Below are 72089 nucleotides of genomic sequence, written 5' to 3'. Positions count from 1 at the left end.
TTGCCCCAGCATGGGTATGAATACTGCATAAGCATGTTTTACTTGAAGAGCAAAGAGAGGGAATCTGTGATTAATAGAAGAATAATGGATCTGTAATAGAAATTACATTTTCAACATTCATAATCTGCTTCTCCCTCTTTGTTCAAATACAAATGCTTCGGGCTCCAATTTTCATTTTCACTTTGAATAATGAGACAGTAAATTGAAGTGTGTGTGGCAAGCTAAGAGAGGGAGAACTTTCAAGTTCAGTCGGAATTTATTCTGACCTTGCGTTTTTGTTTTTTTTAACCAGAAAGTCATCTGATGCAATCAAAGACTGATTCAAATGTAAATCAGAAATGTGGTGAGATCAAAGCTAATGTGACTACTGGAAGCGGTTGTTGGTTAGCGATGTGTGCAATACATGCTGGAGTTGGCAAGTTAAGGGGGAATATATGTGTGATCCAGCGTCTGTTGCACGTAATAATCAGCTTTCTTCTCCTCCACACAAATAATGACATGTTGACTGTATGTTTTACCTTTTCAGGATGAGATAATTCCCTCTATAACTTCGCATGGTCAGCCATCTGATTTATCACACTCAAATTACATGTGATAGAGGCTTCTGGAACTATTGCAGAAAATGATGGCTGATGGCTATATGGAAGATAAATAGAGAAATCAATTTGAATGGAGTAATCGAGATCCATGATGACACCATCTTTAACACGAACCTCCACGTCTTTTTAGTGTCCAATCATATCATCGAAGTAATTCCATTTTATTACTTCATTTCTGAGCTGCTTGCAGTGGATATTTTTTTTGAAACTGAATGTTATCTGGAACGGTATTGAAGGGGAATTTTACTATTCCACAAAACATTTGCATAACACTCAGCCCCCTCTGCCCTCTCAGCTCACAACTCAAGGTTTCATTTGATCTTTCGCACGGGCACACAAGCAGAAAGACACACTTCTTGGATTCCTCTTTAGTTGTTTGAAGCCCCTGTAAGTGAATTGCTTTAAAATTAAAGGAAGTGTGCACTCACTCACTCACTCACTCACTCGTCCATGTATCTTCTCCTGGGTCGACCTCTAGCCCTGTTACCTGGCAGTTCCATCCTCAGCATCCTTCTACCGATAGTCCCTGTCTCTCCTCTGGACATGTCCCAACCATCGAAGTCTGGCCTCTCTGAAAAAAAACACAAATTACACACATGATTGGTATTTCTAAGAAAATTGAAATAACTGATGTTTCAAACTGTAGCTGGACTCAAAAAGTGTAGATTCTACATTTATTATAGAGTGCTCTGCCTGTAGACACATACACTATATAAGCAGGTAAAGGCGTTTTACAGAGAGCTGCTACACATATAGGCCAAAAACCTTAACTCAACAGATGACTTATATTTCTAAACGGAAATCCATTACAAATGTTTTGAACAGCAGCGATGGGGTTTCACAAGCTTCATCTGGTTTGTGAAATAGGATTATCTGTGAGCACTATACTGCATATATAGCACGCAATTCAACTCTCCCATGGCTGAACTCAATCATTTTATTTTGATTCTCTTGTTATGAATCACCTTTACCTACATGTTCTCACTTTATTATGCAGCCTATTTTTCAGTTGGAATAAATCAAGCAACAAAAGTGCTTTAGGCTACAGGACACTGGATTTACTGATTTGGTAATAGCTACCATAAATTCAGACTTGCATACAGTAGTGACAAATGGCACATCATATATGAAATTTCCTTTGGGACACTCATCCTTTGCCAGAAATAGCTGCCACGTGAAACATGAACTTTTTTCCCCCTGCTAAATGAAAAGGGTGTATAGTGCAGTTACAAATCATATCATTAAGTTTTAGCTTTCAGGTGGAGTGGATATGCTTCTGCAGCATTTGTGTTGGGATGACGGACTAGAACAGTTCAGCTGAGAACATAGCAACAGAGCTATTAAGGGAGCACAGGTGCAAATTGAATTTTAGAAATGAATGTTTCAGGAAGATATCCGACACTCATACCACAGAAAATGAGTTTGCTCAATGTCGAAGAGATTGACTTACTAATAAAAAAAAACAAGCCAGTTATTTTGTTACTAATATTAAAGTTGTGATCAATAAAACTGTCTAAACCAAACTAAGTCGGAGTTCTTATCAATTACTTGTGTTAACAGAACTGACTGAACACTAAGCCCCTTGGTTACTATTCTTATGTTATGTCCAGCTTTAGATTTTCATGCAGCACATATCCAGTTTATAATTGGTAATGATAGCAGTGTTAAAGGTACACAAAGAAAGGCTTCTAATTCATGACAATTTTTATCATCAATAAAGACATGCTGAAATGAACCCAGTGGTGAAAGCACCACCGTTGAGCGTTATTTATGACTCCAGCATACTCACAAGTATCTCTAAAGGTTCCAGGCTACTGCATCAAAAATCTAAGGTTAAACTGCATGTAACCAGGCCAAACATATGATGATATGATGTCCTCCACAGCAGTAATAATCAATAACGATGACCAAACAATGTATTTACATTTTCATTCCCATTAATGGCATTACATTGTTTATAGTTTCAGCAGTTAACTAAACAAAACTTAAAAAAAAAAGGTTTATAAACTACTTTTTGTAAATATGTATGAGATACATGCAGGCCAAATTCTAAATGTAATTAAACGACTAGTTTAATTAGATGTAATTCAGGACATCAATGCTGCTCTTTATTACTTGTTATTTTGTCCAAGGTAAACTCAGAGGCAAGCAGGTTTTAAAATGTATAAACTGCGTGTTTCATTGATGAATTGCTCCGTCATGACCCAGTTCTGTTATAACCCATAATGCCAAAAGCAATCCTGACTTTACTATAAATGTAATCCTTGCAGCAACATTTGCTCTTCTCTTTTCTATATTTGCTGTGTTTATAACATCTCTGTGTTCCTAAGCAAATCCTATCGAAACTAAGACGCTGTACTTTCAGGCTGGTGAATCAGGAGGAACAAGTTGACCTACATCCTTGCATGAGATTTGCATCATTTTGTGGGAGGGGTAACAGTGCATTTAGCATGGCTCCTAACAGACAGAAATAATACAGTCCTCTTCTAAGAGACTAGAAACGCTGTTTGATCTTCCAGTTTTTGAAATTCTTTTGGTTACATTTAGGGTATCGATAACTAGACCCAGATGAATTGACATACAACATTTCAGTAATTAAGCCAAACCTGAAGGTGTTTCTGAGAATTTAAAAGGTTGCATCTAAGTGTGTTTGGCTTCAGAAGTTTGAAACTCACTTTGCTATTACATCTTCATAATGGTATTCTACTTTTTTTTTTTTACGAGACTGTTGACCTGACAGAGACTTGGCAGAAAATGTAACGCCTCTGGGGTGACATCACCGTGCACAAGCACATTTCCCGTTTCCCATTAGAACAACACTGGAGTGCAAGTGGGAATACAGCAAATCTCCTATCCATAAATACTTTTTACAAATATTTTTTATATAGAAATATGCACAGCTAGAACTTTATTTATTGATGGAATATCAAGACAGACAAATTTGCTGTGAATGGAAAATGTGAAGGGAAATGCACAAGCAGTGAAGACTATATAAAATCCAAGAAATAGCTACCGGACCATTTTATCTGTGTTTTGGTTTAAAATGAAAGTTTAAATACAGTGCAGCCTTCACCCCCCCCCCCCCCCCCCCCACCCCCCCTCGCTCGCTCCCTCTTCATTCCCTCATGGTTAATTGAACAGAATAGTTTAGTGTGCAATTAATTATGATGTGCTGAGATGATGTATGGACCTGACAGGGCATTGTAGGTAATAATAGGAGAGATTTATTTACTGGCTCTGCATAGACTCCTCTCACCCCATGTAAAATTAATACATTTTTCTCATTCAAATTATGGAAGAAAATAGAGAGGAAATTGTGTCAGACGCATATATATACACATATATACACAATAGAGTCTGCATTTCAGACTGCAAGCCAGAGAAATGGCTGAACATGCACACACACACACACACACTTTCTCTCACAAAGAGAATCAATGTTGTTCTTGTAGGAAAATTGTAAATGTAAAGCGGCAGGAATGAATCATGCTAATGGCACGGCTGTCAGTTGTGTTCAATATTGTGATTTCAAAGCCCCAAATGATTGATTATATAACCTCTTCTTTATTTACTTGCTAGAAGAAAATATATTGCCCTGCAGTCCTGTAGGACGAGCATAAAGTTAGGAAAAATATCACAGCTGAAATACAAGTTGAGCTCGAACAAGATGCATCAAAGCTGATATTTGTGGTTTTGGTAAGCAATAAGAACATAAAAATGTCATTGTACTGAAATACAGCCACATATTAGCAATCAGTAAGTTTTTTCTTTGATACAAATAACATCTCTGAAGATGTGGCAGAGGAGTTTGGTCCCTCAGAGCTTGTGTTTTTATGCTTATTCTGCGCCACCTCTTTATAAACTCGTTTGACACTGCAAATATTTTTTTTCCAGATTTGAAGAGTGGCAGTCTCATATGCCACTGACCATTGTTTTCACAGTGTGTTAAGAAATATACCATGATGTCAGTTAAAGTACATCTTTCTAAATCAGCCAGCCTTTGGTTTAATGTCAAGGTACACTAAAAAGAGAAAGATGAGGAAAGGGAAAGAATTAAGACAGTTTAAGTCCTGCTGTTTGAGTTAATCGTGCCCATTCATTTGCAAGTACTGAGAATACACGATGAAGTATCAAAATTATAGAATGCTGTGTTTTCCTATTAAAAAAAAAATGTACCGGTAATCTTTGAATCGCAAAGAAAAAGGCTGCATTTCTGCAATTCCATACAGTGTGTGCTCATTTGTAGCCCATCTGCAGACAATAATGATAATCATGGTCACCTGGATACATAAATACACACAGATGGTGTCGAAACGTATATGTGTATAAACGAGACGTACAGGATTTACATGTGTGGCTGAGAAGCTTATTTTGTGAAGAGGCCAGTGCGTGTACAGTTTCACGCAGCAGCTGCAAGGTTTCGCATTGAGAAAGGCACTTATGTCTTTGTTTGATTGACTCTCTTTCACTGAAGCCCTGACTGTACTGCATTTTGTAACTCTGCCTCATTATTGCTTAACTTGATTCATGCATTTTCTTCACAAATGCTCGTAGAACAGGAGAGCTATAGGGTACAAGTTGCGCACAGCCCAAAGTGATTTTCTTCTTCTTTTTTTTTTGTTCTGCCCTCCAGTTCTTTCACTGTTCCCCACAATGACTCTCTTGGTCTCTCACCATCTCTGTTTAAAAAGCACCTTGCTTCTTGGCATCTGTATTCCATTTAGCAACACACGGGCACTCCGCCAGCTGCCTTCTTTGTTACATAAATGAAACCAATCCCTGCTGTGTAAGAAAGGATGCGGACATGGAAAAGGATGGTGTTACTTCTCCATGAGGAGTTGGTCCGAGTATCAGGAATATTGTAAAGGCTGGCATGCGTAGAACAATAAGGAGGCTATTCTCAAAGAGAAGGGCAAGGAGAACAAATTAAATCTAGATGCCACCAGAGTGTAATAACAGTCTTCGTTTGAAATAAAAAACTAAGCCACTAAAAGATTCTATGATACTAATGCAACAGCAAACAAAGAACAGTTTGTAATGGTTTTCCATGGGGGGGGGGGGGGGGGGTCTGCAATGTAATCCAGGCAACATGCGATCTGTAAACAGATGTGCCTGAAATAGAAAAACCTTGGCTGACAAGTGTTTTTGAAACTCCAGAGATTGAGGTCACTGGAATGGTTTCAGTACGTTTTATATGATTATATTGATTCAGTTTTATCTCAATCACATTTCACTGTTCATTAAGACTGTTGAGAAAACGTATCAGCATGATGTACGCTTGCCAGTATGCTTTATCGTGGTTTCTCTGGGATTTCTCAGTTCTTAGTTATTGGATATAATCTGAACTAATTCTCAATAATCATTGCTAATATTGCTTTTCTTGCTAAACTTGGATTTAATCCAAAATGAGTTTAATCTATAATGAGCTGGATTCAATCGTGTGCAATAGCAAACATGGCAGGGTTGCCTCATACCCATGGAGGAGCTCTGTTGTACACAAACGATTAAAACCACATCGCGGTCATTACAGTGATTATATTTGATATCAAGTTGCTTAGACTCTTCAGCAGCTCACCAAATACATTCACTCCCTCACAAATAATCTATTTACTCCTGTTTTATTAAACATTAGTAAAAATAATTGGGCGGGCTGGGAACAAAAACATCAGATTGAAGAATGAGGAACGTCTATAGAGCTGAGGGAAACTGCAGAGTCAACAAATAATTCCAGGTTAATTTTCAGGTCCATGACTATGGGGCGACACCTTTTGCAAACAAGCCACGTGACCCATAGCTCATATGGAAATACAGATTATAGATGCATTAATAAAAGATTGAAGAGAATGCAGAAGCAGACTGTGTGATGATACTATTTGTTACCCCGAGGAGTTGTAGGTTATGATGACCCATCTTTGCTTGTTTGTTTGTTTGTCTGCAGGATTTAATAGATTTCAACAGAAGAGATGAAGGAAGAGTTGATTAAATTCTGAGGCTGTTGCGGCTATGTGTGCAAATTGTTCTCTTTCTTCAACTTTGTGTGAGGCAAGGGAATTGTTTTCAGTTTTTTAGTTTTCCAATATCATGAATAATAATAACAGACCACTTGAAGTAGAAATACACAGGCTATTTCATGATGCTCTATTACTATCTGTAACTGGATTGGTTGATGACACCTCCACCTATAAGTAGCTGATATAATGCACATTTTGCAAGGATTTCATGTATCTGTCAAGAAGTTAGCTAAATGCTACTTAAAAATGAGCATTTAGGAATTAGCAGATATTCTTTAAAAATGCTTTCATTACAGTTATGTTGTCACTATTTCATGGTAAACTTTCACAAGCAGAGATTATTGTTTGTTTGATGTTTATTGATGATGTATGCATGATGGGTTCTGGTATTGCATGCCTGTTTTTGAACAGACACTCCACAGAAGTAGCGTGTATTGATTGCTACGCTAAAGGTAAAATAGATTACCGGTAAATCCTACAAATCATGAGAGCTTGTAGGTGTTTGATTCTATTCTGAATGCATAAAGCATATGAATCTCTGTGAACACTGACTTGTCAGGTATAGATTAGGTTTCTAAGCACATATTTAAGGAAGCTTTTCCTGGACCTGAGCATCCAATCATCAGATAGAGTGAGTAGTAGCATTTTAGTCTAGTTTGTATGCAGTCAGAGATGTTATTGTCCTGCCACAGGCATTTCTGCAACATTCTTCATCGAATACGTATTTTGAAGAGTCCGGTGAAGTGGAGTGAAAACATCTGCCTGCCATAGTGAGCGCTTACTCTTCTGGAGTGGCTTTTTAATAAGCCTTTAAACACCTTATTTGTAATCAACTGCATTACATGCAGCTTGGAATGAAACTAAGCCTCTTATGAAAGTTCTATTCTGTTTTATGTACCGTATATAGATTTTTTTTAATCTGTCTGAACTTTTGATCATCCTTTTTCAGAACAGTGTTTCTTTGTAATAGTATTTTTGTTTTGCAAGTTGTAGAACTCATCTTGTGAGGTAAAATGTTGGTTCCATGAACAGAGATTTTGTCGAGTGAGCCGGACCCAGGAAAGTGGTCAAAGATGAAACAAGACACATTTAAAATGTTAGAATTAAGACCAACAGGTGCATTTCAGTGAAACACAGTGATTCAGAAATGGAAAGATACGTACTGTTTCTTTCACCTGAAGTGACTGATTTGCACCTGTGCTCCCTTACTAGCTCTGTTGCTATGTTCTCAGCTGAACTGTTCTAGTCCGTCATCCCAACACAAATGCTGCAGAAGCATATCCACTCCACCTGAAAGCTAAAACTTAATGATATGATTTGTAACTTGCACTATACACCCTTTTCATTTAGCAGGGGAAAACAAGTTCTTGTTTCACGTGGCAGCTATTTTTGGCAAAGAACGGAAATAATGACTTTGTAATCTGATGTGACTCAGCACATGTTTTCATATCATCCTTAAATTAAGCAATGGCTGACTTAGTCTGATGAGTTCCATGTAAAACCATCTCTGACGAGCTTTCTACAAATGCTGCTTCATAGAACTCAAACCAGGACTATAACCGTTTTTAGACATTTCAGTCCCGACTCTGAACTCAATTTCCTTGCTGTTCAATGGAAGATTAATGATCTATTAAGGGCTCTGTGTGACCTCCTGATATCGCCTCTGCAATAGAACTTAGCAACCAATCAAGAGCATTAAAAGGTGACTCAGATCCAGTATTCAGGCGGAATTGATCTATTTTGTGGCCGGACTTTCCATTTCCCTATGACAAAGCTTAGACTAACTGTTAGTTGAAAACATTTTTAAAGGTTCTAAGGCATTTTAATTAGCATGCAGGATACCAGTGAACTGAAAGAATTTAATGAGATCCATTTGTACTATTTGCCAAAGAAAGATCATTAGTTGATGTATGCATGTTTATGATAAATGTTTTATTCTTATTAAATGGGTTCTGCTGATTATTAATCATACACAAATGTAATACTGATACAGCACTGTGGTTAATGAATCTCATTAAACGAAGCCACTGCCGTTAAAATTCCCAGGATACAACTTAATTATCTTTCTTCACCCTCAGTCTAATTATCTTTGATATTTGTCATCTTCACAAGGTCTGATGGCTATCTCACCTGAAGGCGCACAGTTTTTTATTATGCCTTCAGAGATGAAGAAAGAGATTTGTCTGAGTATAGTGCCTTTCTCTCATATGAGACAGGATGATCAAAAGCAGAGCTGGAGAATACTCATCATGATGTTCCTTTTGACTTTCTGTGGAAGCACACACTATGACTTAATAATACCAGACAGATCATATTATGCTTGTATGCTTGTATGCTTGAATGCGTGTGCACATCTGCATAAACATGCACAATGAAGTACACACACACACACACACGCACACAGGCCGGAGTTTCAAGGGCTGCTTTTAATGGTTATTTTCAATCTGGGTGGATCTCTATTTTTAAAAGCCAAAACTAAACACAGGCGCAGAGGAAATATTCTGCAATAATCTGCAAATGCAAAATGAAGAAACCTTCATCATAAAAGCAACATGTTTTACAGTCTTTAGCAGGATTTAATCAGACAAGGCTGCCAATGACCACACAATAAAAGACAGACTAAAGTAGTCTGTCATTTATGGTAACACAGTCAAGAGAACAGTGTTAAAAAATGAACACAATACAGAAATACATTGCTTTAAATCCCTTATATTAAGCTTTGGGAATTACTGAGTAAGCAAATGAATTGTCTCAATGGCAGCATAATGATAATTTTAATTGGGACAGTAATTTGATTGTAAAAAAGAAAACAGAGATGAATGGAAAGACAACCTCATAATAATAAGGATGCACGTTCAGGAGATCACAGAGAAGAAGACGTTGTTCAGAGTGATTTAGTCACAGTTGTCACAGACAGCTGCCGGCATAATCACACTGCCACATTCGTTAGTTGATGGGGCTCTGATGAGCAGCCAAGCTTAGCCAAATCATTATTAGATCCCCATTGCGATAAATATTATTTATTGCTGTCAAGCAGCATTAATGTTTAATTCAGAGGTGGAAAATGAGCAGGGAAGAGCCACGTGGTTTGGCCCATTCACGGTCAGTTTGTGGCAAAGAATGACTGAAGGCCAACCAGATGAACTTCATCCGTGTCTTCCACCAGGAAAATGAAATGTGTGTGTGTGCAAAGTGTGTGTCTCTGTGCACGGGGGGGAGGAAAACGAGGGGCTAGGGTTGTGTAATGGCTCTAATTTGCACATATTTTAAAAGGCTAATGAAGTAATATGATGTTTATCTTTCCTGAGGAGTTTAATTTCTGCTGGCAGAGACCCAGAGAACTCTGTGACACCAAATTATGAGCAGCATAGTTAGTAAAGGCCAAGGTATGAATTCACTTCAAATGTGTGAGGTTCCAGTGGTTGATGGAAAGAAGGGGGAGGGGTGGCATCTGTTGTGATGGACAATGGATTGACATTTATTTATTATTTCAATAACCAGAAGCCTGCAGACACTTAATTCTCCTCTTATCATCCTGTCATCTTCTCACCGTGAGGCACCACATTTCTTATTAGAGTTACACAACGTTGCTCACAAGAAACTGCACCACTCTGAATGCACGCGTTTCATTTGAGGCTGAATGCAACAAAACAAAGAAGAATCCTTTCCCTTTACGCTTATTAGAGTATTCTGAAAGTGGAGGCTGAAGGAGAAATGCTGCAGAGAAATTGCTGTGCCCATGAGTTTCTCGTTCCTGAAATAAGATGATCATGTAAAAGGGGTCAGCTGCTAATCTTTATTCCCCGAGTAAAGCGCTCATTCATTATGTAACAGCTTGCATTTGTATTCAGGCCAAAGACCCAGGGTGCAGAGACATTTGGAGTGCTACTCATATAAAACATCAATTTGTTTTTACCTCTGCTGCCCCCTTCTTTATTTCTCCCTTTAATCTAAAGGCAAGCTACACTCAATAATATCAAAAGGCCAAAGTGAGGAGTTTTATTTCACATTGCTCAACGGAGGTGCATCAAAGAAATGAGCTTCAGAAATGTATCAGCCTGTATCAATAATGGAATCCGCTTGTTCAGATGTACCATCAAATATTTGCTTTGACAATGAGCCAGGCATATTCTTTCTCCTCCGGTCCACAGAGACCCTTCTTTAGTGTTAAAATTATTTAAAATTGAAATCAATAAGGAAAAGGAAGCCCTTAACAGTCAAATTTTCCCTCTCAAGTGGATTTGAACTTGTTTCTGAGGCATTGACCTTAATGTTGAAGTCTTTGTTGAAACATGAAATATTTTACACAAGAAAGAAAAGAGAAACCTAAATGAAAGTATTTTTTATTTTTTGACATGCACATTTATATAGACTGCTCGAAAGGTACAAGCAACTTTCTTATATATATATATATATATATATATATATATACTCATCAGATTTCATAGGAGTTGACCATCTCTTCAGATAAATTCAGGGCTGGAAGAAGCTGAAACAACCCCCCCTACCACCCTTCTATTTTCATCCTGGCTTGATAAAGGTGCCTGCCATCATCCAAACAGTGAAGCCTATTTGTAACCAGGTTACCAGCTATCTTTCATCTGTAATTGAGAGCATGCAGCTCGAGTCAGAAGTGTATCAACAATATAAAATGTTGTTAGTCTTCCATCAAACATCCTCTGAAGGGAATTCATAGATAGGCTGAAAGAGGATGGGGCCCTCAGAGAGACTGGATTTCTACCATCTGAGAAAAATGTTCCACTGTATTTGTTGTTCTTACTAAATAAAGACAAGATCGATAAGGAAAAACACGTGAGTGCACGTACATGCAGATGCAATAGTTTTCTTGATTGTACATGGTTGCCTTTAAGACAATTCATGAGCTAACTTTAGCACACAAAATACCAACACCTGTCTTTCAGCTGACTCCCTTTTGATCCCCAACATGCAGCCATAAGTCCAGAAACAACTTGTGTGACTGTTCTACAACCCCATCCCCCACACTATTTTTTTTTTCCAAGGCCATCTTCATCTTCGTATCCATCGCAGCTTGACACACCACCTCCAGTGCTGACCCGTGGGAGCAATTTCTTGACATGTACTTGGCATCAGAGCGAAGAATCAAACTGCATACACGAACGACACAGAGCTCCCACATTGTCAAATAATTTGCTCCTGGAACTCCCCCCCGCCCCATCTGTGCTGTGATCCCAGGATGAATTGTGGGGCTGTGGAGGAGTGGGGGGGGGGGGGGGGGGGGCTCTGACATGTTCCCGATGCCTCTGTAAGCCTATTCAACTAAACCATGTCCCCTATTAAATGTTTATATCTCACAGGTCTATTTGAATAATTCCAGCCCTTAATACAAAGCTTTCAAAGTCCATGCATATGAGCTGCAAGATGCTTAATTTGTGGTTTACACTTTTCTTGATGCTTAGCTCACCCATCAGCTGATCAAGCAAGCTGAATTTAATTTAGCATGATCATTTTGGCACTATTTGTGCACTTTGCTGCGCTTAGAACTGTTATGATGTAACATAAGCCTTCTTTCTGGGTGAATAAACTATTTATGCTGTGGTGCAATATTTTGAAGCATATCTTTTTTATATTTTATTTTATGTAACTTTATTTCTCTCCACGGAGAGGGTGTCAAGATAACATGCCACGTCATTTAAAGTGAATTGTAAGGCTAAACAAATGGATTAGAATGAACTAAATGTTGACATCCGAGGCAGGGAAGCCTGCATGCCACATGCAGGCAGCAGTGGGTTTTTTTCAAATGTGAATTTCATTTTTTTCTTATTTGCCTTGGAGCTGAACAACTCGGGTGTTCTGCTTGTGCGTGCTCTAATTACAGACAAGATTAGAGTGGGCAAATTAAACTGCTACCAGCCACTGTTTGTAATTGCCACAAGCAAATGTTTGTAATTATGAACAGATTGCTTTACCATCGATAATTAAAACAACAACACAACTTATTTAATGACTATCGGGAGATAGCACTCGAAACTGACAGAGGATTTTAACCCCGACTCTATTTCCTTTGTTTTCTCAGACCCATTTTCTAGAGCTCTCTCGTTGTAGATTAAATGTCTTTGACTGGATTTGCTCCAGTTGAAACAAAGACAGTAAAGTCTGTGTTGATAGCGTTGCTGTCACAGTGCTTGCTTCCCCCCTTTAGTTAGCTTGTCTATTGTCTTGTATGGAAAGTGATACACTAACCATATTATTAGTTGTGCAACCATGATTATAATCCCCCAGCTGTTGTTGGCTATATGATACTGACACACAATATCACGCTAAAGCAACTGACCCTGTCGCTGTTGCCGGCTAATGAGCTGCATCACGAGGCCACTGCAAACAAGCTACAGACTAACACTCTTTAAAATTGCTGCAGGACAAGTAGTGATACTATAGTACTCCTACAGTTATTGAGTAAAGCTGCTATTTTAGAATAAGCTATTAGAATAGATGGCCAAGTGTTCTTTCACTTTGCTTGTGCCTCACAGCACATTTGCTGTTGGTAAAGATGATGAAGAGTCATCACTTAAAATTATTTTGAAACAATTCTTTCTCTCTTCTCAGTCCGTGTAGAAAAAACCCCAAAACGAGCTTCTCACTTCTAGCCACCTGAAAAGACAAGTAATTCTTGAGTTATATTTTATATATGGATCGGTTGCCTTTGTTGGGGTTGGTGTACCACTTTGTGGCATTTAGCAAGGGGATTGTAGATGGCAACCAACTGATTACTCTCGTCGGTCCCTGGGGTGGCCACTAAAACGTGCAACAGCACGCTGCACTCGGTTAGTGTATTCTGAACAACTGCAGGGAGCATGATGGTACAACATTAAGAATTCATTTGAAGAAAATTGTCTCCCTCTCTAGATAAAAAAGACTCACTCTAAAGTGAAAAGAGAACAGCCATTCTTAGTTTGAGATCATTATGTACACACATGATGCAACTGCCTCTCACTGTCTTTCCATCATTTTCACAAGCAAACGTATTAGTTCTACTACCACTAGTACATTAATCAGTACAATTGCATACAGTGTACTTCAGCTTCCAGTTCCACTACCACTACTAATAAAAGCATACCGACACTGTTATATAGAATATATATGTGTGTAGATAGAGTAGTGTAAAATGCATTTAACCATGAATAATGTCTTCTGTTATGTGTTGCTACAGTGAGGCGTTTTGGGGGCGTTAAGTACACATGACTGACAGTGTGTTTTAATGTAGGTCACTGTAAAATTGTGTTTGAAAAGCTGCATCCAATTTAAGGAAGAGATACAAATACAGTACACAAAACTTAAGTACCAGTGGGTCAAACATGGGCATCAAATTACAAGAATTGCTGACCCTGTTGTCAAAGCTAGCTGGTACCCTGGTATATTTTCTTTAATACCAATCTTTGGGGGCTGTACGGATAAGATACAATTAAAACGACATAAATATTTAAAAAAAATGAATGCATGCAAACTACAAACAATAATATGATGTTAACAGAAAGCTGGTAACAGATAACCATCATAAGGGGATAAATCAAAACGGGAGAAAGAGGGTGTCGAAGGGAAGAACAATAAAGAGGGGAAACACACAGAAGAAGCTAGAGGTTTGTTCATCAGGTATAAGGTAAGTTGTTCAGTTTAATTGATTTTGTCTCATTATTATTAGATTCAAATTGCTCATGTTGCACAAGTAAAGGTACAAATTATTCATGGATTTTTATCCCGCAAATAAGGAGCCAGATGCAGAATGTGCTTCCTGAATATATTACAATGTTCATGCCTAGTGTGTGCATGAATAATCATGCAAAATAAATCTAGTTATAGTGTGGCAATTCAAAATTATTATCATTATGGAAATGATAATTTTTGGTTGAAGCCCGAATAAATGCCCACATATGTGAAGACTATAGGCCTGCGTTACACACAAGCCCATAAACCAGATCACCAACTAGACAACGCTCAGAGAGCGTAAAGCTCCACCACGGCTGCTCAGTTTAGATGAGCCAAAATCTAATGGGTTGTTCCACGGAGCACATGCTGCCTCTCCAAACAAATGGAATCAAAATGAATTCCTAACTAACTGAGTATTCATTCTATTGGGCAGACAGTCAAGCAAAGGTGGCAAAATCATGACCTACCTGGCAGAGGTACCGGTAATTAGGATTTTTAAGTGGCAAGCATTATGAAGAAAAACATGTGAATGTAAGGATTTTGTAATACATGATAATAGAAGCAAGAAAAAGTATCCACTCCATGCAAAACTGTTCACACCCTTTCATTTTCCATTTAAAATCACAAGAGTAATATCACAGTTTGGACTTGGCTGAAGGATGTGAGGCTCTGCGATGCTTTGAAACTGGAACAATGTCAAGTTGTGATACTGCTGTCTGTTCTTATTGTATAGCGTATATTTAATGCACTCAGGGAATGAGGAGATTCTGATTTAAAAGGACCAGCTTCACACCTTCAGGCCAATCCTCCCATCCCATCCTATTACTTCCTGTCTTCATTATCCACATTCTTATTCTTTGGGTGTGTTTGAGTTCATGTTCTAATAAGGTGCTTTTGATACAATAACAGATGGTGTTTCATTTTGCCATGTACCTGTAGCAGAGTGCCAGGAGTTGTGATGTTTTTGATTTTTATTAAAGATGAGATTTAGCACATACATGCTACATTACTGCAACAGAACTCCCATTTCTCATCTGCAGTAGAAAATGAAACTGTGATGAAATGTAATATAGTCCCCCTCAGGCAGAACTGGAGCGAGTGGGAATTGCTTCACAATAAATCTAATGGATATTACTGCACTCAGTTCTCCCTCTCTGCTTTTATACTCTCCATTCTCTCCCTCTCCACCCTTTACCTTCTCTTTTCATTCTCTCTAGCTGTCCAAACATGCACACACACACACACACATATATATATACACATTCTGCAATATATAAATTTACATTTGCTTGAAAAGCCTGTGTCGGCTTCCAGAAAAAAATAAAGAAATGTATATTTATCACCAGAGCCATCTTAGATCATCCTAATGGATTTCAGTTACCAGGTCTAAACTTAAAAGCTAATGAAGTAGATGTCTTTCTCACTACATCAAACAAGGCATGACAGTTCAGAGAACAAGGGCTATGTTTACAATTCATGATCGAAGCGTCACATACAGAAACAGCTGACACTGAGAAAACATGTTATTACAAAAGGTTCAATGCCATTACAAGCAATTGAAGCCCTGGTAATTGTGTTCATTACTATAACAAGACACCACGAGCGGTAAATGATAATTCAATATATTTTCACAATGCCACTTTAGTTTATCTAATTTAAACAAAAACACTGCACACAAAGCTCCACAGTATTTTTTTAAATATAATATATGATTTTATGTTTTTATTATGTGGGATTTTATTTTAAAGCTTCCCTTCTAAGATGTAAGAAAACATAAAATAAATCTCTGTATGTGACACGCTTTTGCAGATTATGCAATGTTATTACCGCATTGATGTCAAATAAGACTATTCTATTAATAAATACACATTTGCTAACATTTCTAAGAATAACAAAACAAAATTCTAACTGCTGGACATGTAATATATCATACATCAGCATAAATAGAGTTCTCAGGCATGTCACAAACACAGCTGCATTAGTCGTTTTTTTATATGATAACTTTAATATGATGATCCTGCTTCTGTCCCAAAAGGCAAACGTAAACAATTAATTATTAATTACTGCAGATTTAAATATAAAAAAATAATCTGAACTAGGATAGGCGCTCGGGCCTAATAAACAGCAAAGTAGATTCTAAGTGAATTGAGAGGTGCTGGAGATTGCCATGTCCAAGGAAATCATGCTAGGTTATGTTTAGTTTTTGTCTTCTCCTACTTCCTGTTTTATTTTGGCACTCATACTTCCTCTCTCCTTTCAGACCTTAACTTCCTCCTTTTGTGTGATTCTCCCTCCCGCCAGTGTGATTGTCAATCCAGCCCCGATTGGTTCCACCTGTGTTCCCCTACTTCATGTATAAATTGTTTGTGTCTTGATTCCTGACCCTTTGTCTGACTTTCTTTGATACTGTGTTCAGTTTCATGGTCATAGTTATCTTCCTCTGTGAGAGTGATTATCTCATGATACTTTGTCATTTCAAAAAATTACTGAATTGAACTTTCCTTTGAGTCATGCATTTGGGTTCAGATCCTCATTCGAGTCCTGACAGAGGTGTGCCGAGTTGTGCGTTCCTGTGACTAACGGTCAAAGTTTCTCTGTTTACTAAACAAGTGCAAGGACTAAGCTGCAGCCAAATATTCTATATGAATTTAAAGAATGAGGATGTGGGATCTCTGTTGTTTTAACAGATGGCATAACACCTACACTGCAGCAGTCAGTTTCCCTCTGTTCTCTTGAGTATTTATAGCAAGCTCAAACAACCTTGGCAGCTTTTTTTGCTACCATATGCTGAAAAAAAGGATTATTTTAAAATGTGAGCCCATCCAACAATTCTTCACAGTTGATCAAGTTAACGAGCTGCAAACTCTTCGCAGTTATAATGATAAAATTCTCATTTTAGGTTTTCATTAAAAATACTACAATTGCCGGCATTTGTCTGGACGGATCTTGATGAAATTTTCAGAAAACGATGGGAATGTTACCAGGAACAGATGATTACATTTTGGTGATGATCCAGTAGAGATCCTGGATTCTGGGTTTGAGTCGAAATATTCGTTAACGTTGCAGTCAATGATGCTTAAAAATTGTATCCTCAATATCTCGGTTGATTATTGACCAATGTTTATGGAATTTGACACAATCATTTAGGGTTGAGACCTCTATCGCCCCACCGAATTACATCCGGATTGGATCCAGAATGGAATGAGTACCGTAAGAAATATTAAAAATGTTTAAATTGACAATACTATTTACGGATTCAAAAATCAGGTAAAAATACACATCAAGTCTGATTCACTTTTACTTTTCATGGTTGGTGTATAAAGATACCAGGAACAATTTATTACCTTTTGATGATGATCCGGATCACCATGTGGACGGTGTAAATCTAATTACGCTTGGTGGAGGTCTGCACTCCGAGTGCTTTTTTAATTTTTGTTATACAATGAATCCAACATCAAACCACATCATTGTCAGACAACTATACGCTCTCCTACCTAATTCGAATGTTAACGATATAATGTAAATAGTGAGGACCTAGCATCAGTTTTGCGTTATTCAGAAATGTATTCAGATATTTGTCTAAAATAAGACCTGGTTTTAGATAAGATTACAACCACAGGGCCATATTGGAACAACTATGATCCAGTCACTTTAATCTTTATACAGCATATAGAATCTGAACTGGCCTGTCAAAGACTGGGTAAGTGGTTAAGCTTTTAATATGAATTTGGGCATGCAAAAATAAAGTTCAACCCAATTTGAGAAATTAGTCTCAATCTGTTACACAAATACACACATGCATACTGTGTACTCTGATGTACTCTGTCCAATAAATTGGGTGCACTCAACAATCCTGGACTGTTCTATGTACAATGTATGATGAAGGAATGACTGGGTGATTCGATTCTTTTAGTTTACCATCATGACGATAAAAAACATTTGAGTGAAATGTTTGAATCTTTACTTTATTTGCTGCCATCAGCCTTCAACTTGATTTAAGTGGATGCAATATAAGTTATAATATGCAAGTAAAAATTAGCATAATACTAAATCTGTCATTTTCAAGGTTTAATTCTGTAAACAATTCTCTTGCTTGAAGGATAGCTCACTACCTACATAAAAAAACGAAATCTACAATATGACTTGCGTGTTGTGATGAATGACTTTGCAAAGGGAAGGCAGTGTGTTTTGATCTGTCATCATGTGTAAATATGGATATTATGTTATGGTGATGTTAAGGATCAATGGCTGTAGCCCACATCAGATAGAGGAGAACAAAAGGGGGCAGTGGTGCTGACAGATGAACCAGTTAATGACACATTGCAGGGGCTTACAATGAAATGTATGTCTAATTTACTGACTTTGGCAACGTTGAGCAAAGCCTCACTTTTAATTTTGTCTCCATTACCACCGCAGCAGCATCTTGTTTGATATCTCTCTCTTAGTTTAATGGTCTATTACTTTGATCCCTAAGCACAGACAAGGAAGGTCAATAGCTAAAATGCAGTTGGAACTCAAAGAAAAATGTTTGGATTCAAAGAAGCTTGGGGAAATCCATGGATTTGTGATCTGGGGAAGAATGCTGCCCGCTCAACAGCTCCGTCTCACACGTTCTTGACCATCCTTTGTGTTGGTCTTAGCCATTTGTTTCCCTTTTCAAAGGATGCACAGTGCACTTACAGTTATATGCTGCTGAGTGTGCTCATTTGCATTTAACAAGACATCAAGAGGAAGTGGCAGAAGCCTCTAAAAGTCCATCTAATTTTCTCTAGAACACGACTGAAAATGCATCTCACATTTTCATTGTAATATGAAGAGCTGTCTCTAGACTTGAGCGAATTCAGTATGTTTCATTTCATGTAATCAGTGAAATCATTTGAATATTGATTTCCGTGATTAATGGGTATCAGAGGTGGAATAAATTAAGTTGCTGCCAAACAAATTACTTTTTTAAGCAGTTACGTTTAAAGGCATTTTCAATCAAAGTCCAAACATCATTTATGGCGTGAGACAGTGTCTGGAAGGCAATTCCGATCAATATGTGCTGTTATGCTCTGTTAAGGCACTAGCCCCTCCACAGTGCCTAGCACAGTAGCATGATTGTGTTCCTCTTCTACTGTAGTATATTATTTTGCTGTTAAAACTGTTGTTAAAAAAAGAAATTGATTCTATGATCTTATACATTTTCACTTAAAGACATGAATAATCAATAACAATTATTGACTGATGCAGCTGGTCTCCTGCCTGTTCACACATCACACAAAAATATAGTATAATAAAACCTGTACTGCTACAAGGGTATGATAACTATTGATGTAACTCAAATACATGCCAGAATATTGCAATTCATGTAATGATTAATCATGCAGATAAATAATTTGCTTTTCATTCAATATCTGTTATTGCTTTTTTAAATACTTTCATAGAATTGTGCATTTGATTTGGCAAACCTTTGGTTCAGAACATCGGGACGCATCCAAGCGGGGATTTCCATCTGCTGCTGATATTAAAGCACACCACCACACTCATCTGTGCTGCTGGCAACTGCGGCAGTAATTCGTCCAGAAGTCTGACTTTGATTTCTGGATATCTCATCTCAAAGCCACATCATGAAAAAATATGCAAATGCAAATTATATGAATTCCTCGCCATGGGGTGAGGTTAGGATCAGGGTTTATGCAATCGTGGGTTAAAGTTAGAGTCAGTCTTAGTTGTCCGGAATCATAATGGGAATGTTGACGTTGAAAAGAAACGGCCAAAACGATTTCTCTATCATTTCTAGTATTCATGCATGTTTCTACTTGCGATTTCAATTTAATAATTCAATATTTTCATTTCAGTTATTTAAATGTTTTTACATGCACATAATATCACAGCAGAAAACATTTCCTCTCATTTAGGCTGAAAAACTTTGGTGAAAAAAGCTGTTGTTATACATTTCATGGATGGAGGAAGCTCGCCGTAGAAAACAGAAATTACCTTTTATCTTTGAAAATAAATATTGTTAGTCGGCTCTGAGGGACTTCAGGGTTTGTCAGGAGTGCAGCTGCTTTACTTCAACCATTTTAACCGTGTGTGACCTTTTGTGTGTGTAGAAGAACATGAATTAGAATTATATCCTCCTCTGTACTCAGCATCTGTTTTAAGTGGCCGAGGCATCGCCCTCTCCAACCACAACCTGTCCGCTGTTACCATCAAATTAGAACTTTATGATTGCTGAGCCAATACATGAACCAAATATTTTTGTAGCTTCAAGGGTTATTGACACAAGACCCAAATTGGTAATAACATATAATTTAATATTGCTTAACAGTGGTAATGACTGCAAATAGAATAAGAAGAAAGAAGAAAGGTGCTTTATATTTCTGAATCATATCTTTGGACACAGATCAAACTCATCAGATTACTCGTCTTTCAGCATATATTCATTCTGGGCAGGACATTCACATGCAGATGGCAGGGTCTCACAGCCATCTGTAGCTGCAATTTAAAAGTAAAAGAAAGTTATAATGAAAAACAGTATATGAAAATTGATCCTAGTTATTTTTGTATAGTTAATATAAAATCAATCGACTGAATTAAAACATAAATTAATAAAGTAATACACTGTTTTAGTTGACTGTAATGAAAGCTCCTCAAATTAAAATAATTTGAGGAACAATGAGCGCAAAACTGAAGACTTAAAAACAGTTCAATAGTCAGTCAAAGTGTCACAACTTGTGCTTTTCCATGCACGAACTTCTCCTGTCTTCCAGATCCTCCTGCAATCAGCTCATTCCGGTCACCTGTGCTCCTAAACTCACCTGCAGCTAATCTGTCATCAGGCCGGACTCTACATATACTCAGCTCAGACGACACACCCTTTGCCAGATCGTCGTGATTTGCGCCGTCATTCCCAGCACTGCGTCCTGATCCTGACTCCTGCGTACCTGCCCTGCCTGTTTTTGATGTCGCCTGTTTGCCTGCCCCTTCGGATCTGTCTGCCTGCCTGTCTTGGTTACCCGGTTTTTGACTGTTGCCTGATTTCTGGAAATCTCCCTTTGCCTGCCGCTCTTCTGATTTATCTGCTGGTTTGGACTGACTGCCTGGTTTTTGACAATAAAGCTCAGTTATTGGATTTCCCCTCTTCTGTTGTGCAATTGGGTTCTTACCTGCCTTGGTCCGTTACGCAAAGAGTGGTACACAAATAATGAATATAAAACAATCTGCTGATGATGAAGAAACCTTGTCAACCGGCAGCTGTTGTATATTAAATGCAAATCTTTATCTCTGCATGCATTAATCATATATATTGGGATGAAATAAAAACATCAAGACAAAACCCATTTTGATGAATAAAATTAATATAAAAAAATAGTTTTTTTTGTCTTCAATAAAAACCAGGAACCTGATCACATCCTGACTTTCTATTTTTAGGGTTTTGTGTATGTGTGTGTGTCTTGGGGAAATGTGGAAGTGGGTGGCTAGGGGTGAGGGGGTTAAAGGGGGTTTAATCACCCTCGTGGAAAAAAAGGAAACCTGCAAACAAAAGCCTTCAAAGGCTCTTTCTTGTGTTTTCCATTGAAGCTTGGTGAATATTCTGTCACCATGCTTTTGAAGTGATTGCTGAGTGTACAGTCCAGAGAAGTCCTCTTTAGAGCTCCTGCCCCCCCCCCCCCCCCCAGTCTTTGTTGTCATCTTCATTGTGCTTTGCTGACCCCATACTTTTCTAAAGAGCAACATCCCACACCTCCGATTAATGCCTCATTAGACCTGGTACTAGCTGTGAGCAGCGGTGGCGAGCACGTCTCACATCTCTTTAGTTGCAACTCCCACAGCCAAACTTTCAGCAAGGAGGTGAAACTATTATGAAGCCCCAAACCTGGGTTCTGTTTAACTGCCATTTTCACACACCCTCCACTTTGTAGCAAGGCCAGAGTGCACCTCTGGGTCTTTCTATTTGTTGAGGCTTATCTACAATCTCTCCATGCAATTGTCTAACAATTCAATACCGCTTTCAATCAAGTCCAGGCTTCATGAAAACACAGATTTGTGTTTCATTCTATGTCCATTATCATGCCCCAAACATACCGGTAGTGTAAGTGTGACTGAATGGAAGAATCTTCCATTGTGCCACTGTTTGGGGTGACTTTTGTGCATCAGTGTATTTGTGTGTGTGTATGTGTGAGTGCTTTTTTTGAAGCGCTGTTCTTTCAAAGCAGGAGTTTGATAAAATGAAGAACAAAAATTGTCTTCCTTTTAAACCAAAGACACAATTGAAAACCATGACAGGTTTATATGAAACACAGATCAAAGTTTACAAAAAAAAAGATGAACAATTATTTACCTTTTGTAATCTAGGTCCTATGGTAGACGTGCTGTAGTTTATTTCTCTTCACAGATTAAGAGCTTTGAGCTTTTACTTCTCACACGTAGCAATGCTCATTTTTAAACGTACATTCAGTGCATTTTTTGTCCTTCCATTCCCAAAAGACGGTGTATTTTTATGTTTGATTATCTTCATTAGTTTTATTCTTGAATGTAACATGATACAGTTTTCATCTGGTCCATGTCCTTTGCTCCTTCTCTGTGAAGTGAGTACTTTAGTGCTGAAGCACGGCTCTACAAAGTAAATATATTTTACGTACTCGTCAGATGATGTATGAGAAGTCTTATTTAATGGTTTCACAACTCAGTGCAATGCAATTTCTGGCTGACCTTCTGTTTGTTTGTGGAGACGGCACGTATAATAATGGATAATGCTAATACCACTGAAAAACATAGTCTCACTTTGTGTAACTGTAAACTACATTTACTACAGTGAAGTAACAACAGCACATATTTATACACTACCATATAATATCTTCACTGATGTGCATTAACTGGGTCATGACAGGTGATTGGTTGGAGCAGCAGTGTTGTTGTGTTTGTGAGATGTTTGGTCTCGTCTTATCGCAGTCTTCTTCAGTCTCTCCACACGTGAAGAGCAGTAAGAGCAGCCTCCACAACACAGGCTTTAATAATCAGTGATGTGTTGCTTTGAAGTGCGTCGCACAATTTGAAAACTTATACTGCCATGGGAACAGGAACAACTGATTAGTTTGAGGTCAAACACAAACTTATGACGCATGGTGACAAGTAAAGGTTGGGTTAATTATTAACTAAAGGGGGAAGTGTGCATTTGTATTATATGGTGCTCAGTTGTACTTCAAAGCAGAACCAATTTGCTGGTTACACAGTTTCTTTGTAAATGTGCCTTGCCTTTCATTAAAAGAAAGGTTCAACTAATAATTCTGTGAAAATATTACAAACCATGAACAAACATCAGCAAGTTCTGTAGAACAACTTAAGAATGCTTAACATCCAGCACAGTGCTGTCCACTGCGTGAGCACTGGAGCAGGGCAAAAAGTCAAATGGCTTTTTCTCCCATTGTGACTGTTAAACCGATCCTGACAGCCAGTCATAGAAGTTGAATCCACCCTGCCTTCACCACCCACCAAATCTATAAAATAAAGTAGGAAAGTCTTTGAGGTGTTCGTCCCAAAGTGGGGGCCTGGACCCCCCCGACCCCCCACAAACCCTCCTATTCATAAGTATCATAAAAGCCATGCCTCAGTCCTGCACTGCATTAGCCCATTCTTCTTTAGCCATGGTGGTCATTTGTCATGTGATTAGTGCTAAAAATAAAAATAAAAAAAACCCAGCCAAATGTGAATTAAAGAGAAATAACAGCTTGTCGAATGACCTGGATGTTGGTTTGAGGGAGTTCGAGGGGCCAACCATGCTCGCCAGGAGCCAGACAAAGGACCCTATCGACCTTGATGCGGCTTGACAAGTGAATGACATACTAAATGGTTGCCATGGGAACAGATGTGTTTTATGCATGCATATTCTGCTTTGATTCCCCCACCCCCCCTTACTTTTTTCATGGCTGAGGAGATTTGACTAATGATGTCCTGTCTCTAAGCATTATGCCGGACAGGGCTGCACAAGAAGGAGCTTTTCTGCACACTTCAGCTGGACATGGCAGCGCAGCTTAATGTTAACACCTCCGAGAACATTAGCATAGCATTGGGTGAATAGACAGCAGTGCTTTAGCTGCAAGGGGAAGGGAGTGTCCAATTGCTATTGATCTAATGACAAGTTGTTCAGCCAAATTTGCTGTTGCTTACCAACCATAGCTGGGATACAGCATGGATTCATTTATGGATTCAAAATTCTGTTAAAAATACACATCAAGTCCGATTCACTTTAATTTTCATGGTTGGTGTTCAAAGATACCAAGAACAATTTAGAACCTTTTGATGATGATCCAGATCACCATGTGGATGGTGTGAATCTAATTACAAGGGGGAAGAGCTGCTTGGCGGAGGTTTGCGCTGTCTGAGTGCTTTTTCAGTTTTAATATACGAAACAAGCCTTTGGAATTCTACTGAAGACCAAAATGTTTCACAAATTACAAAGGATTCTTTTTTTTATGAAAATAAATCTATGGAAAATCACCAGATGGATCCATTATGGACTTTTCAAAGTCCTGACATGCAGCATTACAACATGGGGAGATGCATCTGACCTCCTCATTTGAGTGTTGTTATTATGCTAACTTAAATAAACTGCTTATACAACACCACTGATTTCTTCAGTGCATGGCAATTTATTTAGCATTAAGTCAATAAGAAAACAAAATGTTTTGTGACGTTTTGAAAATGAGCGCCCCTTGGACATTCTGTGCTACGAGCGAGTGTTGAAACCTCACGGTGTGATTGTTGGTTAATATGTTATGTATTGAGCAGTCTTTTATCAGACGCTAGATAACCCGACTTAGTACTGGGATATATTTACCGCTTGGTTTGTTTCCCCATTTGAATTTCAGTGCAAGGACAGCAGGTATGTTTAGGGAATTTAAGGTGCCCAGTGTTCACAGACATGCACAAATCATCTGTGTGTACTGATTGAGGGTTAACTCAACCTGAGAAGAGAGTATATTTATACTGTCGGCCTTTACAAACCCAATTGATGAGAGAGGATAATTATCACAATCTTTAATAATGCTTCAATCAGACACCAAACGCAATGAAACTGTGAGCTGGTGAGGAAAATAGTCTCGATGAAGCTGACATCTGAAACATATTCACGCCTTTGCACCAATTCATCATCTTCACTCTGGGATAATATAAAGCAATTTTCCAACCCATGATTACACTTCCCAAGAAACCCATATTCCATGTAAGGTAAGGCATGCTCTGTGGCCAGGATGAATATCTAATCATGGAGCACATATTCTCAGAAGCCAATAATAATGCAAGAGGATACATAACAGAGCATCCTCTATCCTCAACAGAATCAAAATCATCTGTCAGCAGCAGGAGTACACAACACATATCACAACACAGCAGTGACCTGTGGAAAACACAATTCTATTGTTGCAGCTCACACACTTTTCACCATTATGTTCAGCCCACTTCATAGATAGCTACCTGGCTACTCTAAAATGCTGCTGAAGCTAAAAACTGCATTTATTTGCACCATCAAGATCATCTAAAAATCTCAATCTCAGTCCATCTGGAATACATGACGCAAAGTGCAATTTGAATAATTTAGTGCGTTAACACAGCCATTCGCCGTTTCATCAGAGGTTGTCACTCATGATATCATCATCAAATTGTTTTGTTTTAACATGATTAGTTTACACTTTGTATAACCATATTTTTCCATAAGGTGACACAGACTGCAAATACAAAAACGTTTATGTGGCATGTACTGTGTATTTTTACCTGCAATAGCAATCTGCTGTCAGAAATAATGGCAATGATATCCCCTCGTGTTTACATCTGATAGGCTTGTTATTAGTTCTGCTTCTATCTAGCCCGTTCAGATTTGTTGACAAATGTACTTGCACGTCATGCTATAATCCAACAGTGAAGGACTATTTATGATCTTAGTCATTACAAATGTGTGTTGTGTGCAAATGTAGACAGCGATAGAGGGATGGAGAGATAGAGAGAAATATGGGAGGAGGAGGAGGAGGAGAGAACACGCCATTGAATGTCCCAAGCCATTAGAACAAGGGATATTTCTGGTTGACTGAGCAATTCATTCTCGACATGTCACATTGAATTTCTTCCATTATAAAACACTGCTGCCTTCCCTACTCCAAAGGCAGATTGCCTGCACCTATTTCACCCAGTGAAATATTGCTGCTCCCCTCAAACAATCTTTTTCATCCAAAAGTTGTGGGGAAAAAATTGAAACAATGATTAGTCAGCATTCACAGTGCACAGAATATTCTAAGATTTTTCTACAGCTTGTACACGCTATGATTCAACATGTTCTTCAGACATACATGCACTCAAAAGGCTTTTGTTGCATTCTGATGTAGCCATGGGATCAATGCTTTTTTTTCCCGCTGAAGGTGTTATTGATGTGATATTAGAGGTTGCAGAGACAACAGGAACATATTTTCTACTGTCAGCCTATATGTGGCTTTGGAGTGCGACTGGTGCAATAAAAAATCGTGACACGTGATGCTAAGAGGAGGATGGAGTCTTTTGGCTGAGCCAGTTGCATGATCTCTCATCCTCAGCTGCATCTGGTGCTTAGCTCTAGCACTTCACAAAGCCCTGATATGGGAAGCCTGACTTTACTCTGTGTCTCTGACAGTTCTGACAGAGCAGCAACAGAGATTGATGTTGCCCAGATAGAAAATAGAGGAAGAATGGCAATTATGTCAAGTGCGGAGAAACATGTGTCTTTGTGCTGCAATACAAAAGGCTTTTGCTGCATTGTTATCGTTCCCAATAACCCAAGGTGTGTTTGGGAGTAAATGGATTGTCTGCAGAGAGCATTTCATTCTTTATATCTCTCTTCTCTTCTCTTCTCTTCTCTTATGTTTTTTATTGACTCGCTTTTGCAGTCATTCGTTTTAAAGGCTATCCCATTTTTTTTGCTTTTTATTTAACATGTAGAGAATTACATTTTGCAACTCAATGCAAAATACTGATAAACATTAAACTACATAAGATCGAGTCATGTCATTAAATATTCTCGATATTTGGATTGCATTGAGTATTGTAAGGGTCAATACAAGCGCATTTGAACTTGGCCGTCATAGACATCATTCAAGGACAGCATAGTGTATGTATCATCGGGGAAATTATTTTAAAGCTATCACCATTTAAAATTTCAACACTCAAGAACCAATATTGGATGACTTTAGGCTGTAGCCCATAACCTTTCTCTTTAAGTCCTATTTCACATTCCATTGAAATGCATCGTTACACGAAACACATCCACAATATATACTGTGTACTGATGTCATTTATCGGCACAGTGCAGCTATGCATGCTTTGCAAAACACAAGCATTTATGACGAATTTAACGACACAGTTCAGTGCTTGCTGAATCAAACGGAGTTAGAAGAGACGAGAGAGTTTGTCAGGGCCCTGGTGAGTCTGCACTAATGGAAATGACAGTTTTGGAGAGAGAGTAAAAGGGTCATGGCTCAGATCCAGTCACCCCTCCGTTGCTCTCTTGTCCAAACTGGCTACCCTCCTGAGCCTCATCTTGCACATCTTAATAGGGCGGTCGACCGAAAACGCTGCATTTGTCCTGACATAATTACACTGTGAAAATCAATTACACTGGAAAAATATCAGTGGTGGAAATCATTAAATTGATTGTCACGAGGAACCATCTGTAATTAGTTTTGACTAGTTAACTGACTGGCTGCTCATCTTTATTTAATTGATGGTCTGAAGTTGTAAGGTGCTTGCTTTAGTTTACTTTTACAAAATGGCTTACTTTGAAAGGTTGCATGACATGTCATTTATTTGATGGGAGAATATTCCTTTCCCCCCTCTTCATGACAGTTAAGGAAGCGAGACTGTGAGAATTGAGCATGGATGATTTGGATTGAAATTAACTGCTCGCTACAAATCAAAGATGTGTCACTCAACCGTGGGCAGTGGTTCGTTAATTTATGAGCACAGAGATGAGCCTCCTTCTCTTCCTGACTCATCTATATCAGCAAATGACACATTTATATTCAGCTGAATATGAGGTTACATTTTGTTTTACACCTGTGTTGACATTTAATTCAAAAGACAATGGCCAAGAGGGCAAGGCTATTTTCAGACTGATTTTAATGTACTTCAACATTCAGCCATCATAAAAATGAGCCCCGATTTTATTGTGATAATGGAAGAGTAGACTGGAAAAGTGGATTTGGAATTGGCTTGCACATTATATCTTGTGCTATAAAAATTTGATTTGCAGCCATAGGGGAAAACAAATCAAGATCCTTTGTTCAGTTATTGGACCATGGAAGAGAAAATGCACTTATTTTAATGTCGCTGGAAAATGATACCGTGTTCAGAGTGAGCATCCGACGTGTCCGTCTAGTTTTCCTCCCAACATGAGGTCATTGTCATGCAACAAACACACATCTGAAAAAAGAGAGCTGGTGTGGTGATGACAAATGAAAAATGTTGCAAATGAAATTACAATGTGAAATTAAAGTTGATGGAAAACACCAAAAATATTGCATGGGTTTACCTGACAATAGGCACAATCTACCTCCATCAACAGATTCACTTGTATTTACTCTCTGTATGAAATATACATTATGTAGATGAAGAGGTGTGTCAAGACAAACAAGCCTGAAGCGACTCAGTTTTTCATTTCAGGGTGAGCATTCAGTTGCAGTGCAGCATAAATATTCACGAGGAGCCCTCCAAACCAATGAGAGAAACATAAAAGCACTGGAGAATAGTCACACTGGATCAAGTAGAATAATCTGTTTTTGATGCTTCAGGAACTATCAGTATTATTGGCGTGATTAGGGGACATACAGTATATGAGACAGAACAAGACTTATTAAAACACCTCTATGGGTCCTCCTTCAGAACCAGTTGAGATGAATCAAGGTTTCCGTGGTAACCAAACCGATAGTAATCCGACGGCTGTATCAAGTGACTGTGGTATTTTTATGAATTACTTGTATTCCCATATTCCCATAAAAGCCTATATGTTCTATTCTACTGACCACAATCTTTGCGCTAAACTTAAAATAATAGGACGTGCCTTAGATCAACCAGCGCTGAACTGATCACTATGTGATTTCAGGCACAGCAGTGCTGTGAGGTGAATTTAATGTTTGATGTTCACAGTAATAATGCTTTTGATGTTCCCAGTCAAAGTTACATGTCCCTGATTCAGCTAATGGTGCGGAAGCAGGCACAGCTAGAAACAAGTATATGAGAATATTTTAGTGCATGCTTGCAATACATTGACCCATACTTTAAGTCAAATAAAAAAAATCTGAAAAATATTAAAGAGAAAGAAATATAGTCAGCAAAAGCACCTTCAGATTTAACACTGGTAGAAACAACATCAATCATGTGGCTTGGTTGATTGTAACAGATTTTAAATGTCTCAATTCTATGACAAAATGCTTGAGTCTAGAATCTTCAGGGAAATTATCCCATTCCTTGTCTCGTATCATGTAGACTGTGTATTGAATCACACTGCATTTATTAACACACCTGTCATTTTTTCATTCACTCCCAAAATTCATGGTGTGTTGACACTCAGTGCTGAGAATATGTGATAATCTGTGTGACAGTTACCTTGTGAAAACTGCAATTGAAGTGAAACAAAGACTCTGCTGTGTTGAAAAGAGACAGTTGTACTGACGTGTAACAGAAAAGCGGATTGCCTTCTGAGCGAGAGTTATTAATCTGCATGTATTGGACATTCATTACAAAAAAACCTCATTATGCTGGATCATTTAGAAAAGTATGTGCAGCTAAATGGGGCATATTCATAATATCTTTCATGGGAATCCCATTCTGGAATTGCAAATGTTCTGTCAAAACACAGTAATTATAATTTTTATTTTGCTATGCTTTTCAGTGAAGTGGAAATTGAAAAGACAGCGACAACACATAATAAAATGCTGAACATGTATTTGAAATACAGTACTTGCAGAATTTACAAAGCAGCAATTGGAAAACAAATGCAAAACACATTTATCTTGCATATGTTGAGAAAAGAAAGTAGCTCTATTGAAATCTGATGATAATGAAGCAGATGCAGGTTCAGGAAGCCCAAGCTGTCTCTGCTCATAAGAAGACATATATAGGCCTTTATACAGCATTAAATCAACAAATCAGTCAAATAAGTAAAGCAGATTTATCCTGTGTCACACAAAGAGTTGAAAAGGTGCATCTTTAGCTGGTTTGCAAAAAAAGGTAACAATTTAGCTTTACATATGAATGTAGTAAATGTAATTTGGATGGATGTCTTTTTATATTTTGCAATGCTTTGGTAATTAAAGAGTAAATGATCTTTGATTCAGATTTATACATCTACTTCAAGCTTTACTCATTAATTTTGCCGGGCGGCGTTGATACTGTGAGATATTCAACATAAAATTAAAAAGTCAAATATTTAAATGATTAAAAGAAGCATATAGTGTAATTACTTACCAGAATTAAAGGGGGGTGTCAATCATGAGCATATCTTGGAATTGCTTAATAGGATATTGAAATATCCTCTTTCAGCATGTAGCACAGAAGGCAAACACTAATTACTATGAATGATGAGTGCTAAGATGACTAATGCTGCTGAGGACTGGTTTTAATTGAGAATAATATAATGAAGTGTCCTGCAGATATGCCAGGTTGCATTCTGTGTCTGTTATTGGTCCACACAGGCCCAAGACAGGTTGTAAAATAGCCAGTGGTACAGCCAGCTGCAATAATTGTTTTTTTCTTCAAGAGCAGCTCTAGAGGAGTGCAACATGCAGCATGGTTCAACACTACAGTTATTCGAAGTTGTGTATGTGGTGATCGGATGTAGATCAAATGTTCATTTTCCATTGAACTCCACTGGTGTTCATCCGGTTTTGAGGGTAAATCTAGTTTTTTTTATAGATGTCAGATGCTCTTTGTTTACCTTCTGACAGTTAACTTTGTAAGCCATTCGGTGCTGGTAGGTAGTATACAGCGGGGTCATTACAGTCTGTTCGGTGAAAACAACGCTCCGATGTGAGCAGAATAATGAGCGCAGACCAAAAACACTAAAGTAAATCAAGTGAGCATGCCAACACGATAAGGGAAACAGCAGAGTCAGTTAAACTAAACCTCTGTGGCTTCATCAGCATGGGTGACATCTTTATTTTTATATTATAAACATAAAATATTTATTAGTGCAGCTTTTAACTCTGGAAAATACAACAAATGTCCTCTACCTATATTTGGGTTGATTCAGGCTGCACAGTTCGCCCGAATAATTAATCTGATTATGCTTTGTTTTCAATCTTGGTACATCCAGAATAATATATTTTAGCATTCAATGTGAACAGAACTGTAAGTGAATATCTCCAGCCATAAACTCAGTCTCATTGTGTGTTAGACTGAGACCTCTCTTATAATGGAGGTCATGCTCGTGCTCTTCTTGAGGAATCTATCTATGAGGTCAGTGGAAGGATAGGGATGATGTGTAATGACTTCAGGCCTAAAACAAACTCTCTAAATAGAGATATGTTCTCTGATCTACTAAACAGATTGTCACTGCTAAAGTACCATTGATCCTATTGTGGGTTTATATATATATATATATAAACCCACAATTTAGAATGTGGAGGAGCTTGCTCCAAACCATGTATATATATATACATGGTTTGGAGCATTATCCTCTAATGATTTTGGTATTTAGCTGCAGGCTACTGTCCATTGCTGAGAAAGTGTCAGACTTACATTTGTGAAGAGCATGTGTGTGTGTGTGCTAAATCTCAGTGCAGTGACTGTTCATTAACACTCCACAGGAACAACTGCACAGACATGCAACTATGTCCATTTAGCCTTTTCATGCAATATTAAAACATTTAATGCTTTTAATATTTTCTACACCTCAGTTGAATCGTTCTTCTTCACAGATGAGCTTATTTAATATCAGTTACTCATAACCTTCTCAAGGAACAGATAGCAGCTGTTTTTCTGTGGAGCAAAGCATTTTGTAGTTTTGCTTAGATACAACCTAACTAGTTACTGTGAACTGACATGTCAGACAGAAGGCATCACTTTTTATTCTGACAAACTAAAGGAGTAACTTTGTAATTTTGAAGCTTCTTTGTTTTTTTGTTTTTGTGTGTGTTTGGTTCTGTCCACCCTAATGCCAAAATGAATTAATAATGAATTATTTTCTGACAGTGATTACTGCAGCACTAGTGATCCTTGGGGGATGGGATGGAGAAACGTGCTGTCATCAGTTATCCTGTGGTCTAGTTCCAATTATTTCACTATTTACATTAATTTAAATGTTATAGTAATGATGCTTTCTTCTAATGATATATTTGCCTCTGTTTATAAACTCATTTTCTCCTATTACTACATATGATCAGTTAGTGATATTTGATGTGTGTGTATGCTAAATGCCATTTTTACCTATTTATGTTTAAAAACAAGATTTGAAATCACCAACATAAAACAGCAGATTGCACAAATGTTTCACAAATTCCAATATGAAGGCCTCTTATACAGTAAATACAGATGATTAAGTTTACAATTATGCATTTTACACCATTATAACCACTCTATTTTTTTTATTGAATTTGAGCATGAGCAAACAGAAGATTTCACATTACCAAATGGTTTGAGAGAAAATGACATATGGTAGAAAGGCATACCGGTAATTCATCATGGCTGAACACTGATACCCAACCATCAGAAAATAAATTAATTCCACTCCCCAGCTGCACAGCCAAACAACATTAAAAACAGGAATACATAACAAGAGCGACCGGCATACACACAACACACTCATGTTGTATTGAAAGCCAAATATCCAATAACCAGATTGAATTTAGAATGTGGAGGAGCTTGCTTATCTGATATGTGGTCTGTGAGACACTGTGTTTCCTTTCATGTGCTTCTGTGTACAACAGTGAATGAGATTTGCTTGAGTGGGCGTTTCAGTCTGTGTAGTACGTGAAGGCATTGCTTCGTTATGCATGCAAGAGCCATTATCAAACAGGAACATGACGGAAAATGGTTTGCATATGCATAAATGTGTTTATAATTGCAAAGTAGATTTCGTGGCGATGAATTGCTGACCATCTCTCAGCACTGGAGAGTGTTCAGATGAGGATTATCTCCTCCAGCGCAGCACAGCAGTGTTTAGTGCTGTATGTCATTGATTATGCTTAGTGTATGTTGCATGCCAACACACGGCCCACTTGCAGCATGTTTCCCTCTGTCAGAACAAGCGCTTAAATTCACCCATCTACAAAAGACATGCATGCGCTCCGAAAAAGTACAGAGATATTGTGTTTACTCTAAATTTCTGTTTTTATGTGTACTTTTATAGGGTAACAAATACAAATAAATTACCGGTAATCAGTGCGTGATGTGAAAAACGAAACCTATTTGGCAAAGACCGAGAGGTTTAGAAATATCAACAGGGGCACATGCGCCCTATTTTCTATTCTAGTTCTATGGACTTTGTAATAATTCCCAGAGTCAATGGGCAGGAGTACTTTGACCTTTAAAGCAGACTTAATAAGGATAGAATATGAAGTAGATCTTATGCCTGAGATACACTTGCATATAATATAATATAATTCAGAGGATTTTCTGAATCAAACATACTGCTGGTGTACTTTAATTAACAGTTAAACTACGTAAGAATCAAGTCAAGTCCCTAATACATTAATAATAAAAGAATACAGAACTAAATTCTTACATTGAATAAATTCTTGGACCATTCCAGTGGGATAACATATAATAGCATAACCCCATTGTTATGACATGACTATGGTGGTTAAATATAACAAAACAACAACAACTAATGAAACTGTAATGAGGTATCCATCATGTCAAACGGATTTAAATGCAGTGTTTTCGTGGGCGTGGCTTCGCGTGTTTGGGGCGTGGCTTGCTCGTTTCACACATTTTGTCTTGTTCATCTCCGACAAGGCTGAGCATCCGAGAGCTGGACTTCCACGCGTACGCGGAGCGTCCTTCCATCGCAGTCTAACTATCGCCCCATCTAGTGCTGCTGTGTTCCGTCGCTGCGTTCGGCGGATGGACGCCTGCAGTCAGCCGGATACTTCCGACTCCAACTGCTGCACAAACTAGTTTTCCAAGTTGGAGAAATAAACTTCTGAGAGGCGCGAAGGGATAAGGACCCATTACCGAAGACGCACGGCTTCGACACGGGGTTATAGCGCCACTTACGTTATCACCTTTTAAATTATTTTGTATCTTTTTTCATTTTCTTGCATTTGAACGTGGCGCAAAAGGACGTTGTCGCGCGCGCAGAGGCCGGTCTCCGTCCTCCCTTTGTATACAGCAGCAGCAGCTGTGCGTAAATGCATGGACTCAGGCGCGTGTACTTGCTTCGCGAGCGCCGGCTTGCTCTAACCTCCATGTGCGCGCTCTCAGAAATGAAGGTGTAGGAGAAGGAACATCGTAACTTCAGCCGCATCGCGTTTAATCCCAAACCTGGGTCAGTTTCTGCGCTTCTCTTTCTCCGTCTCTCCGTGCGCGCTTGGATTGTAAACCGGCAGAGACAGAGTCCGGAACAGCTGCGCGGCTCCCTCGCACCATGGATGTAAGGTTTTATCCGTCCGCTGGTGGGAACTCTATTCCCGGAGACCCACCAAACCTGGATTTCGGCCACTGTTTGGGCTACTACAACTTCAATAAGGTGAAACTGTTGTGTGCCGTCGCAGTTTTCTGTTGTTGCGTGAACGTGTTCGTGCTGAAACTCAGTGCGCCTCTAACTCCGTGCAGAACCAGACTTCAGACTCGGGTTAATGGATTCTTCCTCTCTATTGCCTCTGCTTGTTCTGCCAAACTGCAGCAAACACTCCTCACAGCCGTTCTGGAGTTTGTTTCATGAACGCTCCCTCCTCCACTCCTGCCGCAAACTTTTGTTGTGTATTCGCCCTGGAAATTAGATCACAAGACAAGTGTAGTTGCACAATCTTTTGTTGTATGTACACGCCGCGGTTCCTAATCTCTCACCACGGTCCCCGGGTGCTGATGGCCAGAGAGTTGCGTGTTCCTAAACATCATCCATGGATGCTTGCTTCAGAGCTCTCTCTACATTGCAACGTATTCAGCGTCATATTAAACTACTGGGCTGCTGGATGTGGTCCAGTTACACGATTCACTACATGGTGTATATAAATACCGTGTCGGAGAAGCACTCAGTCAAGTACTGGTCTTGCATCTGCATTAAAAAAAAAAACCCCTCTTGCAGTACAACTTAATATTGCAAGTGTAACCAGCCTGGAGACGGCAACATGACATGTAACATCAAATCAACCGTCTTACTTCCCGACATCTGTAAGAAGCCAACATTTCTGATTTGAGAAGAAGAAGAAAGAAATGCATGAGCGAAGACAAGTTCACCGCTCTGAAAGGAGAGACGGAGTTTATGTTAAACACAGATGATAGTTTTGTCATATTTTGTCAGTGATGTAACACTTGTTATCCAGAAGTTTGGCTCTTTTGCAATCCCAGGAAAAGGTGCCGTCACTATGACAGACTGACAAAACTGCAGTGTAGTTTGCACAAAGTGTAAACAATGATGCCCCCTGCACGCACACGCACGCACGCACACGCACACGCACACGCACGCACACGCACACACACACACACACCACCCCCTTACAAAGTATTCAGTCGTATAATGCAGCTCTGTTTGCCCTTGCGATATGGTGCTCCTCGGAACAGTTACCAGGTTTGTCTCACTGTTTCGTCAGCTCTTTGTCGTTTGACCATGTTGTCGTGTGTGGTCATTTCATCATGTCTTTACCAGCCTTGATACATTTTAATTACATTCACGCTGGTAACATTTTTCCCTGCTCATAAATTCCCCAGGTCAAGTGAAATTTTCCATTTGTAACTGTAATTGGCCACAATGCAAAAGGAAGGAATGAGTGAGGGGGGAGGGGGGGCAGTGAAAAGGTGCTTATCCAGTATCTCCACCACTTATGTTACAGAGAGAGGGAGCGAGAGCACAAAGCATGCATTTCATGCTAATTACACTGCCTTTCCATGGCGAACAAATAGCCTATTTTGCAAGCATCTTTCAAATAATCCTCCAGTTTATTTGAATCGGCTCGCTGAAAGGTAGCACAATGCAGAGCTGCTTGTCATCCAAAAGACGTGACATGCTCGCAGGTCACACCGAACTGAGGCATCACTTCTTTAATCTATTTATAAGCTGTCACAGCAGGTTTTGGAACTGTCAAAAAAATAGAAATCACTAGATTCACAGTCTAGATTTAAAAAAACAGGAAATACCCTCTCAGAACATTGGCACAGAAAATGTTCAGTTTTAATGACAGCAGAGACACAGTGGCCCAGAGGCACTTTGACACACCAGAGATTCTTTCAAATTTACAGAAAACTCCAAACGAGTGGCACAAACTTAATTAGGTGCTGTAGTCAGGACTAATGAAGCAATCTGTGATTTTGGCACTGAGATGAAGGAGAAACATGCAGCAACCTCACACAGCTGAATTATTCTCGAATAATAAATTCGTCAAGAAAGATTTGCCTGCTGTAATCAGGTTGACTTAAAACACAGAGCCTTTGTCCAAACTCCCATTGAAGCAGCAGTAAAGGTTCACTCCAGTGAGTTCTCAACAGTAAATGCAGTGTTCAGGTGGCTGACGCCGCTGTCACAGCAGGGTCCATTTCTCTTAAACCAACTTGACTTCAGGTTGAGCATGGATCAGCTGTGTTCAAGGGCGTACCTGCCAAGGCCCCTACGTGCACTGATTGGTTGTTACTTCAAGTTGCATTATATTGGAGTTACCGCTGACGAGCACTCTTGGGTTTAGTTTTCCTTGTTTGTTAAGGACCTGCTTGTTGTCTCTCAGTTAAATGTAGGAGTTGTTTTTCAAGCTTATCCACTTCTCATTTGTTCAACTTCTTGTTTTTGTGATGACTGGTGACGTTTACATGAGATCAATTTAAATGTATTTTCTCTTGAACAGTCTCTCCTTTCGTGCACAAGATCAACTGAAGACGAGGAGCAGTTCAGAGTCGACCGGCTTTTATATTAGTTAAAGTAAAACTTGACTTTAATGGTTTCATGAAAGGGAGCCAGTGTTATTCCCATATTTATGGCCATCTGGTCTATTTTTAAGGTTTAATAATGTTTCAAATACAATATCCATTTGGTCTGGACTTTCATTGCCTCCAGGCACAGAATGACCTACATTATAAACAGATGTTAAAACAAACTATTCACCTGTGCTGGTGCTAACTCTTCAGGGCGATTTACAAAACTAACAACAGCACCGTGATCCTTGGTCGATGGGAAACGACCATGAAGTTGGGCATTTGAATTCACTGTTGCAGAAGCATATATACTGACGTGCGTACAAATAGCTGACTGTAGATGGAAAGGTACCAACTAAAATATACTATATTATTGGAAACATCCACTGTCTCTGTCAGGGGAAACACTACTTTCTTAGTAATCATCATGTACTTACTAATCAATACAGGACTGACTTTAAGACAATTGCTCTGGTTTTCATGAAATCAAAAGCTATTTTAAATACTATTTGTATAAATCAGGGTTTTCCCTAATCCATGCATCGTGCACCAGACATCAACGTTAAGGTAAAAGTAAAAGGAGGAGAAAGCTACAGATCCGTGTGGCAGTATTTTTTCAGCATGGGAACCAACCTTGCCCTGCAATTGTTTCAAATGACTCACACCATGTACAGTTTGAAAACGGCATGCCACTGTAATTATTATTGACTGACTTTTATTTAAACATTGACTACTTCTGTTTGCTGTGCAGTCATTATGTAACTCCCGGAGCTCTTCGGTTGTGCTTCTGACAGCAGTTGCTCAACATTATTTTGGAGTTGTTTAAAACTACACTCGCTGTTAGCATTTAGCAGCAACTACTTTGTTGCAAGACAAATCCTCATTTGATCGCAACGGAACATAGATGTAAGCAACAAATAATTTATTCACCGTTTACTGTGCATTCTATTATCCACTCACTTACGATGTGAAAGCCTTACTTTAATTAGCAGTTGTTCAGATTTTAAGGCTTGATATGATTACACTTATCAGGGCATTTATTTAATTTTTGAGCCAGTAAAATGTAACATAGGTGAAACAGAAGCTTGCTCCTGTGTCATTTTGACTCTACTGAATCATGCATATAAGGAAACAAGGAAGGGAACAGAGTGAATTGCTGTTCTACAGCGGCAACCCCCCTGTCCAATGACCTGTCATTGTTTCCAAAGCAATAGCAGCGCAGGCCTCTTTTGTCTATATACCTCATTGGGAGGGAAGGAGTTAACACTCATCATCTCTCCAGTGTACACAGCTGGTGCCATTTCATCACACACATTCTAAACATATCCAAACACAGCTTTAAAAGTGTGTGCGTGCGTGGGTGTGGATGTGTGTGTGTGTGTGTTGGGGGTGGGGGTGGGGGTCTAAACCTCAGAGGCTTTCTGCTTTGTCAAACGCAGCAGTTGATGGATATGACTTCACTGTGCATGGTCGATGCTTAAATGTCCACAAAGCGAATAGCTGATATGTTTTGGTGGGTCTTTTAATTGCAGCTTGTCAGGAGACGTAGTTCAACAGATTTATTAAACACCTAATTTTCCCACCGAGATTAGAGTGTTATTTTTAGTCTGCTTTCTTGAAGGCACACAGTAAGGAGCTCCTGCCTCGACGAATGAATGCGCCATCAAACAGTCTACATGGGACAGATGTTAACGTTTTAGTAACGCACAGCTTTGCTGCTTCCTGCATGATGTCTTAACATTGATTTCTGCTGAACAAAGATAATTATTGGATGTTATGCAGCAACAAGAGCACCGCTTTGGCATAATTGCTTATGAAAACTGCTGTCACTTTATTTTATTGATGTTTTTATTTTATGAAACATATTTCAAAGGTGATTTTTTTTCTGTTTGAGCTGTATAATCTGATGATCTCGCCTAAAAGTCTGAACCTGTAGAAAACATACACCCGTGTTGTGTGCTCAGTTTACGAGGTGTGCATAACAAAGGGTCTGACATTTTCGACAGACGTGCACATTACTCAGATCAGCACATGAAAAAAACCAATATATATAATTCTGACATCTCTGCTCATAAATCCACTTCCATTACATATTTGCCTAGTTTACTCAGCATGGCGTATTTAGTCAGATCTCGTACTCCAAAGCTCTTTCTCAACTGTGGACACGTTGGACGCGATGGGTCCTTCTGACATGGCTGCAGACAGAGGATAACGCTGGGCTGAGTTGCTCTGTGGTTGCAATCTTGTGACCGGTTTTCTGCTTCATTGTAATTATAAAAATGAAAAAACTACACTCTAGAATTCATGCTAATATATTCAAAGTATGTGCACTGTAGGCCTGTAATGGCATCATTTTGTGTTCCTCAAGCATTGTTATACCCCACTGAATAAAACAACTGTCTTTCTCTGGACTCTGGAGCCACATGGTTATATCCAAAAGATCACTTTTAGCAACAGAGAGATAATACATCCACACGACAGCCACATTTATTATTGGATTCCGATCATATACACATCTCTACAGTGCCCGTCAAACCATGGAATTGCCTTAGGAGGGTTTTTTGACATCTACAGTCATGAAAGATGAGCTGGAATTTCAGCTGCAGTGCCTGTAGTATTTGGTCAGTAACTAGTCTTGTGAAGGAATAACAGTTATTCTTTCTGATCACTTTAATACATTTCTATATATTTTTGCTCCTTTCCGATCATTACATTGCAATCTTGTTCTTAAATGAGCTCCTTGCCTTGTTGTTGTTGATGTATTTCAATTTGTCATTGTTTGATGCTTCATTATAGAGGAAATGAAACATGACACAGTAATAATCCAGATTATTATCCTGATACTGAGTGAATTATATATATATATATATATATATATATACACAAAAAATCTACACTCGTTTTACAAAGTTATGTGACACCATGTAAGTGATTGGATTAGCATAACTTCAAAAGCTGAGCCCTTTGCAGAGTCATCCAGACAGACTGAACACAGCCATGAGACAGTTATTAACTTTACCATCAACTCCCGATAATACTAGAGTAAAAATAAAATTGTCATGAGTTCTGGTCCAAATTCTTGTTTCGTGCCTGATAATTGTCAACCTTGAGTCCCAGATGAATATTCTTACCATGAGTTAAGCAGTTTTCTAAAGGTACAGTCAATCACTTCTGCTTGGCTGATTCAATAAATGTTGTGTCCCTTTTGTGGTTAGCCTTGCTGTAAAGAAACATTCATTTTTACCGCTTTCCAGAGAGCAGCCATTCCATGTTTTATAGATCTAATGTCCAATTCTGCTAATGGGCTCACATGCTGCATCAAAACATTCAGTCTCCTTCCTTGCTCACGCATGATTGGTCACAAAACCATTTCTGCACATTGATTTGCAGTGTATAAGCACTGTTTCTGATTTGTGTTGTAAACATAATACATAATTGTGTGCGGATTACGTGTTTATCAAGCACAGAATACAGCCACAGATGTATTTTCTAGCTAGTGGTTAGGATGACAGACTAGACTTCATGTTGCTGCTATTTGACGACATGCAATTGTTCCTTCAGTTTACTCGTGCTTTCCTTTTCTTTTCACGGCCAGAAGGACAGTTTGAAATCCTTCTCTCAGGTGTAATCACTGGCGGATGCTTTGGTAAAGGGGGGGGGGGGGGGGGGTTGTATTGAGTACCTGATGGTAGGGGGGGAGATGGCAAGACAGCAGCTTTATGTACAACAACGGTCCCAAAACAGTGAAGCCAATACAAGGTAAGATATTTTAGTGTTATTATGCGAGGTGTTGAAATAGTTTGATTTCTTTGTCGGGTAAAACAGTACAAAGTATTTAATCAAAAACTGCCTTTTCATGCCGTGTGTTACCAGGTTGCACTAAGAGGCCTGACAGTAGCAGCAGGTGTGCAAATATTCCTCAGAGTCGTTGAACAGTCGCATTAAATAAAAGTTTGATTTTGAATGGTCAATCTTGGATCAAACCGGTAGAATAATCTTTAAAACACATTTTGTTGAAATAGATTGATGCACATTCATTTCTCCAGACCGTAAAATAACTTTTTTTTCTTCTCAGAACTGCGTTCTCCTCTTTTGTGTGATTCTGATCAAGCTGGTACATTTTAGGACATGGTTAGCATCTTCTCAATGATCATGATTGTTAAACACTTTTCAAACAAAAAGTCTGTCTGTGGCAGTTGGATAATGTTAATGTCTGAGAAGCAACTGCCATAGCAGCAATAATAACACAGCCTATAATCCTACTTCACTCTCGAAATGAGCTTTAATGGCCTCCCAGAATTGGAAATACTGCCTTCGTATCCTGCCGCCGTTTGACTGGATTGCTCATATAGCGTTTAAACAAAGACTTTTCAATGGTTTGAATAATTTTTGTGCCATAATTCTTGCTCCATCGAAATGATAGCAGGATCTGAATGCACTGCACTGATGGAGGATTGCTTCTCTGTGAGTGGTGAATGAAGCAGCTGTTTTCACTTCATGTCTTTCCTCTGCTTTGTCAGAAATGTCTTTGTATTTTCATCTTGGAGAGCAAGTTTATGTAAAAATGCCCTTCAGCTCAGCAAATAAAACAACTGCTTATTATTTTTTTTTTTTTTATCATTAATTGATCACTAATATTTATATGTTTTTTCTTTCTTTTTAGAATCTTTGTACCATTTCGTATTTGTGCAGATGGTGCAAACATGAATTTATGCATGAGAACGAATTCACTGTCTTTTTTATCAGTATTGATCTAAACTTGCATCTGGCCCTAAGCTAGCTTAACCAGAAAAACATTTTGTGGTTAATCGTTCATGAGCCAGAACTGCAGGCAAGAGAAAAGATGGTGTGCAGTGAACAAAATATTTACAACGCGGTTGATTCATTAAATGACACTTTCTTAATCATTTAGCCGATAATTAACCAACAGCGTTTTCACTTGAATGAGCAAATCTCTCAGCAGTTTACTGACACACCACCACTTGGAGAATTATTTATTTCAGATCTTCAGATACATGGACATCATGCAGTAAACCTTAAACTAGTTTTTAATTCAGTTAAATGATGAAAATGAATAATCACATCAATTAAATGTGAGGAAACATAATGTGGGTCTTGTCCCTGAAACCTCGTTTTTGGGGAATGAATGGGCTCTTGAAATTTTTGAAATCTTATTGATGATATTTTCCAGAGTTGAAGCTCGTTCACAACATGTCCTTGTTCGTTTGTGAGGTGCATTTCTGCCGGCTCATGGGCTCTCACTCTCTTGTGGACATGATGTGACATGGCAGAAGCAGTAGCAAGATCAAGGTCTGTCGGCCCTCAGCTTTGGCAGGATTTATCTGCCTACTGCGAGCAGACGGTGCTTTCGAATGACAGTACTTCTTCAGAGACTGATCTAGTTCTTGTTATTTGGGGGTTCTTATTTATGGTGTAGCCATTCTAATACCAGCACAGCCTAAGGAAAGGGTTTTTCTTTTCTTAAACTGGCTTCACTACATTTGCGTCTCTCACACTGAAGAGCAAGAGGAGATGCTGAATGATTACACTATTTCAAAGGCATCACATGCAGCTTGATTAAAGTGTTAGGTCTGAGTTAGTCAAGGTTAACCGTCCATAATGAAACACTTTGAAATAATGATACGCAGCATGGTTTTATGAAGGGTTGTGGCGGCTCTGCTCAGCAGTGATGACCTTCACCGGTTCCATGAGCGAACCGCAGAAATCCTGCAGCACCCCTGTGGTTCTGAGACGACACATCTTCTGATGCATCTCGGACAGCTGACCCTGTTCAATAACTTTCTTTGTAACCAGTCTTTGTCTCTTAGGTATAGCTGAGCGTCATCACTTTCTCAGTCTCATTATAGGATATGACTTCAGCTACGGCTATTTAGCGCAGCAGGGTGGGCCCAGATGGAGTTGTCAGAAAAGAGTCGTATTGGATCACATTTCATGTTGTTGCCAATCAGAAAGGGACTTCAAAAGTATAAAGTGAAAGCCAGTTGAGTTCTGACACCAGAAAACAATCAAATGTCTGCAGGAGAATTATTGCCTCAATGTGGCTTTTTATTAAAAACAGCTGCATATTGTATATTGCACAACTGGGTAGTCTAAATTATACTCTTGCCAATACTTTATTTCTATTGAAAAGTGGCTGCTGTCCACACTATAACATTACTGAATAATGGATGTTGAAAGAGTAGCAACACGATTTCCTTTGGCTGGCTATAATGTATTATGCTTTTGGGATACAGTTCATGTGAACACTGCCTACAATAAGCTGTTGGTTCATTTATCTCTAATGGTATTGGCCTTTTATTATATTATCTCATTGAGGCTGTGCTGCTAATTTTCATTCCATAATTTACTGTACTGTAAATGTGACGCCATGTAAACCTATTTAAACTTGTTTTGTGATAGGATTTTATGTTTACAAATGCACAAGGCAATCCAATTTGCTTTATAAATAGAATATTAAAAAGGTATGCTGATATCACACTGAAAGGCTTATGAGGTGTATTGACAAATTAGCAAATGTGTATTTCTGCTGCAAGAATTGTTAAAACTCTGCATTGTTTACTTATAATTAGTCATGTAATGGCCATTGAATTGTATTTGAATACTACCAGCACTGAAATGGGATTGCTTTTCGTCTGTAAATTAGGTCTGTATTAAAAGTATTTTGCTGGTTTGTGCCAGCTGTTGCTATGGAGAGATGCATGCAAATTATGCAAAAACAGAATTATTATCCTGGCTGAATTATATTTTATTGTTGTGAGGTAGGGAGATGTTTTTTTAAAGAGATGACTCATGTTCAGTTTATCATTTTGTATGTATTGATGTTTTCAGGAGCATACATTCCTAATATGAGCTAATTAACAATTAAGATTAATTGCCCAGTTCTCTCATTCATCACCACGGCCTCTAGAGCAGGCTTCAAACTGGAAAAACAAAGTAGTGCATAGTCTAAATCAAAGTAGTTTCTTTTGCCAAGCCTGAACCCCATGGGATGTACCTTTTTTTATTGCTTAATTAAAATCCAAGAGGATCGTATTTTAAGTGTCGGTGAGCGAACACTGAATAACAATGACAAATCATGCCCTAAAGCACCAGTGGTGTGTCTTTGAAAAGAATAACAGTGTCTCTCTATTTTCCTTACAATAAAGTACAGTATAATGGTAAAAAAAACGGTGATAAATTTAGTCATTCCTGGATGCAGAACCTGCCAAAACCAGCATTGATACATTAGTCTCTTAATTACCCAGACAGGATTATAATGAAACGGCTCATTATTAGACATTATTTAAAAGCTTAGCCTTTTCAGTGCTCTGTTTATCCCCTTTTAAAGCCTTCAATCTCTCACACATGTGCCAGCAACAAAATGACTCACTTATACATGTTGTCCCAAAAACATTGGCATAATTTGAGATGTCTATCAGAGTGACTACATAGTTAGGAGAAATAATACTTACCGTAATAGGATTTATTTGGGACACAAAATTATTAATTCTACAAATTTCAAACAAAAAGTTGTAGGGGGTAGTAATTTTATAATGTTCCAAAGTTATTACAAATGTTCACTGTGTGCACCGCTTGTGGACTCGGCATGCATCAAAGTCAGTAGCGGAGTTTCTGCCACACACATTTTTTATAACAAATTCATGCTGTGTATTAACATTTGACTGAGTTTGAGCATTCTTCAATACGCATAATGCTTTTTAACTGTTTCAAAATACTGATAGTGCCTTCAATTGTGCTTCAGCTGTTTGGAGACGCTGAAAAACAAAAGCACTTAAAGAAATGGGGGGTGGGGGTTATCAGCAGAAAGGGCTCTGAATATTTCACTTGACAGATGTGAGTGGAGACACAATGATTATTTCACTGTTGTACAGCACTTTGAAATTATTCTAAAGGCTTTGAGCCAGCGATGACATGGGACGCATAACTCTTGACTTCAAAGGGGGAAAAAGAAGGCAGAAAAGCAAACACAAGCGCTGTCAGTCAATGTGGAAAGCTAATTGGGTCAATCTCTTTAGCGAAGATGAATGAAGAGATTAACTCTCCCTATGTGTCCAGTGAATCTCCCCCTCAAGCTCCAGGTAAATTATCTGATGACAGGATGGCAATGGGAATTCTGTTTCTCACACTGTTTTAAACCGGCAGGCGGAATTTGCCATCATTCCAATACTGTGATTTCGTAGTTGCAGGCATTGTTTGTGCATTGATTAATTGGATTAGTGGCATTTGTTTTGCAGGGTTAATTAACTGAATGCACCTGACTGATATGCTGCCAGGTGCATTGTACTTGAGGTATTTAAAGAATGTAGTTGCGTTAATGTTATTTACTTTCACTTGTTCCTCATATCTGCTTGTAAGCTATAGAATGCTGCAGGTTTGAACAACAGCATTACACACTCGGATTCAGTTTGCAAACATACCATGTATATCCGCAGAGAAATGGATAAGTCGGATATAAATGAGCCTAAAGAAGACCAACAAAGATTGATGGGGGGGGGGGGGGGGTTGGCTTGTCCTGTTCCTCTTTAAGTGCTGAAACTCTCAACAAGGTCCCAAAATATAGAATAAGGCCCAAATGCAGAAAATGACAGTGGCCTCATGTTTCAGCCTCCCGCTCTGAAGCAATGGGATAAAATTGTTAGCAAGGAGCTGTGGTTAAATGTTGTGAAAAGGCACCGATTCAAGAGTTTTTATGTGCATCTTCTAATGTGCAATAATTTCGGAGGAGAATTTCAGAAATGTACAGGACACAAAGACTGACCCTTTTGTTTGTTTATATAATTTTGATACATATTGTTTAAATGTGGTGCATTTAGATTTTTACATTGCATTTACTTACATTCCTATGACTACACACTGACAGATATGTCATCAACACAAACATATTTTGTGTGCAGAGCTTTCACACTTGTTCTCTTACAAAACCAACTCATTCAATAGACATCAGACCTCCTAGTTTCCACGAGTCTCTGATCTCCAGTCTGTCATTTTACACAGAGAAATAAGTCACTTATGTCATTTTGACTAAAAGATGTGTTGCGTGTTTGCTCTGAATCTTTTTTTTTATGTCAGTGCAATGATATGGAATCAAAGTTGAAGCTTAGTGTTTGCAATTATTCAAAGCTGGTATAATAATCACACAGTTCTTTTTGAAGTAGGAAATGTTAAAGTGACATTTTGAGTTTAAATACTATTAAAAACATTAGTGAGCCATTTACCGCGATGGTTACTGTCACAAGAAAAACAATGCCAGTGACTCGACAGCCGTCGGGTTTGCTGTTGGTGTCCTGGTGTGCTGTCAATCACCAAGCAGAAAACGCTTGAAAGAACTAATTGCCTTGAAGAGCCCGCTCAACCATTCCGTACCTGCTATGTGTTCACAGATGTCTTTCCCAGCTGCTATTTCATTATGGAACTGCAAAGACATTACAGATGCAGCACCCTGGCTTTCTTTATGAGCCTTTGTTGTTGCACATCAAGTCATAATGATTATAGGTGCATTATTGCAGCCACAGGGGGGAAGGGGAAAATGTGGCACGTGCAGGAATAACACAAAGCAAGATATATGGGGATTTTCATTATTTAACTTAATATGCCTGAGTCATTGCTTTAATGTCTGCCAACTTGTTGATCATCATTTTTGGAGACACATTTCTGGAGAGGAGCCCGAGAGTATATTTGTAGCCGGACCTCTGTCAGTAGCGCCAAGCAACACAGCCACAAATTGGAATGTGGTACAGCTCTGGGAAAGCAGCCAAGATTTAAATTAGACAATAACCTCTGCTCTCTCTATATTGCCTCTCTTTTCCAGCTGCAGGCCCAGTCATTTGTTTAATGCACTGAGCCCTGTAGTATATAATAGACTGATATATAAGTCACTGCTCAGCAGTTTGTGTTTTTCAGATTTACAGAGATTGAACAACTGGCCGGTTTGTGCTTACTTGCCCTGGCCTCAAGGCAAGAATGACAGCAAGACACAAGTAGAATCCCACTTAGAAATGACTGTCAGAGACGGTTACCCAGGAAGGCTTTCAAATCTATTTGGACTCGAGATTCTAAATCTGGAGGTAACTTGAAGACAAATGATTTAACAGTTAGAGTTCTTTTTTTTTATGTGCTGCAAATGGTACTATATTCTCTCAATTTAAAGAGGCTTTTTTTTTGTTTCAGATCCACTCCACCAAATTATACATTTAGATCTTAAGTGATCGTTATGCTGTTGCGTTTGATGTACATTTAAAATTTTTACTTTTAACAGAATGCTAAGCCTAAATATGTCCATTTTCTCCCTCTATTAAATAAGCACCAGATAGCACTGCTGTTCACTAAAAGCTCTTCATTGTACTGAATTATCCCCAGTGAATAGGAAAATGCATCTGTGCTGATAAAGTAAGAGAAGACTACCACTAAAAGCTTTCAAAAAAGCATGACCTGAATCCAAGTCCTAAAGCTCCTCTGACAAAAAAAAAAATAGAAGGGAGTAGCACAAACATATTTAAGCAATACCAAAGATTATCCTGTACAACTTTCAAGACTGAAGTTTTTAGTTGTTGGAAGCTCTCATTCTGTAATAGGAAAAGTGTCAAACACATTAGAGCAACTTGGATAAAATACACACCCCTGATACCATCTTTAGCCGGAGTTGCTGTAAAGGTGCTGAGATTCCTTTGACACATGGCTTGGGCCGCACAAGCAAGACACCACCACCAAGCTGAGTCTTTCTTGTGTTGCTTGCTCAAGGGCTGTATGTCCGTGCAACAGCAGCCATTGTGAGAAAGCTACACCATGTGTATTTGAGAGCTCTCTCCATTGCCAAAGCTCCATTGTGGCTGTGGGCCAATGGCTTTGTACCCTGCCAGATCAAATATGGAACCCTATTTAGCTTGTACTTTCTTTTAGGATTTGCTCTTGAGAGTCCAGAACAGACTGAGCAAATGGGGATATTGGATAGTGACCTGCTTAGTATTGAGATTTCATGGCTCAGGCTTGTTGTCTATTATGACAAATGTTGAGGGCATCTTTGTTTTGGCAGCATTTGGAGGTCTTAGACCTTGGAGAAAACATTGCTTTGGTAAACCTCCACATTCCTCTATTGTGTAGTGCAATGCTTTGTTGGATGTGGCTGTGCTAAAAAAAAATAATGGTAATATATGGGGACTAAAAAATCAACATTTACACGTCAAACCTGATGGAGAAGGCCAAGGGTGTTAGCATAGTAAAAAAACTCATGCCTTATCTGTATCTTAGTGCAGCCTCACAGTGCTGCATGACTGTAATTGTGCTTTCTACTTGATAATTATGTTATTAACTGCAGTATATAGCTGCGACTTCACTAATTTTCATTATACTACTGTGGTCAAAAAGTGGCGAAAGAATATTGGAATAAATCAACATGATTTGTTTTTTCATTCTTCTGCCTTCACTAATATACTGATGCAGTAAACTCAACAAATATTGTTCAATAAATATTTAAAAGGAAAAGCAACAATATCCCAACTGTTTTCTTTTTTCTCCGTGTTTTCATTATAGCACACTGCATCCATATGTGGTGCATATATATTTAGCCCCAAGGAATATGCTGAATGCACTAATTATAGTTCACCTTTCCTTCAACACTGCCATAATGACTAGAGGAAAAAAATATGCATTTGCTGAGCTGCAGAACAGCTTAAGGTTTTAACTTTTTGTTGATAGTTGGTTTCTTGGCTCATGACCTAATGTTAAAAAAAGAGGCTTTGAGTTTATTCACGGCAATCTGAATCTTTTTTGTGTTGTTCAAATCATATAAAAAATGTTTTAGACGTCGGTGGCTACATCTCCCATAAGTTAAAGGTCCATATTTAATTCTTGTTAATCGCGCTGCAACCAAGAACAAAAGACTGGTAGCATAACATATGCATGGTCGTTTGTGACAGGTTTTATATCTCTGCCACATTTTGGTGTGAGAGAGGAGACAAGCTACAAACAGCCTGAACAAAACTCATGAGCTCAAATCAGATCTAAGATTATGCATACCTTAAAGTTTTCTCAAACTGTATCTGGTTTATTGCTGTAGCGGTCACGAGAGAGGGAGGGTGAAAGGCTAACAACAGACGTCCCCTCAATTTGACGTTATGGAGTTGAGTACTTACAGTCTTAATGGTAAAAGACAAGTGGGCTGTGTGGACATTCAATTTTGTGAAGTCATTTTGCTGCAAATATTTGAGGAAATATATCTGTCAGCTCAGCTCTGCTTGTGTCACACCTGCTGGGCGTGAATAGGCCCTGTGATAACCAGCCAGGCAGCTGCAGTGTTTCTGCTAAATTAGCATGTATTTGGTGTAAAAGAATCTCAAAAATTAGAAGTAAACTAATTCCAGACTCGAAGACGGGCATGACCAGGATTGAATGAAAAGGAAACAATACTGCTGTTACGCATCTGTGACCCTCTTCACTGGATTAGAGGATCAAACCTGATGTTGGAGCAATCTCAAAAGAAAATTACATAAAATAATACATGGCAAATTATTATGTGTTTTTTTTTTGCTGTATTTTATTGAGACCACTGGAGAACATATTAGTACAAGTGTCTTGTTCCAGAGAACACATGCTACGCTGTGATTACTGAGCTGGGGCTGAACTGTAAAATCACTTGTCAGCAGTTGATATGTTTTTTGGAAAAGCTTGGGCTCTTGATTGAATTGTTTTGCCAGTTTTCAGTGGGGACGGCAAACGTGTCCAACTTGACATTGTGATGATACTGTAAAACCAGGCACATCTCATTAGGAATTTGAATAGTAAATTACAACGTCCTTTGCAACTTTCCCAAACATTATTTAATCATCACCAACAAAGAGGTGGTCAGATTAGAGTGTGTAGGTGTGTTTACTTTCCATTTGTATTCATGCAGAACAATGGGAAGTCATGCTATCAGACTTGTGTTTCTCTGGATCCTGGTTGTCCAGTTCATGTTTATTGATAGCATCTGCGCGGTTACTCCATCATATGGGTGGCGAGATGGGGTCACTTTGCTGCAATATTGTGTTCGCCCTGAGGTTGAAATCATTTTGTTTGCTATAATAGCTGTAAACCACTTTATTTCCCAATGGACATTCTTTCATACAAATATTTCTGCACTGGGATTTAAAAGGTGATTGAAATACCAAGTGACAAAATATGGCATAAATAAACAACACACATAATTCTACATACTGCTCTTTTTTTTTAAAGATACAATTAAAACAAAAGCTTTGACAAAGATTCAAAGAATACACACAGAATAGAAATAAAGCCAGTAGTGTATTTAGAGAAAAGATTTCTCTAAGAATTTCATTTTCAAAGTTGGTTGGTTTTCTGTCTGCGTGCGATCAAGCAGACAGTGAAGTCTTTTCACTTTAGGATCAGAGTCCATGTAAGCTCTTAATTCTCTTCTGTTAAACAGTTATTGAAAAAATGTGCTGGTGGTGCAAAAAGAGAAATGAAAACACTGAGTGGCCAGTGTTTGCTCTGCCATGTAGCGAAGCCTTGCTTTTGGAATGACTCTTACTACAGAGCACCTTTAACTGTGAATCCACGCTGCTGGTTAAAGTCTCAAACCATCAGGCGTTTGAAATCACTTGTTTCCTTGGGATCGATTTTTAGATGTATAGGACAGCTCTTTCGGAATTTGAAGACATGACATGCTGGTTTGAATTCGTGCACAACTAGAAAAGCACTCGTAGAGCGCAAACCTCTGCCGAGTAGCTCATTCCCCTCGTGATTTGATTTACACCATCCAAACGGTGATCTGGATCCATCATCAATAGGTTCTAAATTGTTCTTGGTATCTTTATGCACCAACCATGAAAAGTAAAAGTGAATCGGAGTTGATGTGTATTTTTAACACATTTTTGAATCCAGAGATTAAATAATTAAATAATTGCCCTGACTTTAGTCTGGATCAGACATTCTGGATAAGACATTTTGCATGATGGTGCATATCTAACACCTTTATGACAGATTTTTAGTGAGTGACATGAAAGCATATTTTACAAGATTTTATTTTGAAAAAGCCTCCATTTTAAGTAATTGGGAAAATGGCTTTCAAAATTGAATGGGACCCGTCTTCACTTTTTTTTCCATCAAGATTCATCCAGCAGTTTATCTATAATCCTGCTAAGAAAAAGGCAGACAGACGGTCAAACAGACAAACGGCGTCAAACGCATAACCTCTTTGGCGGAGGTAATAACATTAATTCCAGAATTACTTTTATATTGATGTTTGATATATTTATGTTCAGTTTGTTTTTTCAGGATCTTATAATTAACAAAAGTCAGGTAATTCAATCCTTCATTTAAATTGCATCTCTGTTTCCAGAACGCTTCGCGGTGCACAGTAAATATTCCTTAACCCCTCGCATGGCTGGCCCAGCTCTTGTCTAGCTCATCACATCATTTTATTTACAGAGACTTCATTGTCTGTGGTGACCCATTTTCACAAGATCCCTTACTGTCAACCATGTGAGCCTTCCAATCACAGATAATTTGATCTGGCATTTCACTCAATTGGCACTGCATGCGACAATAAATTAGGAATAACAATAATAATCTTAATTTATGTTGTGGGCATCTGCTGAGGTCTCCAACCCTAGCTGTGTTGCCACTTTGTACAGCTTTTAATGTTGAGGCTTGAGACCAGTTTCTGAGGACATTGCTTGGGATACTTGTCACAGTTCTCAGAGGGAATGTGGACCTGCTTTTAAAGGGACCTGTAAACATGAGCCTAAAGAGTTGCCCAAAACTTTGCATTTGGACTTGATTATATTTTCATTAAATAAATGAATGCCAGAATCTACTGTACGGAATCCAAAAGTACCTTTGAGTATAATGTGCGGCTTTTAATGCCACAAATATGTTTGCTTTCACACCAGAGCTGTTTGGTCCGCTTTAAACGGACCAGAGTTTGTTTCATCGGATAGTCCGCTTCATTTGGGCAGGTGTGAAAACTCATCCGAACTCTGGTGCGGATCAAACAAGCAAACTCTGGTCCACCTGAAAACTTGGGTCTCTGTTCGCTTGCAAGTGAACCCTGGTTCAGTTCGTATGCGGTGTGAAAGCTCACCGGACCAAATGTACGAACGCTATACACAGTGCAGCTAGGGTAGAGGAAGTACAGCGCACATTCCAAACCAAAACAAACATGGGAGAGGGAGGTATTTCCCATCCTACTTTGTCCAGTCGACGAGCGCCCCTTCCAACCATGTGATGCTGCTCAGAAGGTGCTGTGCGCTTTAGAAATCACAGTGTGAAAGCAGAATCACAAAAAGTGATAAATGCAACAATGTTGCGACTTTCAGCTCCCCAATCGAACCGAGTCCGCTTGGTCAGGTGTGAAAACGACTTTAGGCATGGCTACAGATGGGAAAGTATTAATATTAACAGTAGTAACGATTTAAGAGAAGTCTATACTCCTGGTGATTTCCAGTGAACCATTTACAATTGAAGAGCAATTGTCTGCTCAAACCTCCTCCAGATACAAACATGAAAAAGAATGAAAAAGAAGATGGCACTGTGCGAATCGCTATCTCACCTACAATCAGAACAATGTTCCTTGTGCTTGAATAGAGAAGGGTATCTCTGAGACTTCAATTCGTTATCTAAAAGAAGAGGGGGGGGGGGGGGGGGGGGGGAGTGACACTTCCAAGATAAGTGAAGCATACGGTTAATTACCAGCCAAGTGGCTGACGTAACCCAGCCATGTCATGTCCCTAAGTTACACACAGCTGGGAAATGAAGGAGTGAAAGCTACTCGCAGATGTTCCTCACTTGCGTGTAAGAGTGTTTATACATTTCTGAATGCATTTGTTTCAACATGTAAAACCCCAATGCTCAAGTCAGCTATGGTTTAGTGTGGCAGCTTCAGGTCAAATGGCCCTGGAGGTCTAGACAGAACAAACCACCTGCTTCAGGAACCGCCAGCAGTGCTTGTGGTTTCTCATTGGTGCGTAACACTGTTAACATTGCTGCTGCTTCCATACTCTCTCTCCAGGGCATAGACTAATTAATGGATACACTTTGCAGTTGATTAGAAGCAGTTCTTTCGGTAATTACATTCACATTCTCACCACTCAGAGTAAAAGAAAGAGAAAAAAAAAGACAGAGGGCAAGAAAATATATTAATGCACTTCTCAGTTTGCGGTAATCTTAATTTGTTTCCACTATTGTTTGGCTTCTGCCTGATAAGAAGTCCCCCCCCCCTCCTATATTTTGTCATGATTTGTTTCTGTTGCAAGAAAGTGACGTTGTAATAAACACACAAAGTGATTACTAAGAGCTTTGTTTAAACCGTACTGTCAATGATACCTCATGAAGACCCAAACGTGCTGCGATTCTTTCTGCTCCTTGCCGTGTAGGCTGGGTTTTGCACTGCTCACTCACAGAGAGGTGCATTGTGCTCTTGGGCCCAGCTGCTAGCCCATAATTCTTCATTCTATGTCCCATTGTTCCTACCTGTCAGCATGGTTGTGTCTCCAAAGAAAGGAAGTGCCTGCCATTTTGCCAGCAGGCTATGTATGGGTTGGGGGGGGGAGGTGGGATATGTTGTGAAAACATGTTACCAAAGTACAAGGATATAATAACTTATCAATTATCTTAAACACTAATGTGCCTTTACATTGTGGTATTTACAATTGTATTACTGCTGGCTATTACCTCTGATACTAGCAGATGCATTTGTGTGTGTAACGTTCTATTTTCATAGCAGGATGGATCCAAAATAAAGAAGAAAAATATTTCTAAATGTCAAAATTCTTGTGATGAAATAAATTATAAAACCCGTCCCCCATTTACCAAAATGTACTTTGCTTATATATTAAAAACACTCCTCTCCTTAATTCCCCTCTGTATCACTCCTCTCGCTTAGATTATTTGAAGTTAATAACCTGCCACTGCATCTTGATACTTGGCTTTGTGATGCAAACATATCCTTAATTGCCATTCCATAAGAGCTGAATAGCCAGACCAGATTCTCATTACCCAGGTTTGAATTGGCATTGGCCTCTCACATGCCTCTTATCGCGTCACAATAATGGCAGAGTGGCAGAATCTGCTCTTGCACCTCGAGAAAGGGGTTAACTCAATGTGTAAACATTCAGAGACAAGTGTGGCAGGCTGTGTTGAGTGACAGGTGTCTATTACGATAGTGGAGAGAGCTGGAGTTGCACTGGATATGATCTAGACTCCCTGAACTCATTGTCCCTTTGGTCTTCATTTGCAGTTCCAGAATAACAACAACTACATGAACATGGCAGAGGCGAATGGCGCCCTACTCGCTGCTGGTGATGTGAGTATTTTTTTGCTTTACGTATTTACATTTCTTTTTGATCGTGGGAAATGCAGCAAATGGAAACAAGTTGTCTGCACTGATTCAGATACAGTGAAGTACATTCGTCTCCTTGATTTGCCAAGTAGCGTATCTAAAACTCTTCATTTTGTCGCTTTTGCAGGTGTTATGTCTGTAAATACTCCTGCTCTTTGAAATATTTCCCAGGTGACAACAGTAAAAGCATATTTTGTAAGCTCTAAACCTGTATTTCACGCAGTAGTGTCCTAAAACAACAGCAAAGATTGTGTTTGTCACTTGCAACATCATTATTGGCTAAACTGATGCCTGTCCTGAGACACACCTGAGACAATAGCCTTACAGAAATACAAGAAATCAAAGCTTCCACTCTCGTATACTTACTTTTGAGAACTGACATTGATGTGGCCTGACTTTCTTGATTGTACTGCATGATACAATAAACATCCCAGAAAGCTCGGGATACCAGTGCTTGTTTCCACCCTCCTTTCAAAGTTCTAATGATAATGAAGGGCTTCAAAGAGACTCCAGTTCTGCCACTCTAAGTCCGACCATGTCTGTGAAATGTCACTGACTGTTTATTTCTTTGGGCATGCTGAAATAACTCTGTACTGTACTGGCATGTTAAAAGAAATAAATAAATTGCTGTTTCTCTGGAAGTACATAAGTCACTTTGAGCAGTAGTAGTCCGAACAGTGGGCTAAATTTACTCATTCTATTCCCCTTCCACCCTCTTTTGCTGCCCTGTCATTAGAGACAAGTGCACCAAAAATACCCGTCATCCTCTGTACTTCAGATGGGCCAATATCTGCCAGTTTAGCAGTGGAGATTGATGTTGCTTCAAAGCCCAAAGAAAGCAACATTGCACTGATCCAAAACACTGAGGTGTACATATCATCATTAACCTTATTGTTTTCATTCACTTTGACAGTTGGGTTGTAACTGTGACAATCATGCTCTTGCAGCTACACACAAAATTGCATTAAGTGTGTGACCTCATGTTTGTGAAGTGGCAGCTTCCATGAGTGTTATGGAAGGACTTTAATTTTCCCCTACATTTACGCTGAGTGGGCACATCCCCTGGCTGCTGAGGCCCACTGTGACGGGGACCACGCCGACACAAGCTGTTTGGATGCTGTTCAGCCCCAGCTGTGAGGGCCCACTGCAGCAATGGGGGAATTGGCGAAGGGGGTGCTCCCTTTTTGGGGATTGGGGGGGGGGGCTCATTTGCATTTTATCAAAAGGAACAACTGTTTCCAGTGTAAAGGACACAGATGGCATTCTGCGTAGGCGAGAGCGCAAAGTCATAGGTTAGATTTTTTTCTGTTCCACTGATGGAGTGTCCAAAGTATTGTGTTGTTGCAACCTGAGCTAAAGTAAGATTAGTGTGATTTCCAGTTTGAGTTCCTATTTTAATCTACGTCTGCATCTGGCTTGGGATGAGCGTAAAGAGGAAAAGGAAAGCTCTATGATGAATATCAAGTTTGCCAGTAAGGCTTCTGTATATTTATTTGGTATCTGTTGTTTTCAAATAAAACCAGACTGTTACGGCATAAAAAATACACATCCATCATGTAGTTTTATGCTTTATATCCAGCTACAACTCGCCTTGTCTGGATCTTTATTATTCAAAGAAAACTCCAAAACGTGTCACTCTTAAAAACACAACACTTTATTTTGCAGTATAGCAATTTCCATATTGTTACCTTTAATCCAGTGACCCTTGACAGTTCTTTTTGTCCCCTTTTGCTTATCAATAGAACTTTATTCATAAGAGGAATTATGTTTTATTTGGTATACAGTATTTGTGTCTGTTGTCTCATGAGTTTTCGTTTCACTACTTTTTCTCATAGCATGTTGTTCACAACCACATTTCTTTCGTTGGAAGATTTACTGTAAATAGTTAGAAAAATAATAATTATAAGCTGGTTTACATTCAGCTACAGTGTGTCAGAACAAAGTGTTTGGGCTCAAGGCAGATTGCTTCTACCTTTGAACAGCAGATCTGTATTTGCTGTTTCAATGGGTAATGTATCATTTACCTTCTGCACTTAGAGGATGAGATAAGATGACCTTGATGTGCCTGGTAAAGCATACATCCTAGCAGAGAAAGCTTGCCTGCTTCCCTCAGGGAAAATGATACTGCAAACGGGAATTGTGTTTCACTCTGATGTATCCCTTTACTTTCCCAATCAAATTACAGACATGTAATGAACTATAAATATGTAGAAATGGAGAACAAATGATCCAGATTTAAAGTAATGTTGATGAGGAGTGCTATAGTCGATGTTGTCATTTGAGTAGCTGCACTCTGCCTGTCTATATATTTGAAACAGGATCCTCAATCCTGCGTCTATTGATTCGGAGGCCTATTATATGCAGTAATTGCATGCTGTTGCCTTTAACAAGTCTTGGTTATTGCATCTGTGAATTGCATTACTACTTTTATTGAAGGACTGGGAATATTGCCCGAAAAGCCCTTTTCTTTCTCTTTGTCCTGAAATTGAAAGAGCACATAGAGCATCGGAGCACAATGACAAAACATTGGAAGGTAGAATTCAGTTGCACACATCAGTCTCCCTCCATGTATCCTTCTATTGTTGCAAACATTGTTTCATTTATCATATCATATACATTATAAGCATGCTACTAATAATGAGCATAACATTTTGATAGCAACAGAAAGAACAAATGTACAACAGCGCTGCAATTGTGCAAGAAAATATTTATGATAAACTTGCAATATTTTCAAGAATCCTGGGAGAAAAATAAAAGTGTGCATTTCTCCAGTGCTGTTCATCAATACATCGCCCTGCAGCATTCACGAAAATAACCTGAAGTTTGCTTAAAGGTTGGTTCCAGAGGTCGGCAGAGAGCTACCTCTGAGCAGGTCGATGTAGAGAGGGAGACGGAGTCAGTTTGAAGAACACCCGTTTTTAAATATGTGAATATTTGACAATATTTGTCCTATAAAAAAAAAAGGGCAAGATTTTGACTTGTTTCTAGGCTGGAGGCTTACCAGGTCTATAGAGTGGCAGGCAAACCCAATTAATCTTCATAGTGTATTTTCTGATTGTGTTATTTTTTTCACAAGATAATTCAGGTCGTCCCTCTGAAATGATTGAGAACTTCTAACACAGCTGCTCAGGTCGCGTGTGCTGGGTACATCAGGCCCCTCTGATACAAGTCATACTTTATCCACATAATACTGGACATACACACAGACACGCACACACACACACACACACATGTGCACGCCTGCATATCCCAAGCTAACACCGGGCTTTGCTGAGCCTTTCAAAACAATTTAAATGGATAATCAGGCTGATGATGCAAAGAGAGTGGATTGTGCATCTCTTAATCTCCAATCAAAGCCCCTAAGCTGCTCCTGGTGTAGAATTAGACTGGCTACATGTGAAATGACACCAGACAGTGTGCAACACAGTAACACTCTGTGGGCTCTTGTAAAATGTTCCACATCTTCCCTGAGGAGAGGGCCTTTTCTTCAGACAGCTGACATGTTCCGTATCCCCACAAACGCCGTCTCCATTACGAGTGCCCTTGGTGCAGATGTTGATTTGTATCATCGTTAACTAAAACAGACAATCTAGCACAGTCTGCTTCTGATGTTACCCTATTGTCACTCCCCCACAGTATTTAAAATTAAACTAAAAAGGCTCTACTTCCACTCTGTCAGACAACACCAACAATCCACTCTTCCGTCACAATGTCTTGTAATGTTTTTCTTAAAGGTCTCAGGGCATGCTGTTGCTGCTCCCCTACAAAGTGGAGCTCACTTCAGCCAACCTTTTTTCCCCGGTATCACAAATCTGCAGGAAGGCTCTGTTAATCCAAGCCACTTTGTACCAACATACAGACTCCAATTGTCCATATGGCTGAACGCTGATTTACCACAGTTGAAGAAAAAGATGCGTAGTTACATCAGAACATAGTACTTAGACCGGCAAAGTAAAAAAATAAATAAAAATGTGTTCCCCACCCCTAAAGCGTTGCTGCAAGAGCTCATGTGGATAAATGTGAGCAAATATCAGTCTGCTGAGTGAATATGACTCGGGTAGAGGCACGATCGCAGCAGATACTGTACTGTGAGACAGATTACAGTTGTGTGGTGCTGTTTACTGACTGTTTACTGACTGCTGCATGAGATGATTCCGAGGAGACTGAACTCATAGATCTAAAGACTGGTGTGGAGTTCATCCCTTCTCCACAGGAGCCATTGGAAAAATGTGAATAAAAGCTATGATGATTTTGTCCATGACAGTTTTTGCTTTCTATTTTTTTTACACCAGCTTCACATGCTGCTGAACTAGGGGTTGTTTCAAACTATGACAAGTCCTATGACAGCAGAGGACATGGAGTTCCTTCTGAAGGTGTTCTTTATTTATTATGCCCTCTGTGTCACCAGAATCCAGGGCTGTGATGAATATGAGCTCAGCACCTTCTGAAAGGAGAACTGATTCTCTAGCCGTGAAGCATGCACTGAAGAGTCAAATGTTGGTAAGGAGCAGGAAAATGGAAAGAAAAGGAGGGAATGAAAGCTCTATTTCTTGTGTCTGCCACTGGCATTCATCAGTGCTTGGCACGAAAGCTGCCCTGAGTAGCCAGTGAATTAGTTTTAAGTGTCTGTGTGCTAAAGCAAGCGAGGGGCTCATTAATAGTCCCTAATCAATGGCGGTGGTGGCATATTTCTTCAATTCTATCTGCCATTGACATGGAAGCCATGCCAGGTTATCTTTGTTGTCTCTGATGGAAATTCTCAATATCAGGTTTCTATTTTTGAAATTAGACAATCTTTACCTATTTTGGGGTAAAACATATTTTCTTATAGGACAAGCCCTGTAATGATTTTTATTTTTTAACACATGATTCAATGCTGACGATGAGGTTACGGCTTTAAAAATAGGCCAAAAGAGTGCTATACAAGTATATGAGACAAACCTACACTTCATTTTTGTTGTCGTTTCTTCTTGCTCTCTTTGTTTCATTTCAAATGCTTTACAGCAGACCCAGCGATGCGGAGAGCTTAACCTGATTGTAGTCTCAGGCCGCTATGCTTTCAAGCAGTATGCAAAGTGTCTGCAGTTGAAATCATAACCCTTTTCATCAGAAATCCATGCTCTGAAGAGGTTTTCGACAATTTAACAGTTGCCAGGCCCAACGCCTCAGACAGCTAGCAGTTGTGTCCCTGTTTTCTGCTGCTTGTGGACCTGCTGTGTGGTCATTGTGAGGATATTGGGTTTCCAGGGAAGAGCTTAATGCAATGTGCAGATGAAAACAAGACCCAAGTAGGTGAACAGCCTCATCTTCAAGAAGGCATATAAGCAAATTAAGTGTGACCAAAAGCTTTAATTCAAAAAGCAGAGGGATTAGGATGTTTGATGAGCAGATTCAAGGGTGCAGGCATGGGGAACAAAAAGAAATACTTCTGGCCAAGCGTAATAATCTTTGAAAATGTTCTTTAAACCCATCTCCCTGTGACGTGTATTTTCACTGCACTTCAACCCAACATCTTCCATCCTGAAGATTAAGGGCTTTTATCATGCATCTTCTCTCTCTCTCATGATTGCTACTTGATATTTTTTGCTTTTGACATCTTCTGTCACACTACTTTTCCCTCAAAGTGGACTTAGGAAATGTTACATCTCGGTGCACTTAATAGACTCTCCACTAAAACAGTCCCTCTCTTAAACAAAGTTGTGCGATTTAATCCCTGAGGTTTGCTTCTGCATGTTAGACAAAGCAGACCTCCACCCGTGTTTGCTGGCTGTTTTGTGTTGTTGGATTTCATCATTTTCTACTTCCTTTCTCCCTTTTTGCAGACGTTTCATACACCCAGCCTGGGAGATGAAGAGTTTGAGATCCCTCCCATTACTCCTCCGCCTGAGATAGAGTCTGGTCTGGGTCTATCAGATATGGATTCACCTTTCCCAGCAATGCCAGAGCTCCCCATCGCACACAGGGGACCATTAATCCCCAATTTCCCTCCTCAAAGTCTGGATCTGCCCTCGATTACCATCTCTCGCAACATGATGGACCAGGAAGGGATACATGTCAACAATGGCCAGACTGTGGTGAGCACTGATATGCATTCTCACCACTACTAAATCAGCAAGTCATTTGTCAACACACTCGGTACTAGTGTAGGGACAGTAAATGTCTTACTTGTCCTTGCAGCTACTGCTCTAAATGTGGTTTTCATGGATACATTTTAAATAGAGGTCTTCTTTATAAACAAATAGTATTGGAGACCCCTAACATAAGAAGCATCAGTCCTTGAATGAGACCTTCTACTTAATCATAATGTCACCTTCACAGTTTTTGTATGCCTCCTGTTTTCAGTGCATCTGGCACAGCATCTGGCCTTGTTTACTATCCAGGAGGTGCGTGATCACATTGAATAAATGTCAAGATATTATGTGACTTAACTGGAGATTAAAAAGAAGAAAAAAAATGACACACAATGTGCAATATCCCCTTTTATAAGGTGAGCAGAATAGATCAAAAGTGTAACAGTACAAAGCGCCAGAAGGACAGTGAACACAGAGTCCAAGAGTCCCCGCGTTCATATTTATTCATGTTCCCTCCAGAAGCCTTTCTTGTGATGTGAATGCTCAGGGACTCTTCTGGCCAATGTCGCAAGAGGTCTAAGAAAAAGACACATGCTTCATTTGTAGCTCAGCATAATGTTCGTGTTTGTACTACAGAGAATTACCCTCAAATGAAGGAGTGGGTGAATATATTTTTTTTAACTTGGTGTCCTTGGTCTCTAATACAAAATGATCAAACAGGACAGTAAACAATTTGATCACACTCTTTACATTGACACTGTTATGTGCGATGGATTGTCTGATTGTTGTCTTGGGGTGGAAAAGCGTTTTCAAATGCCACAATCATAGAAGCATTGAAGAGGAAAAATGGAAATGTCGCTGGATGACTAGTTGTCTCAGACCTATTACCAAAAGAAATGGAAGACTCGTTTAGGAGAAAAGAAATAAATGGACAAAGGAATGATTTGCGAGATGACAGTGTTGATGCTGCATTTTGCTTTTTGAACCATAAAAGACATTACATCAAGGAGAGGTGCCATAGTTATTTTATCTATGTGAATAAATCTTGTTTTAGACCCTCCCTTCGACACATTTGTTGAATCACACTGATGTTACAGGTATTTATTTACATTCCATATGAGAAGACGCAGTAACATTTTACAGCGTTTTCCTGCTCCCTCGCTTCTGGCATGTAAAATAATTGGGGCTTTTAAAACAGCTCTGCTTCATACATTAAAGTGAGCCCCAGAAGTATTTTGCCTAAAGAATTTTCATTTCATGGTCAGTTAAGCTTTCTACATCAGGAAGAAACGGAACCTTGACACGATTACATTCAGGACTGTTCTCACGACTTGCAGGAGGATTAGATTTGATTCTCAAACATTATTCCTCTTTAACACCATTTGCATGGCTCATGTCTCTGATTGTGCAGAGACTCTATTAAAAACTGAAGGAAGAATGTCGGTTTATGCTCCTGGCCTCGTGGCATTGTCATCGGCACACTGCTCACTCGTTATCAGTCATCACACATTGTACCGCAGGAAGGCTCATCATGGCTCTTCATTTCTCCTGTAAATGGGATTGATCCCTGGAAGTCTTGTGCCTTGGAAAATCTATTTATCTGCCATTTCTGATTAATGCAAATTTTAAATGAGATATGTAACAGTGTTCACATTATTTTGTATATTGAGACGATGATTTACAAAAGCCGTAAGAGAGGTGTTTTGTCATTTTGTCAGCACACTGATAAAGGAATGACAATCTTATAAACATCATTACAGCCGGTCTTATTTATTATGGCTGCAGGGACAAACAAATAAATGGTGCACTATTGCAATTACATTTTTCATCAAGCCACCCTTCTCATGTTTCTCAAAAACTCATCTTGGTTTTCTGCTCTGTATACAAGCGTACTGGTGAAAAGCATTCTGTGTGTGAGTAAGTCTGTCTCTTATCAGAATTTAATGAGAAACCTAACCAGTGAATATACCTGGGGTATTTTCAAAAGCCTCTTCCTTGTCATTGCATTGCCTGGTGCTCGGCTAATTCTACTCCCCACAATGCTCAGCATATGTCTTGCAATTTGGCCAATTTCTACAAAGAGAAATACATTTTCTCAACTGCAATCTGCCTGGGAAGCCCTGAATCTGAAGTCATTATTTATTTAATCTGCTCTCCTAACAAGCTTCTGACTCTCATTTTTGTCTCCCAGCATGTGTCCTCCTGATTTGTGATTGCATCTCAATAGCGCCAAATAGTATTGGTGTTAGAGCTGCCAGTATTGCTTTATTCACAATTTCTTCTCCATTTTCCCCCTTCTACACAGCAAGGGTCTCTGGGTTCTATTTCAAAAAAACACCTGGTGCCTTCAGCCCATTTCAGAAAATTCTTGTAAGAATACACTGAAATGTCCTCTGTGATTGCGTTTCAAAGCTTAAAATCAATATTTAGGATATATCTGCCCTGCTGTATTCACCACTATGTGGTGATATATTATGGATTTATTATTTTCAATTACCTTTTTTCACATGCCATTAGTTTTTCAGTAGCAAAGATGTGCTTCGATTCAATACAAAATAGTGTGTGGGAGTTGCATCATGCGCGATGAAAGGAAAACTGAAAAAGTCCATGTCTAGTTGTTTGTTCTTGTGATTTGATATGCAGTGATATTGTGTAGCTTTCCAGGGAGTAAAATACCTGCAGTTTGGCTGGACAAATCGAGTATATGCTGAATTAAATGGAAAATGTGAGCGCCGTCATGTTTTTCTACCCTTCCCTCTTATCTCCCTTACAAGCCAAGAAGCATTGACATGAGTTGTACATCAATTTAAGAGAGTGGATTTTTTTTCCCTCTCACTGTTTCTTTTTTCTTTTCTCTCTCAACAGACAGCTATTGTGACATATTGGGTCAGTCAGAAATGAAAGATATTCATGCAAGCATGCAATACTTGTAATGAAGTCTCAGCTTGACCTTCTGCATGATTGATTCTGTAATTTACTTTTCTCAGGCAGCTCTCAAAATGAAATGATGTCATGTTAGACAAGTTTTAAATACCCACAATGCATCAGGAGAAATGATGGAAAGAGGTATGGGTCAATGCCTGTATTGGACTAAGGGGGAGGAAACCTAGTGGCCTTAGAGAGGATGTTGGGAGAAGGGGGGGGGTGGGGGGGGGAGATTTGTTTTTAAGTGGGGGTTAGATTAGAGGTTGGAGAGATGGAGTGAGTTTTCTCACCAGAGAGAGAGAGGAAGACAGAGAAGTGCGTTCAACTCAGAGAGGGAAGCAAGAAAGAAAACAATTTATCGTCTTGCTATTATAGCCTTTACTGGCATTCAAAATTCCATTTTTCTCATTTGGCTTAAGCACAGGCTTCAGCAGGTTGCTGAAAACCGAGGAAAAAAATAAAGTGATGTACCCGTTTAGAAGCCGCGTAAAGGAATATGTGCACAGCACTGATAAACTATCTTTAATAGGACTGACCTTTCATGCTGGCAAAAGTTACCAGGGATTCATCCTTATAATTACCATATAGATGATTTTACCCCTCTCCTGCCATGGAACATTTCCAAGAGCTCTGGCATTGATTGAATGGAAATTGAACTTGTTAACATTCTTTTCAGCCTTTTACAGCTCAGTGCATGGTGCCACTGTTCATACATTCTGCCCAAATTCTGATTTCCAATATCTTTAAGAACATATTGAAGTCGTCTTTTATTGACATCGGTGTCAAGATTTGTATCACTTGGAGAATGCGTTATGTTGCATTTTGAGTCCAGCTGGTCCGTTTGTTGGCTTGTGTGTCTTGTGTAAAGGGTTTTTATCATGAGTTTTCAGAATGCATCATACTCTGCTCTGTGTGGAGTGTTTACTATGGATGAGGGGAAAAATTATGTATAAAACAAGCTTTTTTTTCCAGCTCATCCTTGACATCGTTATGTTTTTGTTTTTCAGCATTCACAGTCAAAACAACACGATAGAGAATGTTAACAAAAAATATAATACATATTAAACTAATTGGTTTTGGAGTAGATTTCAGCTTGCTAGTGTTTGACGTACAAACACAAAGACAATCCACCTAGACACACACGGATCTGAATAAAGAGGGCACATCTGGACATTGTGTGCTCAAGATAAGGGCAGATTTACGATATCTAGTTCTGCATCTCCTATGACTGCTGGCAATACCGCAATCAAAATGCAAATGCAAAGGGACATAAATAAACATCTTGGTAACAGATTCATATTCACAATCAAAGCAACAGTTACTTTGGATGATTTTCACTGCTGTGCTATTAGCTGTTATCTTTTTATTCTAATCAGGCTTGCTAACGTTGGGGTTTCACTGACATCATTCTTTTGTTACACGGAGGGCAGAAGCAAAATTGCTGCTGCGCCGATTATTGCTGCAATATGATGAAATGAAATGAGACATTTAGCAGGCTGTTGACAGTGACATGATCAAGAGTTTTAACTGTGGTCACGAGTGCATGTTTTTTTTTCAACGCACAATACCCAAAGGTCATTTGGAAGAAATCACCATATTCCAAACAAATAGTAGAATGGGCAATTGCTCCAAGTCAAAACGGCATCATTGAGATTGGGCAACAGTATTTATTATACAGATGGCCACAACTAATGAGCTCAGTGTGTCCATCTTTGATGTCCACAGTGAGCAGAGACCAAACTGCGAACCATCGTGTTCTCTGTAATGAAGATGACAACAACACTTGAAGCATGATGTGCTACAGATATGTAAATCAGTCACTTTGGTTACAGGAGGGCTTTCGTAGCTTTTATTTCAAGAAAAAGGAAAGCACAGACATTTGAAGAATGAAAACAATATGTCTTCAATTTCTTTGCAGAGTCTTCTTCACACATGTAAATATAAATCCACTCTCACTTCATAGACTGTATTTACGATAAGCAAGCAGGCATGGCATATGAGAAAGAAATGGATTGTGGATCTAATTTGTTTCTGTATGAAATAGTGTTACAATATTGTTTTTGAAGACGGGTGTATTCATAAGGTTCTTTCAATAAAACCAGGTGTGCAGGTTTATGATGTGCTGATGTTGGAAGAGATTGGGTTTGTGCTGCTGAATACAAGATGGATGTACCCAGGGAGAACAAATCACCTTTTCTGTTGTGTCCATGTCCTTTCCTCTGTGTCATGCCAGCTCTGCTGGCTCTCTGATCCGTATTCCCTCTGGGGAGCTGGCAGTACTTGTAATTTCATCCTCACCGCAGTCACTGCAAACATTATGCATTTGAATCTCTTAAGACCCAAATGTTTAACCAGAGGGAGGAAAAAAAAGTAAAACATGTGATTACATGATTACATGGATGTATAAAGGAGGGGATGTCTTCAATGCTCTCAATCCTCCCACTTTGAGACTTTATTTATGGAGTTGATTGTACAAAACACTACTTGGCATAGTTATAATCTTAAAGTAACATTATACCAAAGCATGTGGACTTGTGGCCACTTCAAACTAAACCAGCATGTACCTCCACGCATACAAACTAGGACTCAGTCCTGTCATTGTGGCATTTGAGGAGGTGCACAAGAGCTTGGAGAACTGAATTCACTGTTCTCCCTCCTGGGACCAGCCAGTCAGAAGCTGTGTCACACATTGCTGTACGGCAAAGTTGTGACGTGAATTAACTGAGCTGGGTAACCATCTTTTACTGGCTTATAAAGTTGCCTCTTTGGGTGTCAAGATAATTTATCATGGTCTGTAATAGAGAGATATTTGTGACCAAGGACATTATGAAATGTGATCTTCCACATAACAATGCAAAGAACCCAGTGACCCGATTTCCTCTCTTTTAAAGACATGCACCATTTCAAGCTTTGTGTCTGTATTGTGTACTACTGTGGATAGAAATATCTAGGCTATAGAAATGAGGTGAAACTCTGTGCAGACAGAACCACATGTGGATGAAGTACTCAATTATTACATGTGATTCTTATTTCCGCAACAAGCCTCCTTTTCTTAAAAAATATATATAAATTGCTTTACAGAATGTTGGACCAGGACACATTCGCCAGTACCCACCCAACCCAGCCATGGTAATGAAGTCCATCATCAGCATGAACGGCCCCAATGGGATGATGTCACGGAATCAACTGACGACTATCAACCAAACTCAACTCAACACACAGCTGAGCTTAAACATGGCGGGGCCCAACATCACCCATACTTCCCCATCCCCACCCGCCAGCAAATCTGCTACACCATCTCCCTCCAGCTCCATCAATGAAGACGACCAGGATGAAGGCAACCGGGTGAGAAACTGAATTCCTGTATTAAATAACAATCGTAAGGCATTATCCTGCTGATGTTAGACATTTTAATGATTTTATTTTTACTTTTTGAATCAATGCAGGTCATTGGTGAGAAGAGACCAGCACCCATAGATCCCACAAAGAAACCCAAGACTCCAAAGAAGAAGAAGAAGAAGGATCCCAATGAGCCTCAAAAGCCAGTTTCAGCTTATGCTCTGTTCTTCAGAGACACCCAGGCCGCTATCAAGGGTCAGAATCCCAACGCCACCTTTGGAGAGGTGTCCAAGATTGTGGCCTCCATGTGGGACGGCCTGGGAGAAGAGCAGAAACAGGTACTACAAATGAGCAAATGGTAAAATGGTCAAAAATTTAATTTAGAGTAGTTGACAGGAGCTGGACTAACATCAATGCATATCCAGATTCATATAAGTAGCACATTTACTGTATACACAGATTGTGATTAGAATAACGATGTCTTAGATTCTTATGGTATTAGCAGGAATAATCTCTCGTTCAAAAGAAGATCTTGTTCACGTGTCATTTCTTTTGTTATCACAGGTTTACAAAAGTAAAACAGAAGCTGCGAAAAAGGAATATTTGAAAGCACTTGCTGCATACCGTGCCAGCTTGGTTTCCAAGGTGAGAAACTGTTTCTTCTTTACACCTGGCAAATGTGCGATTGTTGACTGAATCAGAATTTTTCAGATTTCTTTTCAAGGTTTCTTATTATATTGTTATACTCTTATAATGTAATGACACAACCAAGTAAAACTATGTGGTTTAAAAAACTATGCAGTATTCGTTTTCAATTTAGATTTATTTATTTCAAAATTATTGCTTCGCAGAAGTTTGGATGTTTTTATTTATTTATTGATTATTATTATGATTAATATTATTGTATGTTTGTCTCTTCAGGCTGCAGCAGAATCAGCTGAGGCCCAGACTATCCGCTCAGTACAGCAGACTCTGGCCTCCACCAGTCTTTCCCCAGGCCTGGTGCTACCATCGACCCTAAACCACCACCCCTCCATGTCATCAGCTTCACAGGCCCTTCAACAAGCCCTGCCAAGGGCCATTGCACCAAAACCTCTGCAGATGAGACTAGGAGGCAATCAAATCGTGACCTCTGTAACAGTCTCCCATCAGAACATGTCCCCTGGGATGTCACCACAGATGCTTGGCCAGATGGGTTCTGGAGGTGGCATGGTGGCAGGTGCCCAGTCCACAGCAGTGTCTCAGATGAGTCCACCCATGCCACCAGTGCAGCAGCATGCGATGCAGCAGCTCCAGCAGCAGCAGCAGATGCAGCAGCATCTTCAGCACCATCAGATGCAGCAGCAGCAGATGCATCACCAGCAGATCCAGCAGCAGATGCAGCATCAGCATTTCCAACACCACCTCCAGCAACAGCTGCAGCAGCACCACATGCAGCAGCAGCAGCAGCAGCAACAGCAACAGCAACAGCATCAACAGCAACAGCAGCAGCAACAGCAGCAGCAACAGCAACTGCAGCTGCAGCACATGCAGTTGCAGCATCAGCTACATCAGCAGCAGATTCAGCATCTCCAGCAGCAGCAGCAGCAACAACAACAACAACAACAACAACAACAACAACAACAACAACAGCAGCACCAGTCCCAGTGTTCCCCACCCCAGCAGTCTCCTGGTACACCCCATTCAGTCGGAGGCTCTGCATCACTTGGCAGCCCTCAGCCGGCCTCACAGCAACCACACCCCTCCCAAATTCAGGCCCATGCTCAGGTTCTGTCCCAGGTTAGCATTTACTGAGCCAAATGAAAATCCCATCTCAAAGAACAGGCATAGAATAAAAGCATCATTCCACGTTGCTTTTCTAAGTTGCACTTAAGAAGTGTGTAAGATTTAGAATGTTATACAAAGAATTTGTCCATTGTTCTAGACGGATATGCACACGTATGTACAGGAGGTGAACATGTTAACTGGGCTGTCTGTCATAGGAGCCGGTTAGAGTGCCCAGTGATTGTTGATTAGTTTGTCGGTGACGGCTTTCAGTTGTCAATTTAAGCTGATTTGGCCCAAAGTTTGTTGAAAGACTTGTCTTTCAGTGTTTTATTTAACTATAAAGCTTTATTTAAGTCACCTGACTTGTTAGCTCAGTGCAGCAGAAGAACATTTTAAATGCGCCTCAACAAAAAGGATTTCTACGAGCTCTTGTCTGGACTGATTGACTAAGAGGATTCTTCCTAGAAACCAGTAAATCACGAGTCTTTGTTTCCACACTGGCCAGTGTATAGTGAGACTTTATGCCAACCTTTCTCTTTCACCTATCGAGTCTCTTAAATGTAATCGTTGGACAATGGCAGGGAGGAAATGGTTGATCAGATCGTGTACCACTGGAGGCCCAGTGATATTTGAACACATTAAACCATGTCATAAATGCAGACAATGTCTTGAGGGGGGGGGGACTGAAAATAAAACAGGTCTTTGGACACGGATCTCTGGATGACCGACTGAACAGACAAAGATAGAAACTGCCATAAATCATTCATGTCATCACATCAAACTGTAGCTGTAATTTGCTGTACATGTTGTGTAGCGTGGAGAGAGACGAGACCTCCTCTATCCAGTAATCAACCCTGATTTGCCTGGCACCCCCCCAAAAAAACATCATCTTTAATCTATTTGTTCAGATGTTTAACAGTTAAATTATGTTTTTATTTTGTGTAACAAAGGGGATATTTTATGGTAAAAACAAATGTCTGAATCAAAGCCAAATGGTTTGGGGATTGATGTATTTTTACTCTGCTCCTTCATACTGTAAAAAAAAGAAAGTAAAAAGAAAACTAGCAGAGCCAATTTGTTGCACTGCCAAAGCCAAACAAAAAGGCATTGGAGGTATTTTTTTGCCAGCTGTATAGACGTCCCTGGGGAAAAAAAAGAGAGAAAATGTTGTACATTTTTCATATCATCTGTTGTAAAGTTTTAATATCTGACGCTTTAATTAAAATTAAAAACGACCTGTGGATTGATATATCACATAGTGCATTTCTGCTCTTTTCTACCTTTTTTTTATGAGTTACAATAGCAGCAATTAATTTTGTTTGTATTTTGTTTACAAATCGACTGTTTTTTGAAAACTTTTCTTAGAATAAATTCCTATGGTATGGAGATCTTTAAAAGTTGTTTTCAGCTTGTGATATGAAAAGTAATTTAATGTGACATTTTGCTCGTCCATGATGAATCCAGAGACATTTCATCGCTAATATGATAGTAGCCATAATTTTGTATGAAGTATTATATATTTCTTTGTGTCTCTGTTCAAAATTAAACTATCAATCACAAATATTTATTTTAAAGAATCCATTTATTTCAAAAGTAAATATTTGCCATACTTTCTGTGAAGCATTACTTCACATCTTGTAGCTGTTTACATTTAAATCCAATGATATGCATTCATAGCACTTTGTTCCTCATGTGATATTGAAGAATAAATTGTTATGTCTATGGAGTAACTCAAGAGACAGAAGTCCTGTGCGGGGCTGAGGGGGGGGGGGGGGGGGGGGGTGTATATTAGCATTCCTGTCTGCGCTATTTTCGTGTGTGCTGTTTCTCAGTGATTTGAATGGAAGTCCGTTGTAACTGTGTAAAAACCGTGTTGAGACTGGACAAGGTCAGCATGTAACTGGTACTTGTCTCAATAACAGTCCCCTTCTCACACAACAGTGCATTGGATTCTGTCTCTTTTTTACTCCCTTCAAAATTGCTTCATTTCCAAGACATCCCCAGGGGTTTGTTGAGCTCTCTTGAATAAAAATGGTGAGCGGGGGAGGGAGGCAGGCAAACAGTAATTATCATATCTTCACAATAGCTGGTGAATCCACTGGGCCTGAGAAGGGCCTTTTTTTTCAAAAGGCAGCTGAGACATCTCAAACAGAACTTCATGTTTGTTAAAAATGAAAGCAAGGGCCTTCTTCCGCTGTGCTTGTCCGATAGCCTGATAGAATTTTCAAATTTTGTTTAGTTTTCAATTAGTTAGTTTGAGGAATGTATTTTGTAATTTGGGCTGAGGCCCTGCCGTCGCTGCTGCTGTTGTCCTAATCGGATATGCAGCTCAGAATGGAAATGATGCCCATTCCTCTACCATGATTAATTGCAGCATCTGTCCTGTCAGAAGACCGAGTGGAGAGGTCTGCAGAAAAACTGCAAATAAGCTCTGGCAACGGTCTTAAAGTGTTTATGATTAAATGAAAATTAAAAACAGCAAGTGCTGTGCATGACCTGAATCTTAACATGGGGAGAAGAGGATAATGGGAGAGTGGGTGTCCATGGATACCAAACACATGCTTTAAAAACACACAGTAATGAGGCCCTGGGAAATAGCCATTATTATTCTGAACAGATTCACAGCAGAATCCATTAATAATGCATGGGGCTCCTTGTTATTCTATAACCCTTCACTACTGCGGTCACTGTGTGTACAAATATCTCACAACCAGGGTTGGAGTTATGGGACTGAAATAAAAAGGTTAGCGATATTTTCAAAACACTGCTATACTTGTCTTGGACACACTCGCACACAAACATGATTTACAAGGATAATACACTTGTCCTCTGATGTGGAATGGTTTAATATGAATAGGTGAATGAGTTACACTCATGCTTTATGATCTAAATTTTGGTTTATCACTAAGAGTTATATTTTTTCAGAGTGTAATATGATTCAATCATAGCAACATGGAGCATTCAATGTCACCCATGTTCTCCTGTCTTTCTGTCCTCATTAACTAAAATGGATGAAATGCATGAAGGGCACTATGACATTAATGTAATTTGAGTAATGCAATCACAAGGTGACCTAATTGTCCTCCTCCTCCCCACTGAGGTCAGGAGCTCAATGCTCAATGCTTAAGAGTCAGACATGGAAACTAAGGGATCCCTGTATTTTAATTATTTATTTAGCTCTTTTTGTTGTTTTCCTGGTCATTGCACAGATACAATGTGAGCATTATTAAAAGCACTGGTGACACTGACCATCTGACTGTCAGACTCGTACAACAGCCAA

General features: G+C 39.2%; 1 protein-coding gene across 1 annotated transcript; it reads left to right on the top strand.

Moving 5' to 3' along the window:
* The first annotated feature begins 34880 nt into the window (after window positions 1–34880).
* tox3 (TOX high mobility group box family member 3) lies at window positions 34881–68836 on the top strand. Its single transcript, XM_068741832.1, has 7 exons — window positions 34881–34982; window positions 54606–54671; window positions 60530–60781; window positions 66785–67048; window positions 67150–67380; window positions 67607–67687; window positions 67964–68836. Exons 1-7 carry the CDS (start codon window positions 34881–34883, stop codon window positions 68834–68836), a joined length of 1869 nt encoding a protein of 622 aa, XP_068597933.1.
* Window positions 68837–72089: the final 3253 nt, after the last annotated feature.

The sequence above is a fragment of the Brachionichthys hirsutus genome, chromosome 1 (assembly GCF_040956055.1).
Source record: "Brachionichthys hirsutus isolate HB-005 chromosome 1, CSIRO-AGI_Bhir_v1, whole genome shotgun sequence".
NCBI classification, from domain to species: Eukaryota; Metazoa; Chordata; class Actinopteri; order Lophiiformes; family Brachionichthyidae; genus Brachionichthys; species Brachionichthys hirsutus.
Note: the sequence above shows the minus strand (reverse complement) of the source record. Positions and strands in the feature narration are given on the sequence as shown.

Excerpts from the sequence above, each read along its gene's own strand:
- tox3 (XM_068741832.1), top strand. The coding sequence starts at position 34,881 with ATGGATGTAAGGTTTTATCCGTCCGCTGGTGGGAACTCTATTCCCGGA. Across the intron at positions 34,983-54,605 it reads GCTACTACAACTTCAATAAG|TTCCAGAATAACAACAACTA; the intron begins GTGAAACTGTTG and ends CTTCATTTGCAG. Across the intron at positions 67,049-67,149 it reads ACCAGGATGAAGGCAACCGG|GTCATTGGTGAGAAGAGACC; the intron begins GTGAGAAACTGA and ends GAATCAATGCAG.